The 71,777-nt window shown below is 39.6% G+C and overlaps 3 protein-coding genes and 1 long non-coding RNA gene across 4 annotated transcripts; 3 read left to right on the top strand and 1 right to left on the bottom strand.

Moving 5' to 3' along the window:
- Window positions 1–29,104: 29,104 nt before the first annotated feature.
- Window positions 29,105–41,386, top strand: LOC136765058 (neoverrucotoxin subunit beta). Its single transcript, XM_066719530.1, has 4 exons — window positions 29,105–29,245; window positions 31,951–32,074; window positions 38,381–39,817; window positions 41,211–41,386. The coding sequence occupies exons 1-4, from the start codon at window positions 29,105–29,107 to the stop codon at window positions 41,384–41,386; spliced, it is 1,878 nt and encodes a 625-aa protein (XP_066575627.1).
- A 2,311-nt stretch (window positions 41,387–43,697) lies between these two features.
- LOC136765057 (stonustoxin subunit beta) lies at window positions 43,698–45,299 on the top strand. The gene is made up of 2 exons (XM_066719529.1): window positions 43,698–43,716; window positions 43,830–45,299. The coding sequence occupies exons 1-2, from the start codon at window positions 43,698–43,700 to the stop codon at window positions 44,372–44,374; spliced, it is 564 nt and encodes a 187-aa protein (XP_066575626.1). The 3' UTR covers window positions 44,375–45,299.
- A 7,320-nt stretch (window positions 45,300–52,619) lies between these two features.
- LOC136763973 (uncharacterized) lies at window positions 52,620–53,759 on the bottom strand. The gene is made up of 2 exons (XR_010821123.1): window positions 53,479–53,759; window positions 52,620–53,388 (listed from the first exon to the last, which is right to left on the bottom strand). It is a non-coding gene; the product is annotated as an uncharacterized LOC136763973 (long non-coding RNA).
- Window positions 53,760–59,381: 5,622 nt separating this feature from the next.
- LOC136765056 (stonustoxin subunit beta-like) lies at window positions 59,382–68,127 on the top strand. Its single transcript, XM_066719528.1, has 4 exons — window positions 59,382–59,472; window positions 61,807–63,840; window positions 64,623–64,652; window positions 66,574–68,127. Exons 1-4 carry the CDS (start codon window positions 59,382–59,384, stop codon window positions 67,104–67,106), a joined length of 2,688 nt encoding a protein of 895 aa, XP_066575625.1. The 3' UTR covers window positions 67,107–68,127.
- Window positions 68,128–71,777: the final 3,650 nt, after the last annotated feature.

The following is a 71,777-nucleotide window of genomic DNA, read 5'->3' as shown; positions in this document are numbered from 1 at the left end:
CAATAAATTATACTTAACATTACAACTTGTGTCTCAAAAGCGGTGACATGTTTTTGTCTTTTTACACACATTGTTGATGTCATCCTTACTATACTCTACAGATTTTGGGGTTCAAGTGTAGTTTTTTTATTTTAATCCATTTACTTATGTTTATCTATAATATATGTATTTTTTTAAAGCTTGCTGTAATATGTATTCTGGAACATGCCTATTATCGTTCAGTCTCCTTGCTGTACAAGAATGGTAGGAAAAATAACTTAAAATCAATTAGCCATTTTTTGTATTATATATTTTTGGTGATGGAAATATTCAATTCTGGCAAAACAATACTAATACATGTTATTTCAAATGCAGAATTATCCTAGACTTGTGTATGTGCATCTTCCAGCAATGAGTGAGGTAAGTTTACATCTGTTTCCTTCCAAAAGACAGGAAATCCTTTCTTATGGTCGGATTGAAAGTATAGAGTAGTTACAAAGATGAATGTGACACAAAATGTGTGTCTGCAAAATTGAATTTTAAATTATAAGTAGGGGTTCTGATTTTAAGTGATTTTTTTTTTAATTCAAATGAATGGTTTTGAAAAATCGGGGGTGAATTTTAACATGAAAACAATCATATGAAATGTTTAATATTTGATCAAAAAATAATACATATTCAGGTAGAAATCTGGTTTTATTCAGAAATAAATTGATGAGCACAGCATTGACAAAGAACAAAAATTCTACACGTCTATTCACTGACAGCTTTCTAAGAATTAGTAATTCTCAGGCCAAATTTTTCTACAATCTCGTTCCAAATCCGGCACCATGTCTATAGACTTAAAACAAAAAGTAATGTAACTCAGCCTTAGAGGGACAGGTGTGCACTGCACTACATCACACTACACGATCTACAAATCCTGCTGCTCTGTCTGTGGTTGTCTTTCTACTGATTTCTTTTAGATGGTTCCTCCTCCTAAAGCAGCGGCAGCGGAGTCTGTGGAGGGAGCAGGAGTAATTGTTTATATTTGGTGTCATACAACTGAAATACTACAAGAATACCAACACATTGTGATATTCATCTTGATTTTGCAGATCTCTGTTTAAGGGTTTGTTTTGCTTCATTTGTCCCCCCTATTTCCTTCAGCCACATCATGGCGGTTATATGCCTTTCGGGGGGTACGGGGGCTTAGGTCGACAAGGGTCCCTGTCCGAAGAAATAAATGAGATAGAGGCAGAACCACCAGCTAAGCCCAAAGCCGTGGCGACACAGACCCCCAGCACGGAAGGCGCGGCCCCCAACTTTGGAGGAACAGCCACCAAGACGGAGGGAGCAAACACCAACACCATTAGTGCCCCGGTCAATGGAGTGGGCACGGGTTTGGGCGTGGATGGATCCCCAAGTGGTCAGGAAGGCTCCCCTACCAGCCCTGAAGGAGCTCCCACAGGGGCGGAAGGAAAGACCCCAGCTGTAGGCCACGATCCCACAGGTAGAGGAGACACAGTGCCCAGCCCAGAGGTCAGTTCCCCCAGAGAGATTGGCCATTCCCCAGCTCAGGGACCCCATCCAGTTTCCCCCAACAACATGGATCCCTTCACAGGGGGGGTGTGGCCGGCCGGCATACGAAAGGTCACCCCTTCTCCTGGAGCGAGCACCACCCAGGGCTTCGGGGGAGCAGCAGGTGTGGGAGACTCCGCCAGCACGGTCAATTCCCAGCCCCTGCCGGACAACCAGGTCCTCCAAACACCCTTCTCCCCTTCAGACGGGGTGAACGACAACAACCCTTCCGCAGCACAGGATACTCCCTGTGACCAGCTGGGGAATAGTGGCCAGCTGGAGAGTGCTGCTCCTTCCGCAGACAGCACGGCTATGCCAGGCTACGGAGACGGGATTGTGTTAACCACTGCCGGTGCCATACATGCCGGAGAAAATCGCGAGCCCTGCGCTACACACGACCGCATGCCTCACGCAGAGGAGAGTCTTCCTTACTACTGATGAAGAAGGGGGAGAGCTTGCTGTGTTTTTAAGATAAAACCCAATACATTTATATTCCCCCATGAAGATTCATGAAGTTAGTCTGTAATTGATACCAATTAGATATGATATCCATACAATGAGATTAACTGTTGAGCAAGTTTGTATTTTTACATTTTTCACTTTTGTAATGTTTTCTTTATTGTCGTTGTTGTTGTTGTTGTTCTTTTCTACCATACCTGGACAGAATATGTTTCTTGCATCACCGCTTTTATTTTTTTAAAGATGTCAGACACAGCAATTATTATTATAATAATAATATTCTATTTGATTATATTTTTGTCCCAAATGCATTGTAGTTGTTCCGATTTAATAAATATGTAAAACAAAAAGATACGTCTATTGTTTTTTTCTTTCTTTCTTTCCATGCAAACCACACAAATATTTAATAATTTTGCCTGTGTGTGATGTGATATGTGATCCATGTTTTTATGACGTTACTTATTTATGATCATTCTGGGATAGTAAGTAGCAAATCATTGCCACTGATTAGGAAGATATGAGGCATAGCCAGGTTCTTGAAGATACAGGCATTTTCACACATGTGTAATTTATATTTAGAGAGTAGTGTTACCTCTGTATAAGTAAATTTCTTAATAATTAAGCTTGTTTTTTTCTTAATAAAAGATTAATAAAGCAGCTTGTCATGACAACAAACTAAGCAGTTCACATATCTTAGGGTAACAAGTATATGTTTTTGAGTAACTCAATACTTGGCATTTTCCTATCAGACATGACTTTAAGAATGTATGAATTGCCAATTGGAAAAGACACAAATCTCAGCTTCATTCAGTTTTCTATTATATTTACTTTCAATCAATGTGGTGAGTCAAGGATGAAAATGACTTGCGTCACAGTTTGAACTTGACAAACATACCATTATCATTACTCACTCTTTATCCTGCTTCATGACTTTTAGGAGGTATTCATCCAATTGAAGTTGTTGAAATTCCCCATTGTGTGTCAACATCTTGAATTGTTTAGTTAACCTGAGCTTAGTTCCTATCCTAACCATTGTCTAAGTCACAGCCTTGGAATGGAACCCAAGACTCCCAGAGTCAAGAGCCCTTAGCGCTACACCACACCGCGGCATTACTTTAATTGTAACTTTAAACTTCAGCCTGAAGGAAGACACTGTAAGGGCTTTTAACCTGTTTTAACCTTATATCCTGAGTGGCTTGAGAGATATCACACACAAACAAAATATTGTTTTCAGTTTAATTCACCTAATTAAATAATGCAGAATGAATCATAGCAATAATTAGGACACCTTCAAGTACTAGAAGTTTGCATTAGCAGAAACGTGACCGAAAATGAAATGAAGAATTTGGGGAGGATTTTATTACTAATATCAGTATTTCTCCAGACGCTACGTGTTTTGTCTAGTTCTGTAGGTGTGACCCACAACATATCATTATATTTTCAGTCATGGTCACTCACTACCGGATGTATATTCACATGAAGGTTACACAAATTGTAAATGAGGCATTCTGAATTAATAAACTGGTAAATTCTTCTCTGGGGCCATCATCAGATGTCAATTTCAGAGAGTTCTCTCTATATAAGTGAGATAGACAGCTGAGGAATCAGAGAAGCAAAGAGTAAACCTCATATAGTGGCAGCTTTCAGGATCCTGGGAAATTAATTTTCTTTTCCCCTCTCTACTGATCCAAAGGTAGGTGGAATCTACTGCAAAACTGTACAATTACTATATGTGTATGCATTACATGTAAAGTAATTACAGCAAATTGTGGGTGGTTTATTTTTGCAAAAGTGTGTGTGCTTTTATTGTAACTGCATTTTTGTACTTGACTTGTGCTTGCACTTAAATTGTAAAAAAAAAACTTCTAGGCCTAAATGTTGTAAGATGCCCTGTATAAGAAGATCTGCTTAGAAACTACACAATAAAAATAAATAAATAAATAATTAATAATAATCAAACAATATTAGAAATAAATGTTTACAGTAGCTTTATGGATGAAACTGTACTGTAATCCTTAACTGTAATTGTACATCAGGTTTAATTTGTCAGGTATAATTTCCTTGCAGTAGACCATGCCAAAGCATGGTAATGACTACAGAATCCACATTCCAGACACAGTTTACACTGATGGGCATGTTACTACAGTTTACATGATATCCGTGCATAGTTGCTTGTCTACCCATGAATGAGAAAGGTTTAGTTTCTTTATGCATATTACTATATGCGAGCTAATAAAAGCGGTAGTATTTTGTAAGTGGAGGATTCAGGGTACCAAAAGGTTAGTGCATTTTACTCCAAAAGGGTTTTATAATGAGCAGCATTGGTAAACATCCAACATACGACACAAATGTTAATTCAATCTACAAATGAAAATATAATCTCTTTTGATATTTCATCAGAAAGATTTAATGCAAAATGGGTGGCTAGAAAACATCCCAATAACCACAGCTGTTGCCAACTCAGTATTTATTTTCTCTGTGTTTTAAACATTAAAAACATACTGTAAGTGGACTCAGGTGATTATATTTTAGCAGTTACATATAATAAAAGTATATTGGTTATGAAAAAGCTACATTGTACTATGTATTCTCATCTGTACGTTCCAAATCAGTTCTTTGTGCGTGTCAGATTCACAGCTATATCGAAGAAGTGGATATAAAGTGAGATTTTAAACTGTAACCTTCATTCACAGTTTGAAGATGATGAAACTATTGGTTCTGTTTGCTGGTCTTCTGTGTGCCATCGACTGTTTCCCTGTGAGTAATCAAAGCTTTATATTAAGTGCAATCAGTATTAGCAGGCTTAGTATTCACAGCAGGTCCAATAATGCTGTAGAATCATTGCATTTGGGATCTGCTGCCATTACAAAACACTTGTTCAATATATAGTATAGCAGATCAGTGTGCTTCTTATTCAGAGCCATCAGTAAATCGCTCAGTAATTCAATAAGGTGAGTCCTAAAAACACACTTAAAGATTTACGACTTGCAATTGAATTGTGGAAAATTGGAAAATCATAATTTAGTCATGGTAATGTTTAATTAGGGGAAACAGTTACATTTTGGCTGATCTAATATTATGGTTTTACTAGGATTAAATTTTGGTATTGGGTTAAGGTTATGGTTCCAAAGTAAACAAAATATTTTATTTAAGCATTTTAACTAAGATGCATGTAAGTAGGTATACATTGAGATGTTGTTGGCTAGCTTTGGGATATTTCTGGCTCTTGTTAGCATTAATTATTAGAATGGAGTGTAGTGTCAAGTTTTCCTGTTTGGTCCAGTTATTTGTAATCAGAAATCAGAATAAACATCACAAAACGCACTGTAATACTAAATCTTCCTTTAATCTGGTGTTTGGTAAAGTTCCACATGGCCACGTAAGTTGTAAATCTCTTCCTGTTTAACTTCATTACAGTTTACATCATTATTATGATTATGCTGATTATGATTATTATTATGATTAATGTATTAATTTATTTGTTTAGTTTCGACCAGGCCACTACTTCAAGAAACATGGACCACACTTAAAGGATAAGGTGTGTTTTAATTATGTTAATGTTAATGTTAACAAAAACGTAATAATAATAAAACTATGGGTGTGTACTGGGACAATAGTGCAGCCTGTGTTAGGATGAAAAGTTAAGTCACATGTATCTTCCTCTAGAGTTCTCAGTTTGCCCTCTAACAAATCCAATATAAAATTAATAAAGAAACAAGCCAGAAAATGTATGTTACATTCCTTTCCTTCTTGATTGGTGCAAACAAGCTTTCTAAGTAAACTGTAAATAATTAACAAGAGACATTTAAATTACTTCATACATAGACTGATGAATGAATAACCTCTGGGTCAAGGATGCTGACACAGCAAGTTTTGATTAAACAACAAGATGCAGGGCAACAACAGAACACAGACCCTTAGAGATAAGAGAGCTATATTTGAAATTATAGAAATAAGGTATATTGTTGAGAGGCCATGCCAGGTCCAAAGAGTGACAGAGAAACACAGTCAGCTTTAAACTTTAGACATGTGAAATGTAGCTCTTCACCTTATATTTCCCCTTGATTGGAAAGCACTGCACGTTTAACATACACCGTGCGGATTTCACAGCATCACTCACTGACTTCACACTGTAGGGATAGATCTTGAAATGGTGCAATAATCTACTTCCCGCAAAAACACAACTGCACAACCACTCTCTGTTTATTAGAAATAAGCACACCATAAGCATAGCCAGGAGTTATTAGACTGCGCTGTTAGTTGAATCCAGATATGGTCCATGTGGTAATTCAACCATCACATATAGTGCACGTTTGGCCTGAGAAGAGAAAGTTAACTGTGAAGGTATACATGACTTTTAAATAAGACACACTGGTTTCAAAGTATTTACTTTTACTTTTATCAGGTGCTAATTCAACATCCTCACCGCCCGCATCACCATCACCACCATTGTGTAAGTACATACTGCACTACAATACCAAAGGGAAAAAAGAAACACAGGCTGGTGAATTTGTCATGTATTTCTGAGGGTTTCTGGTTACTTTCATAACAGAGACAGTTCTGTTCCTTCAAAGAAAATGTGTACATCTTTCTTTCTCTTGCATGTTACTAGTTGTAGGGGAGGGGGTGCTAGGGTAAGTGGATAACACTTATAATCTCGTTAACATGGCACCTGTCAGTGGGTGGGATATATGAGGCTGCAAGTGAACATTTTGTCCTCAAAGTTGATGTGTTAGAGGCAGGAAAAATGGGCAGCATAAGGATCTGAGCGACTTTGACAAGGGCCAAATTGTGATGGCTAAACGACTGGGTCAGAGCATCTCCAAAACTGCAGCTCTTGTGGGCTGTTCCCGGTCTGCAGTGGTCAGTACCTATCAAAAGTGGTCCAAGGAAGGAAAAGCGTGAACCGGCGACAGGGTCATGGGCGGCCAAGGCTCATTGATGCACGTGGGGAGCAAAGGCTGGCCCGTGTGGTCCGATCCAACAGACGAGCTACTGTAGCTCAAATTGCTGAAAAAGTGAATGCTGGTTCTGATAGAAAGGTGTCAGAACACACAGTGCATCGCAGTTTGTTCGTATGGGGCTGCGTAGCCGCAGACCAGTCAGGGTGCCCATGCTGACCCCTGTCCACTGCCGAAAGCGCCTACAATGGGCACGTGAGCATCAGAACTGGACCACGGAGCAATTGAAGAAGGTGGCCTGGTCTGATGAATCACGAGTTCAAGGTGTTGACTTGGCCTCCAAATTCCCCAGATCTCAATCCAATGGAGCATCTGTGGGATGTCCTGGACAAACAAGTCCAATCCATGGAGGCCCCACCTCGCAACTTACAGGACTTAAAGGATCTGCTGCTGACGTCTTGGTGCCAGATACCACAGCACACCTTCAGAGGTCTAGTGGAGTCCATGCCTCGACGGGTCAGGGCTGTTTTGGCGGCAAAACGGGGACCTACACAATATTAGACAGGTGGCCATAATGTTATGGCTGATCGGTGTATGTTCCTTGATATCAGAACTTTATTATATGTTTCCTGGTTTATTAAGTATGTACCTTCCAAACTAGTGGCCTAGTCTAGTGGCCTCCTCGCAATTGTAAACTTTCTGAGAAGTCCTGAGAAGACTACGAATATTGATGTTGTATATGAATGTATATTCCTTTGATAGGCGAGAAAAAGAATTCACACCACAACCAGCACGCCAGACACAGTCCTTCCAGAAACGTCCAGCAGAACCAGCCTAATTTCTACAGCCACCACAGAACTGCCCTCCACTTCAAGCCAGACCCCAGTTATATCAGCAATGACAAATTTCCCATCAGCCCCTGCTGTCGCAACAACCAGAAGTGAAGTAGCCCCGCCCACAACTACAGACCTAGTCATGACAACATCAGCTGGAGCATCGAGCACCGCTGAAGGGAGGGGTGACGTCTGAGACCATTACTCTCATGCAAGAGTTTTCAGAAAGATTTTCTCATAGTAAATTGTCACACGACATCAATAGCCACCAATCCCTAATTAACTAATTTATGAATACCACAAGGTATTACAGTCTGACCCTGACCCTAAACCTAAATGTAATGCTTATGCATGTGATCAACATCAGAGTTCAGAGGAAGTGCACAGGATATTCAGGTGTTATTCCTGAGGTGTTCATACATTAACAACTAATTAATTATAAATCTACAGATCTTCTATGTGAATTATCAAAATAAAAGCCCTGTAATTATGTTTGAGCCTGTCAACCTTTCCCATAAATTAAAAAAAACTGCGGTATTGCAGAGAATGGTGAGGAGCAGACCACGGCCACAGTTGTATTTTTCCATTGCTGTGCATCTTGAAATAGTCATATATTGTACATTGTATATAGTCTCTGATAATAAATATGAATCAATTCGTACATTTAAATTTGTAATAACCGAGTTAAAGTGGATCACAAAACGTTGTCATCACTTTCTTAAATATTAAAATTGTATCTTACCTCCTTTGGCCTTCTTTGTATCCTTCACATTTAGGAGTAGAAAAAACTAAAAACATCTTGGGTTCATCAGTAGAATATTGTTTATTTGTTTGCTAACTTTTCAACATCATAGTTAAAATAATGTATACATCAAATGGAATAAACTGTTCATCATAAAAAGGAACAATAACAGCATACCACACAATAAACCTGCCGTCACTGGATACAGATTATATACATTTCCCGGCAAAACAAGACAGTCATCTATCCAACCTGTGCACAGTACTTTTTACAGACCTGTTCATAGGGACCCTTAAATGCTGCATCTTTTACAAAATAAACAGTAAAGGAGACTGTTAAGTACAAGCCGAGACAACACTGACCACAATGAGAGTGGGGAATCAGTTTGCAATCCCCTTGTTTATGGGAAGAAGAAAAAAGGTGGAAGAGTTTTCTGTGGGAGATGGGAAATGATTCACTGCATGAAATCATGGCTAATTTTAAGAGAGCATTGCTACCCGTCACACACACTGGTAAAAACATGCAGTTGAGCAGCCAACCTCAGACAGTGAGGACACGGACAAGAGCCTGCGGGGCCGAACACACTATCTTCTCACGTTATTTCACTGGGACTTTGCACACAAGTAACTGTGCTCTGCATCCAGGTAATTCAACTTCCAGTTGTTGTGAGATTGTTGGCATGGTTGCATTTGTATGTACTTACAGTCGGTCAACTAAAATATTCTGGTCTTCTTATCTAAGCATTATTTTAAAATATATACTAAAAATCCAAATAGAATAATGCTGATCATATGAAAATTGTATATGTATACATGTGTATGTATGTATGTTTACGGACATTTGTAATGTAATGCATTTTCATAAAGTCTTTAAAGAAATTGTGTAATTTAAAGTCTTAAAATACTTCATACAGCAGATGTTTATTTCTCGCCTGACACTTAAACTAAATGATTTGTTTGACAAACAGAGCAACACATTTATTATGAAAGCTATATAATGAATATGAGCAGCCTGTTGTTTTGCAGAGGCCCATACAACAATTAAACCTGTGTAGACGTGTTTCATGGTGTAGGAATTGCAATGTAATGTCTGCGAAGAAAAAACATAAACATGAAAACATGTACCTGGATTTTCTCTCAGAGAAGAGTTATCAAGTCAAACAGGAAGTCCTAGCAGTGGATTACCTGATGGTTACTTTCTGCAGTTAGAGAACGACTGTGTTTTGTGAAATTTGGGATGCAGTTGTCTTAATGCTTTAAAATGTGACTTTTGTATTTGTAAAATAACATTGGGAAGAGAAAGCAGCATCAGAATAAACAATGTTACAAAGATTGTGTTCTGTTTTAGGGGGATTTTAATTCAAACACAAAATGAAGAAACTTATTTTCTTCACCTGCCTTTTGACGGTTACCTTTTCTCATCCAGTAAGTTTGAATTAAAAAGTTATACAAGTATTCACATAAATTGGACCTACATTTATTAGGCTTTTGGATTTACGTTTCTGACACACATATTCTTGATTTTTTCCCCCAGGTCTTAAACAAGTGGCAACACAACAGACTTGTCAAGAAAGACCATTCTGCCAGTCATGAGGTAGACAGGATTTTAAGTTTGTTCCCATTATTGTAGTGTGCCCTATAAAACTAACGTGAATGGTGGCTGTCAGTATCTCTCCCTTTAGCCCTCAGTTAGACACCACTGACAGATAGTTTGCAATTCTCATCTTATTAGGGTTTAAACAATAGTGCCACCGTGTGGTAAACAATATACTGACGCACCAGAGACAGTTTTACAAGGATTTTCTGGGGTTAACATCTGCAGTCTCTTAAACTCAGACTCCATGGAGCTGTGGCTGTATGTGCTGAGAGGATGCGAGTCTGAAGAGGCGGGTTAACAAACACACACATATACACTCACCTAAAGGATTATTAGGAACACCATACTAATACTGTGTTTGACCCCCTTTCGCCTTCAGAACTGCCTTAATTCTACGTGGCATTGATTCAACAAGGTGCTGAAAGCATTCTTTAGAAATGTTGGCCCATATTGATAGGATAGCATCTTGCAGTTGATGGAGATTTGTGGGATGCACATCCAGGGCACGAAGCTCCCGTTCCACCACATCCCAAAGATGCTCTATTGGGTTGAGATCTGGTGACTGTGGGGGCCAGTTTAGTACAGTGAACTCATTGTCATGTTCAAGAAACCAATTTGAAATGATTCGACCTTTGTGACACGGTGCATTATCCTGCTGGAAGTAGCCATCAGAGGATGGGTACATGGTGGTCATAAAGGGATGGACATGGTCAGAAACAATGCTCAGGTAGGCCGTGGCATTTAAACGATGCCCAATTGGCACTAAGGGGCCTAAAGTGTGCCAAGAAAACATCCCCCACACCATTACACCACCACCACCAGCCTGCACAGTGGTAACAAGGCATGATGGATCCATGTTCTCATTCTGTTTACGCCAAATTCTGACTCTACCATCTGAATGTCTCAACAGAAATCGAGACTCATCAGACCAGGCAACATTTTTCCAGTCTTCAACTGTCCAATTTTGGTGAGCTTGTGCAAATTGTAGCCTCTTTTTCCTATTTGTAGTGGAGATGAGTGGTACCCGGTGGGGTCTTCTGCTGTTGTAGCCCATCCGCCTCAAGGTTGTACGTGTTGTGGCTTCACAAATGCTTTGCTGCATACCTCGGTTGTAACGAGTGGTTATTTCAGTCAAAGTTGCTCTTCTATCAGCTTGAATCAGTCGGCCCATTCTCCTCTGACCTCTAGCATCAACAAGGCATTTTCGCCCACAGGACTGCCGCATACTGGATGTTTTTCCCTTTTCACACCATTCTTTGTAAACCCTAGAAATGGTTGTGCGTGAAAATCCCAGTAACTGAGCAGATTGTGAAATACTCAGACCAGCCCGTCTGGCACCAACAACCATGCCACGCTCAAAATTGCTTAAATCACCTTTCTTTCCCATTCAGACATTCAGTTTGGAGTTCAGGAGATTGTCTTGACCAGGACCACACCCCTAAATGCATTGAAGCAACTGCCATGTGATTGGTTGATTAGATAATTGCATTAATGAGAAATTGAACAGGTGTTCCTAATAATCCTTTAGGTGAGTGTACATGTCTGCATACACACACATACACATACACACTCACACATATGCCCACACACAAAACATACACACATTATTTATTTATTTGTTTGTTTGTTTGTTTATTTGTTTCTTAGCAGATGCCCTTGTCCAGAGTGACTTATGGGAAAATATAAATATGGGACAAAATATAAGAGCAATGCAAAGCGCAATAATACAGTGCAGTTCAGGCATAATACATTTTACAAATTTAGAAGTGTATAGGAGATACAGTAAACAATATATAAGGTCTTACATACTGGATTGTAAAAGCTGTAAAGTATAGACAAGATGTTAAATGAGGGAGACTGACACCCGAGGACTGGTGTGGCAATCACAGTCTTTAAGGGATGGATTCCTGCAGACTCCATTACTATCATTCAAACAGCAACTGATTAAGACCTAGAATCGAGATGCATTTTGTCTCCTTTTCCTAATGATGACTTCCATTAAGTAAAAACAAGTGACCCTTTAGGACCTCTGAGGACATTTAATTGCCTGCTGCTGCCCTTTCGATTTGAAAGATAACCAGAGCGGCCAAGAGTCCTTCTCTCACTTGTAATCGTTCTTAGGAACTTGTGTTCTCAGAGCACCGCGGTCAACGGTTACCCTTTCAAAGTGGACAAGAGCCGTTAAAAGCAGAACCAGTAACCTAGTAAAAACCTAACCGCAATGCAGAGTTTTCCTGTGTCCTGTATTTAATATGAGTGAGCTATAATTGACCTGATCTGTCTCTTATTTCCTCCCTCTGTAGGTGGAATATCTTTACCAGCTTTATCTCAGCAGAATACACAGCCAACCGCAAGTAAGTCCACACCTCTATATGCAATTACTGTCAATCTGAAACTGCCCGATGTCATTTAAGGTTAACACCCACTTTAGGAACAGTGGAAACCAATGTATGCTCTCAAGGTCCATACATTGACCTTGTGTGTGTAGTTAATCATTTTACAAATCTCTTGAATTAGGGGGGTTTCATTTTTTTGGACCTACAGACCTGCCTGTTAACCCGACTATGCCTCTTGCTTGTCTCCATTGCTGTGTTTGCCGGTTCTTTGACCTGGATTGTGATTTACCTGCTTCTTCCCGCACTTGAGTTCTCCACTTCCCTAGCTGTTTGTGAAAGACAGTAATTTAAATTATGTTATTCCCTCCACTGACCTCCCCCATGGCGTGTTCAGGGACCCCAGCTTACATGTACCTCTACTCTGATATAACACCATCCGATATAATGGGAATTCGGATATAACACGGTAAAGCAAAAATGTCGAAAGACAAAGCTGAGCACATTTACATTATTACAACTTTTACTCCAATCGTCACTGCATAAATAAAAGTATTATAACCTTGACAGTTTAAATCCATTGATTACATTCTTATCTAAATTTTACATTTTCTATGAGTAAAAATGTAGATCTCCAAAATGTTTTCAAAATATTTAATTATTAACTGTTGATATTACTCAATCTATGTATAACATTGCTGGCAAAATGACAAAGTGGCCCATGCTCATATTTGCTAAATTACCAAGAACCTTTTTAAACAATTTGTAAGGATATTGTATTAAACGCCACTGCTTGACTGATCCTGTTCTGCAGTATCAGGTTTTAGTTGTGATGCTGAACTGAGTGATTTTTAAGTTCTGATTCTGTTAGTCAATTTTCCATATTTAGGTGTGTGCAGCTTGTAGGAGATAATGACACTCATTTATATCTTTAAGTGAATCAAATTAAAACCGTTATAGATATTTTCACACTACACCATTTAATCTCGAGTCGGATTGAGTGGCCCCGGGGTGACTCACCCCTAAATTCAGCCCTGCTTGTATTCACATTGGCCCCACGCTACAACATACGTCTTACGAGTCACATGAACGTGTTTAACCCCGAGGCGAGCACATTGTCCTGAAATCTCAACCCTGGTCTCTAGCTGGGGCGAGTTCACCCCCGCTTCAAAGTTTTGTCTCGGCTTGAGAATGACCATGTGAAAGATTTTCGCCCTGGGGTTGCCCCAGGTTCAACTGTCTAGTGTGAAAGCAGCTTTAGACTTCAAGCCTTCAGCCTTGCAAGAAACAAAACAAACCTTCAAGAGCACGTTGTTGCACAAGGGTAAGATGTTGAGGAATCTGCCGTTGATTTACATATAGTAAATATACACGTTGTATGCAGCTCCATATGGTTGCTGTGCTGTATTGAAACCAGAAATGTATTATTTCTCATACAGACAGATAAAAATCACCTTTTTCTCCTTGATTTTTTAGGGATTACGCCCTCAGCCTATTTACAGATACATACCACAACAGATCGGGCAGGTAATGGTTTATTTTCCTATGAATATTATTATTATTATTATTATTATTATTATTATTATTATTATTATTATTTATTTTTTTATTCATTTCTTGGCAGACGCCCTTATCCAGGGTGACTTACAAAATATAAGCGCAATACAAAGTGCAAGAATACAGTGCAGTACAAGGCATCAAACATTACAAATTCAAATTTACAAAATACAGTGCAATTCAAAGCATTTTACGAATGTAAGTGAATACAATAAGGAGGTCTTGCATCCTGGATGCAAGATGTTAGGTCACAGTCAAGGGCCAAGGGGAAGGTAGCATAGGGGAAATCAAAATAAACAATACGAGTACTAATAATGCAAGTAGTATGATAAAACGTTGTAAAGTGCAATAAATTACAAAATTACAAGTATTGTCTGAAAAGATGTGTCTTGAGTAATCACTGGCAGGAGGTCAGGGACTCTGCTGTTTTAACTTCAGTGGGCAGGTCGTTTCCACCACTTAGGGGCAAGGGGTGAGAAGGAGCGGCTCTGGAGGAAGGAGAGTGGAGAGGAGGCAGAGTTAGTCTTCTGGCACTGGAGGAGCGCAGTGGTCTGGAGGGGATGTATGGAGACACAAGTGTCTGAAGGTAGCTTGGTGCAGTGTGGTCAAGACAGCGGTAGGTGAGGGTCAGTGTCTTGAACTGAATGCGTGCCGCTATCGGGAGCCAGTGGAGGGAGCGGAGCAGTGGAGTAGCGCGTGTGAATCGTGGCAGAGAGACACCAGACGAGCCGCAGAGTTCTGGATGAGCTGGAGCGGTGGGTAGTAGTTGCAGGCAGGCCGGCCAGGAGGGAGTTGCAGTAGTCCAGGCGGGAGAGGACCAGTGACTGGACGAGTAGCTGAATAAATTATATTCAGGAAGGTGTTTTATTCTATAAGAGTGTAGATATTCTATTATTTTATCTGGACACTGTCTTCTGGATTGTTTCTGTTCCAAACACTCATATATTACTAGATTTACACTCACCTAAAGGATTATTAGGAACACCTGTTCAATTTCTCATTAATGCAATTATCTAACCAACCAATCACATGGCAGTTGCTTCAATGCATTTAAGGGGGGGGTCCTGGTCAAGACAATCTCCTGAACTCCAAACTGAATGTCTGAATGGGAAAGAAAGGTGATTTAAGCAATTTTGAGCGTGGCATGGTTGTTGGTGCCAGACGGGCCGGTCTGAGTATTTCACAATCTGCTCAGTTACTGGGATTTTCACGCACAACCATTTCTAGGGTTTACAAAGAATGGTGTGAAAAGGGAAAAACATCCAGTATGCGGCAGTCCTGTGGGCGAAAATGCCTTGTTGATGCTAGAGGTCAGAGGAGAATGGGCCGACTGATTCAAGCTGATAGAAGAGCAACTTTGACTGAAATAACCACTCGTTACAACCGAGGTATGCAGCAAAGCATTTGTGAAGCCACAACACGTACAACCTTGAGGCGGATGGGCTACAACAGCAGAAGACCCCACCGGGTACCACTCATCTCCACTACAAATAGGAAAAAGAGGCTACAATTTGCACAAGCTCACCAAAATTGGACAGTTGAAGACTGGAAAAATGTTGCCTGGTCTGATGAGTCTCGATTTCTGTTGAGACATTCAGATGGTAGAGTCAGAATTTGGCGTAAACAGAATGAGAACATGGATCCATCATGCCTTGTTACCACTGTGCAGGCTGGTGGTGGTGGTGTAATGGTGTGGGGGATGTTTTCTTGGCACACTTTAGGCCCCTTAGTGCCAATTGGGCATCGTTTAAATGCCACGGCCTACCTGAGCATTGTTTCTGACCATGTCCATCCCTTTATGACCACCATGTACCCATCCTCTGATGGCTACTTCCAGCAGGATAATGCACCATGTCACAAAGGTCGAATCATTTCAAATTGGTTTCTTGAACATGACAATGAGTTCACTGTACTAAACTGGCCCCCACAGTCACCAGATCTCAACCCAATAGAGCATCTTTGGGATGTGGTGGAACGGGAGCTTCGTGCCCTGGATGTGCATCCCACCAATCTCCATCAACTGCAAGATGCTATCCTATCAATATGGGCCAACATTTCTAAAGAATGCTTTCAGCACCTTGTTGAATCAATGCCACGTAGAATTAAGGCAGTTCTGAAGGCGAAAGGGGGTCAAACACAGTATTAGTATGGTGTTCCTAATAATCCTTTAGGTGAGTGTATATCAGTGTAACTCATGTGTAGACAAAAACAAACACATCCTCTGCTCTACATTCAAAACTTTGTGGCAAAATGTAATCTTTCTCTTTTTTTTTCCTAGGCAGTGAAAATCTATTGTGGATATATACAACTACACCCACGAGTGGTAAATCAATGTATTTCCTATAAGACAGAGTAATTTTAAGTTTTTCATAATTAAGTCTGCCAATAAATAATTACATGAAGGCTCAGAAAAGCATTTTGTAATACTGAAAAGCTGAAATTGCCAGAAAATACACAGTGAAAATATGTAACTGAGTTGATTCTTATTTAGCCGCTGTCAGTGTGCTTGTGTAAAGGAGGTAAGGTTCAGTAAGGTCAGGAGGTAATGAAATAAAGTGCAACTGCATGCTCCTAAGAGCCCAGTACTAGGAATTAAATGGAAAACACTTTGTGCAGATTGATTAAAACTGTGGGGTTGAGCACATTTAACTATATCATAACATAAACCCTACCCCTACAACTATCAGTAAATGTCACGCGTATTATACCTGGGTACACACCAGCAGTTCAGTTGCTGATACAAAGGCTGTAATTATGTACCAAGGAGACTGGAAGAATGCAATATACATTAAATATTATAATTTCCATCTGTTTAAAATATATATTTTCTATGTATATGTTTTTATCATATGAGCTCCTACTGTACCCCTTCAATAATATATTGACATATAATTTTAACTTTCTGAGATGTTGTGAAACCATGAACTGAGAAATTTTGAAATTTTTAATTGAGAATATGTTGTATTATTTATTTATTTGTGTATCCTTTATGACATCAATTCATTTTGAGTATATGGTATATTTCATCAATAAACCATATACTCAGGAGTAATTTTTATATTTTCAATATGAAAACCTCCATATGCAAAAAACTAACATATTAACTCATTATAAATACTGTTTTATAAGGAATGCATAGGCTACATATTTAACATTATTTGAAAACACAGGCGCAGCTCTTGGTATGAAGCCCAAAACTAAATGATATAAAAAATGTAATTCTACAATGCTAGAAAGGCTTCTAATTATAGTTACTCAGTTTTCCTCACTGTTACAGATCTATAAATAGGGGTTCTGTTTTTCATGTTGAAGACCATTTAATCACATTTCCCCCCCCCCTTTCCTGACTGGTTGCATCACAATTCCAGTAGTTTCTAAAGAATAATGAAAGTGCAGGACAGAATGACTATTTAAATGTTTACCTTACAGAAGCCATCTGCTTTGAAAATGCAGCAGTTGAATTCCCACTTTCTTGATATGCATCTTTTCAAAACTGTAATCCAGTTATGCAGTCTGTCAAATTTAGCAGTGAAACTGGAGAAATCAAATCCCCAGATTCAAAAAAGTGATACAGAAGCAAATTCATATGTCACAATTGATTGAGGAGAAAAGCACTTCATCTATGTTCTTTGAAACACAGCAGTGGGGTGTGCTTCTCAATGACTAATTTCTTTCCTGTTTCCCTGTCATTATTGCAGATTATCCCAGTTCCCACTGTTGACCCTTCAATACCCATGGTGACCCCCAGACTTCCAGCCCCAATAGCAACCGCAAGGCCAATGCAAACCACAACACCATTACCACCCCCTGGTCTCAACACAAGACCTGCAGCCACCACTGCCAGCTTAAGAGGAGACATCTGAGCACATCTGGATCAGAATGGCATTTATTAACTATTTGTTTAAAAATATCTCTTCCAATTTTGTTGGCTATGAAAATTGTTTAAAGGTTTTTTGAAAACAAAGGGAAATGTATATTTATTTTCTATGACATTTATAACTGTGTTATTTATTTGTATAGTGCATTCATTACATGTTTGTTAAATTCATTCAAACGCTGTACAATGTCTACTGTCTATGGTATATAGAAATATTAGTACAACAAAATAAAAATATTTTTTGTCCTTGCAGTTCATTCAAGATCTTAATGAAGATGTGAATTTGATGAAAATGTGTTTGGCAACTGCAAATTAAATTCTATGGTGTGCCATAGTCTTCATGGGATTTTTGTTACAATTACAAACATGGAGTGCTACAGACACAAAGTAGACATTATTTTGTGACTTCTAGATTAGTTGTACACAGAACAGGACCCCAAGTGTGGATTACACTCTGATGTTATGCAGATTCATTCACTGTCTGAAAGAAAGATATTTGACTCACAGGAGAAAAAAAAAAAAGCAAAGAGAAAGTAAGTGACCCTAACAAATATCTCTATATTAATTTGTTGAACATTTCCTCATACCTGCCTGGCTTCCCTCTCTGTTTTCCTGCACACAGGGTATTAAACTCCAACACAATACGAGTGAAACTAACATTTGCAGCTAAATTTAATTTTTATTCACCTTCAAGTAATATGAATTAATATTATGCCGAAGCTGTTTTTCTGCATTTCTGTTGACATTTGTTCACCCTTCAATCTCACCTAAGGATGTTCATTTAATTATAAGAGAGCATAAGCTATAATCACTCAAATGTATGCGTCTAGTAATAATGTATGTTTTTTAAACCTGGACCTTGTCTTTCAGTAAATGACCAATGTAAACCTGGACGAGAGCCTCTTCCATCTGTAACAGTGGGCAGCCTCTTATAATTACTAGTGAAGACACGTTGGTTAATGGAAGTGTGGGGGTTTCTAAACTAGACCAGAGATGTTAACACATAATGACATCAGAAAACAAGCTGAAACTTTATTTTGGCTCATGAATAAGCCATTACTATGAGCCTAGACATGGAGGACTTTGTGAACTGATAAACTATGCTAAAAGTAAAGCCTGTCTTGGCCCCACCCAAAGTCAAAGTCCCGGAATCAAGGCGTGAATGTGTTGCAAGGAGACTTTGTTACCAATGTTCATTCAAGTTCTTGGCAGGTGGATTCCTAGGAGGCTTGGCAGTACGGTGCCCTCCTCCTATGGTGTCAGCCCCTGGGCCAGGCTCTGCAGTGCCACCAATCCTAAGCAGGGAGAGAAAAACAAGGAAAGGACATTGAGAGGGGACGAGTCATTGAGGCTGGGTAAGTGAAACCACACATACTACAGTGGTTATTTTCCCCATTCACGTCCCTCCGCTATCCTTTTCCCCAGTGTGTCTCTCCACAGGTGCACTGCTTCCCGTCTCAGGCCCAGCTGACCACCGGGGAACACACCATCTCTACCAGCCCTGTCAGGCAAGTAGGAAAAAATAGAAAATCAGTCCGGTATCTTCTCAAATTAACTTTCCTTTTCTCCTCAGATACCACATGTTACGAAGAGGCAGCCAGGATCCAGGAAGGGTGCACAGCAATCATCAGCCAAAACTCATTCAAAACCAAGGAGAGTTTTCTCATTAGACATCAGAGTACTTATCCTGCCATGAACAATTCCCCTGTTCCCATCTGCAGCTTCCTCTGTTTCTCAAGGCTGTCTTCTAGGCTTATTCCCCATTCTCACACACCCTCCTGCCTGACTCCCCACAGTGCTGTCCTCCTTCCTTCCTTCTTCCTTCCTTCCTTCCTTCCTTCCTTCCTTCCATCCTTCCTTCCTTCTCAGTCCCAGGTCTGCTCTTCCTGCTCTCTGCACTCTTTGTAAAGCAGGTGCTCTTCAGTAGGGGTCAGGAGATGAATGAAAACAGTTGTGCCAATCAGACGGGTGTGTCCTTGATTGGTGTCTGCAGTTGGTGAGAATGTTGCCTTTAAGTGAAAACAATTAAGTGAAAAAAAGCAAAGCAAATCAAGTGAAAATTAACAAGTAATATAACAAATACAAAAGTAATAACAAGTGAAAATAAAACCCCACAAACTCTGTAATAAAATAAACATAATAAATAACACCAATTAATAGGCAACACCAATCACCCATCCCAGCACCTCTTGTAACAATAGGAAAAGGTAGGGCAGAGGTTCTGCAAGACAAACTTAAAGAGTTATGAACAAAACTAAAGAGCAGAACCTCCATGGTAGTTTTCTCTGAAATATTTCTGGTACCACGTGCCAGGCCAGGGAGACAGGCAGAGATTAGAAAGTTTAACACGTGGTTGAAAGCTTGGTGTACGGAAGAGGGGTTTAGGTTTATGGAGCATTGGTCTTTCTTCTGGGATAGATGGGACCTGTACAAACCGGACGGTCTACATCTAAACAGAAGGGGGGCTAATGCATTGGGAGAACGTATGTGCAGTGAAATTGAGAATCATTTAAACTAGGAACCAGGGGTGCAGGGAGCTCTGACAATGGGAGATGTTCCACCAAGGAAAGAAAACCAAGGGAAACTGCCAGTAGGAAAGTCCTGAAATGTTTGTACCTCAAAGCCAGGAGTATAAGGAACAAGATGTTAGACCTAGAAACCACAGTGCTGGCATGTGACTATGATGTTGTAGGAGTGACAGAAACATGGCTTACAGAAAATGATGGGGATGAATACAAGTTGGAAGGATACACACAGTTTAGGAGGGACAGGCAAAATCGAAGAGGGGGTGGGGTAGCATTATATGTGAAAAATTACATTGAGGCAGAAGAACTTGTATTAGATCCCAGTAACGGAACAGAATCTTTGTGGGTCAAACTTTTGAACAAGAGATCTGGAGGATTAGCGGTAGGAGTGTGTTACAGACCACCCAACTCAGATATTCAGAAAGATGCTGCATTGTACAGTGTAATCAGGACTGCATGTAGCAAGTGTAGTGGCTGTTATAATGGGGGATTTCAATTTCCCAAACTTAGACTGGGAAAGCCCAGTGGGGACTACAGAAGCAGAAATAGAAATGGTTGAGATAGTAAATGACTGCTTTCTAACTCAATTTGTCAGGAAACCAACCAGAGAGAGCGCATGTATTGACTTGATCTTTTCAAATGACCAAGATAGAGTCAGAGGGACACTAGTTAGAGAACCAATGGCAAATTGTGATCACAATATGGTTAGCTTTGAGGCATTCTTTCAAAAAACAAGGTCCAAGTCTAAAACAATGGTCTACAATTTTAAAAAAGCAAACCTGATGGTATGAGACGGCACTTAGAAGAGGTAGACTGGAGCACATTGGATACAGAGTCAGTTGAAAATGGATGGGTATATTTTAAGAATATACTACTTGAGGCTCAGGAGCAATTTGTCCCCAAACTTAGCAAATTGAGGACCAAAAAACACTGGCCAAAATGGTTTAATAGAGGTATGCAAAAAAATATAAAGAGGAAGAAAATGTTGTATAGCGCATACAAAAGGGATGGTGACGAAACAAAATACATAGAATATGTTGAGCTGCAAAGAGATCTTAAGAAAGGGATCAGGAACGCAAAGAGGGAAATAGAAAGAAACATAGCTCTTGGAGCTAAAACCAATGCAAAGAGCTTTTTTCAATATTACAACAGCAAGCGGTCAATAAAGGAGGAAGTGAAACAGATAAAGGGCAAAAATGGAAGTATCATGGAAAACAAACAAGATGTGGCAAATTATCTAAATGAATATTTCACAGAGGTTATTACAAAAGAAAAAACAGATGACATGCCACAGGTTGACAATCAGTCCAGTCAAACCCTAAGAGAGATCAGGATAAATGAGGAGGAGGTACTAAAGGGACTAGCAGAATTAAAATCAAACAAATCACCTGGGCCAGATGGGATATTTCCAACAGTACTTAAAGAAATGTGGGAAATGATTTACAGGCCGCTAACTCGATTATTCCAAATGACACTTAGAACAGGGGATGTGCCAACTGACTGGAAGACAGCAAATGTGATACCAATCTACAAGAAAGAGGACAAAACTGAGCCAGGAAATTACAGACCAATCAGTCTCACCTGCATCACCTGTAACATGATTAGACAGAAAATAGAGGAGCATCTCAATGAAAACCATATTCTTGGAGATAGTCAACATGGGTTTAGATGAGGCAGATCATGTCTTACTAACTTACTAAATTTTTTTGAACATGCAACTGCAGCTGTAGATCATGTGAAAGCATATGATATGATATACTTAGATTTTCAGAAAGCTTTTGATAAGGTTCCACACCAAAGACTGATCCTCAAATTGGAAGCTGTAGGCATTCAGGGTAATGTAAGTAGATGGATTATTATTAACTGGTTGATGTATAGGAGACAGAGGGTGTCAATTAGAGGAGTCACTTCTAACTGGAGTGAGGTTGTTAGTGGAGTTCCACAGGGATCAGTACTAGGGCCTTTGCTTTTTCTAATCTATATTAATGATCTGGACTCTGGGATAGTTAGCAAACTTGTCAAATTTGCAGATGATACTAGAATAGGTGGCTCAGCAGATACAATCTTGGCAGCACAGGCTATTCAGAGGGACTTAGATAATATTCAGTTGCGGGCCGACACCTGGCAAATGAAATTCAATGTGGACAAGTGCAAGGTAATACATGCAGGTAACAAAAATATCCACTATAATTACACTATGGGAGGTACAGATCTAGATTAAGTAACGCATGAGAAAGACCTAGGAGTCTACGTGGACTCCTCACTTTCTCCATCCAAGCAATGTGGGGAAGCAATAAAAAAGACAAACAGGATGTTAGGGTATATTGTCAAAAGTGCAGAATTGAGAACAAGGGCAGTAATGTTCAGACTGTACAATGCACTAGTTAGAGCTCATCTGGATACTGTGGACAGTTCTGGGCTCCACACTTCAAGAAAGATATCGCTGCTCTAGAGGCAGTTCAGAGGAGAGCAACCAGACTTATTCCAGGTCTGAAGGGAAAGTCCTACTGAGAGACTGAGGAACTGAACCTTTTCACCCTGGAACAGAGGAGACTACGTGGGGACTTGATCCAAGTCTTCAAAATCATGAAAGGCATCGCCCACATCAAACCAGAGGAGCTTTTCCAGATCAGCAGGGACACACGCACCCGGGGACACAAATGGAAATTGGGCTTCAAGGCATTCAAAACGGAAAACAGGAGACACTTCTTTACACAGAGAGTTGTCACAATCTGGAATAAACTACCCAGCGATGTGGTTGAAGCTGAAAGTTTGGGAATATTTAAAAATAGTCTGGATAGGATCCTTGGATCACTTAGATATTAATGAATACCAAACGAGCACGATGGGTCGAATGGCCTCCTCTCGTTTGTAAACTTTCTTATGTTCTTCTTATGTTCTAAGAGATGCTATGAAATTAAACTGGTCTCCAGCCCTCTGTGCACTCTCTGTTCCCAGGGTGCTATAGGCACATTTTTACATATGTTTTGGGAGTGTCCAGCTGGAGCTAACCTTTGATGACAGATTTCGTGATCTACGGTCACCATTCTTAACAAAGATATTCGTAGCTCCTGCCAAATGTGATTCCACATTGAGCTGTCAAGGCAACAGAAGCAGATCTGGCTGGCTGGCCTCACTGCAGACTAAAATATGCTGGCACTGCGCTAGGAGCACCTTCACTCCCTTTCCTGGCATCTATGGATCCTTGCATTTCTCAATGTTATTTATATGAACCTTTCTACAGATCAGATTGTGGATGCAGTGTGTAAAAAACACAGGGGATCTCGGGTTTTCTCAGCGTTGTCTTTATTGAGAGTCATGCACATTAAACAAAAAGTTTGTTCTTTAAACTTTTTACAAGTACAAATGGAAAACAACAAACAGAAATTGAAATAGAAACAGGGCTACAGCAAGTGAGAACCTAAGCAGTGCTCGTTAGCAGCACCTGTGCAGTGACAGACAACGTCCTGTCACACAGATCCATGGTGCTGAAGCTATCAAACCCTTAATAGATTTTACTCCCAATATTGTTCAATGTTTTTTTAAATGTATGCATTTATTTTTATTCCAGGCATTTATTTACTTCTAATTATTTATATTAATAATGCTCTCTTCTTTTGTCTCTTTGAGGGACCACTGCTTAGACCAACAGACCACAGACAGATGTGAAACTTACGTCTTCAGCGCACATAACCACAAAACATGACATACGTGAAAGATCAACAGAGAGGCTCACATCAATACATGTTAGCAACTCATAGAGATGAAGTTTCACATCCGTATGTGACTAAAATCGATCCTCTTTGACAGAAGAAAGACAGCAATTTCCTACAATAAGCAAGGTCCTGTTGAATCATAACACAATTGCTTGTTTTTGTAGGTTTTGGACAGTTGAAAAATATGAAAACAGTGGATACATTTTTGCACATTTAATGTAATTCATTGTATTTATTTTGTAGTGTTTGTAGTTGAATTAATTTAACAAACATGTAATGCACTATACAAATTAATAACACAGTTATAAATGTTATAGAAAATAAATAAATATAAATTTGTCGTTTGTAAACCTTTTGTTCTTATGTTCTATAATGATTTGAAAAGATCAAGTCAATACATGCGCTCTCCCTGGTTGGTTTCCTGACAAATTGAGTTAGAAAGCAGTCATTTACTATCTCAACCATTTCTATTTCTGCTTCTGTAGTCCCCACTGGGCTTTCCCAGTCTAAGTTTGGGAAATTGAAATCCCCATTATAACAGCCACATCCTTGCTACATGCAGTCCTGATTACACTGTACAATGCAGCATCTTTCTGAATATCTGAGTTTGGTGCCCTGTAACACACTCCTACCACTAATCCTCCAGATCTCTTGTTCAAAAGTTTCACCCACAAAGATTCTGTTCCGTTACTGGGATCTAATTCGAGTTCTTCTGCCTCAATGTCATTTTTCACATATAACGTTACCCCACCCCCTCTTCGATTTTGCCTGTCTCTCCTAAACTGTGTGTATCCTTCCAACTTGTATTCATCCCCATCATTTTCTGTAAGCCATGTTTCTGTCACTCCTACAACATCATAGTCACACGCAAGCACTGTGGTTTCTAGGTCTAACATCTTGTTCCTTATACTCCTGGCACTGAGGTACAAACATTTCAGGACTTTCCTACTGGCAGTTTCCCTTGGTTTTCTTTCCTTGGTGGAACATCTCCCATTGTCAGAGCTCCCTGCACCCCTGGTTCCTAGTTTAAATGATTCTCAATTTCCCTGTACATACGTTCTCCCAATGCATTAGCCCCCCTTCTGTTTAGATGTAGACTGTCCGGTTTGTACAGGTCCCATCTATCCCAGAAGAAAGACCAATGCCTCATAAACCTAAACCCCTCTTCCGTACACCAAGCTTTCAACCACGTGTTAAACTTTCTAATCTCTGCCTGTCTCCCTGGCCTGGCACGTGGTACCAGAAGTATTTCAGAGAAAACTACCATGGAGGTTCTGCTCTTTAGTTTTGTTCCTAACTCTTTAAATTTGTCTTGCAGAACCTCTGCCCTACCTTTTCCTATGTCATTGGTTCCAATGTGGACAATGACCAGTGGATTCCCCCCGGCTTTGGCCAGTAGCCCATCTACTAGTTTAGGAAGATGTGCAACCTGAGCACCAGGCAGGCAAGATACCATGCGGGTCTCCTTGTCACTAGAACACACTGTGTGATCTACACCTCTAAGAATTGAGTCTCCTACTATAACTACCTACTTCTTCTGGGGGGGAGTGGGCACCATGGTGCTCTGGTGCTCAACTGCCCCCCATCACCCTCTGAGCCGTCACTGTCCAGCTCGGTGTCCAGCAGTTGGAACCTGTTGGGCACTTCAAGCTCTTGGGGTGTCTCTAGGGGTTGTGCACGCCCTTTTCTGTGCTTACGACTTACTGTAACCCAGCAGTTCTCTACGCTGTCCTGCTCTGAGGGCTCAACTCTCCTAGGTTTTGGCTGCACACCATCTCTCTCATGGGCTGATTGACCAATTCTTCTATATCCCTAATACAGCGCAGATCGACAAGCTGAGCCTCAAGATCACGAACCTTGATCTCTAGGATTTCAACCTGCCGACAACGTTCACAAATGAAGCCTTCTTGGATGAGTTCATCCAGGAAGGCAATCATTCTGCAAATCTGACACTGTAGTGGCCACATGCTTCTAGATGTTACTTTTTTTTATTGTCTCTTTATACTTCTCTTGGTTCCTGCTGCTAGTCAACTGCCTAACTTTTGTCAGCGAGAAACAGCGCAGCTTTTTCTCAACAGCTGCTTTAAGTAGCTTTTGTCTACCTGCCCCCAATTCACACCTAACTGGCCCCACCTGGCTCCTCCTGCAACAGAATTCCTGCTAGTCCTAGACAAAATCTCCCTTCTACAACCTGTTTACTTTCACCAGCTCAGCAGCTGAACTGAATTGACTTCAATTTAGGCAAACTACAGACAATGCTAACGTCAATTTAAGCAAACTTAAAACAAAATGAGCAATGCTAAGACTGGTCTGAAACTAGTCAAACAACAAGATGGCTACCTCTCACCTGTACTCTCCTGTCTCTCTCTGTGGCAACTTGTAAAAAAACCAATTTTAGATTCATTATTTGATAATTAGTATTTTTTAAGTAAAATGTATGTTATTCCAAATATAGAGTGCTCTGTGTACGCATGTGATGCTAAATGTTGACCTACACCTTTTTCTTCCTTTTAGGGCAACATTTATGCTGCTCTCTACAGACGCAGGAACCTTCGTGGTTTTGAAACCAGATGTATAAGATGTAGAGATGTACAAGTGGACAAGTCAAATGTCACGTACACAAATTACAAGCCTTTTAAGCCTTTGTGGTGTTCGTCAAGGAGACTTATCAGTTAGTGCAAAATTACAAATGTTGACATGATGATGTGATGACATTTTATGTTTTAGATTATTGATTAAATTAATCCCAGATTGCCTGATTTATAAAACATGTGGAGCTTGTCGTGGTAGAGATTACGGTTTGAGGTTTCTTGTGTTTTATGTTTTTTTTTTTTTTTTTTTTTTTATATATGCATTCACAGTGAGTATTGTGTAGAAACCTTAACTGGAAATGGGACTGGGAACTTTTGTATGGCTGGGAACTATTGTATCCTGCAAATGGCCCTAGTAAAAATAATCACACAGGCAGTTTTATATTTTGTTTATTGAGACATATATTGAAAGTTTACCAGTTAATCCTTCATTCTCCAAAGTTATTGTTTCTGTAAATTAGCTACATATATTTACTTGTAATACCATCCAAAGCATGGTTATCACAATGAAACCAGTTGCTAAAATATTCATATAGAAACAGTCTCTTACAAAAGTGTTTGGAACTAATACTGGAATGAAAAAGCAATATATTCCGACACTTGCATTGCAATGCCATGCACTAATTGGTTGAAACACTAAATAGGTTGTCACACAGCACTCCAGCTAGTTAAAAGTTAAACAACGATAACATTTGTATTACATTTTTCAATAAAGTATTCTTTCCTAATAAACATTTCCCTCCCCTTTGGTACTCAGGGCGTGGTCAGGTAAAAATAAATCCTACAGTTCTCTATAAGAACAGACTGAGAACTGAATAGAGGTACCAGTGCAGACGACCAGGAGAGAGAAACAGCACACATCCACCAAGACACACATACTGGTAAGAACATCCCTGCTAGAGAGGTTGCTTTAGCAAATAAGGCACATTAAATACTTATGTGTGTCACATAATTGTCAACTGTTCCTTTAATGTTTCTCATAATGAAAACAGTACATTTTCATGGGAATATCTTAAAAATAAGATATGGTCTACCTCTTGTGCCAAACTACTCATTGATTCATTTCTCAACTCATTCAATTATTAATTAATTAATTAATTAATTAATAGTATTTCTCCGTTGGAACTATATCGCCGAACTACGCATTTCCTCAACTGTGATGAAGTCAGAGCAAGGATACACTTGCAGCGCGGTATTGAAAACAGAGCGCAGGCAGAACCGAAAGTAGTCCGTCAATAATGACGTATGTAGAAACTAATTTCGTATGATTACCAGTAAATTAACTAATTTATTGAACTCGTTTTTTTATTATTTATAGTATTATAAGTCTACAAATGACAAACAGGCGAGTTTGTGTTTTGAGACCACTGACTCCCATTATAAGTGCTAATCTAATGAAATAAAAAATTCAAATTTCTTCAAACTGGACGCACAAAATTAAAAAAAGGTTTCCATGGATTTGTATTACTCTGGGTGAGTAAGAAATCAAGCTAAAATGCCAAAATATCAAAGTGTCCCTTTAAGGTCTAGCTAACGTAAGGATTCATTTTATTATTATTATTATTATTATTATTATTATTGTTAATTAAATAAAATTGATGGACCCCTTTTCTATGTCATTAAAATTTGAGCTGTTACTGATGGTATGGATGGGTGATTATGGTTCTAAATGGTTGTATTATAATTGGGCACTGCTTTTATTATTATTAATAATACTTCTGTATTTTTGCACTTATGTTGTAAGTCGTGGATAATAAATAAATAAATATTATTATTATTATTATTATTATTAATACTTCTGTATTTTTGCACTTATGTTGTAAGTCGTGGATAATAAATAAATATTATTATTATTATTATTATTATTATTATTATTATTATTATTATTATGACATACCTACCATCAACTTCACCACCAGAGGTCGCCACTCCCCCATAGATGATTATTTTCCTTCATTTGCCCTGTTATCCTCTTTTCTCTACACACCTGCCCTTCACGGCACTATATATACTCTTCAACTTCAACATGTCTTGTTTACACCCTAGTATCAATTCTGAGCCTGCTGGTCGTGTCCTGACCTTCGTTTACTGACCAGTGCTTTTCCCTATGACTTCTGATTCTTGGATTTCCTGATCCATTTTTTTGTATTGATTGTCTGACCACAGCCTGCCTTTTGACCCCATCCTTAGCCTGACCTCCTTTGTCCTAGTTGTTCTGTGAATAATATAGAAAAGTTTATGAAACTTTATCACCATGCACACACAAGTGGTAATGCAGTCACCCCGATCTTTCATCTATAAAGACTGAACCAAGGTGAGTGTACGCCAATCTTGTGTACGGTGTGGAGATAGCGCCATCGCACCCTAGCGTCTGGAGGCTGGAACTACATCTATTGGTATCCCACTTTCCATGAGCCACAGAAGCCCAGGATACAATGCTAGGAGCGCAGGAGAAGATGCTCCGACAGATTGAGTCCACCCTGGACCAGCTCCTAAAGAGGCTTTCACCTGTCTCCCTGTCAGCCACCCTGCAGAAAGAAGAGATGTATGAGAAGAACTTTTATTCCACTGACATGGTAATATATTGACAGCTGATTATTACCTAAAATGTAGCATCTAACCTGCTAGTAATGGTTGGGATGAGAGAGCACTACTTGCCATGTTACGATAAGGACTAAACTCTGATCTCCACTCTGAACTTGCATGCCGAGATGAGGTTTTAAGGTTGGAGAAACAAATCTAGCTTGCGGTCCATCTGGATAATCTTCTGCAAACCAAGAAACGATGCCTTGTTTCAGACCTGTCACTCCAGCCTGCCAAGCCTTGACCACAGCCCTCGACCGAATCGTAACAAATTCTTATGCACTATTTTTTTTCTCAGGTTTTTATACATGCACTGGTATATCAGAATTTTGCTGTGACACGTCCGCCTCCATAGCAGGACCCTTTCACCTGGCATAAGCAGTACACGGCAGGCCTGCTGTCATGTGGCGGCCTTTCGCATCTACTCCTCTACTTTTTGGTGGGCATACACAAACCTTCTATGGTGTCGCCTTACCCAGTCAGTCTGTGAAGCCAGGGGTCGGTTGCATAAACATAGACAAAGTCTTTGTCTTAGTATGAAAATAAGTCCTACTAACGATAGACACTCAGTTAAGACCATTGCATAAAACAGTCTTTCCTTAGACTGGTCTAAGACTGGTCCTACTTAGTCAATCGTGCATTGCACTCTGGGAATTTTAAGACACCTGAAAAAAAAAAAACATGGTGGACGTTTCTCTAAAACAGTGATGATCACAGTTAACTGAGAATCTATGCTAGTTATTGAAATATAATATAGAGAAATGTATCAATTGGGCGCCATTTTCGGAAACTTTCACTAACGCATTCAAACACAAGGTGTGGGATAAAATGAAGAGAAGTTAACATCGTCAAACCATTGTGTGTGTGCTGTCAGGTCTGTATAAGATGGGAGAAACTATTAAATAATATGCTAATTTAAGAGGAAACATCTGTGTACTAAACGCAAAGCAGCGCAGAGTTTATTATTATTATTATTATTATAATGTATTCCTTTGCCATGCGCCCTTATGCAGGGCGAATTAGAGTAGCAAATTGCAAAACAAAAGTGCTAAATACAGCACACAATTACTAATCGGTCATAATACAAATTAAAGTTTCTAAATGACAGAAGTGCAGGTAAAATATCCAGTTGGTTATGTATCGTGAGGGGTCTCAGTGTTTGTGGGGATTGCAAGGGGCGGGACAGGGGGTGTGTGAGAGCCGGCAGGAGGCTCCACCTGTCAGCCTCAGTGTTGCTGTAGACTCGGGCAGCATTTTCAATGGAAAGATAGACTTAAGTTCCAAGTTAGCCTGGGGGTGAGGAGGCTAACTTTTCAGACTAAGTCTTAGTCAGTCTTAATTTTTATGCAACTGACTAACTTGCATAGAATGTCAAATTAAGACCAGTCTAGTACTTTAGATCATTCTAATATATAATAATATAATAGTTTTATGCAACCGGCCCTAGGTCTTCAATTGGTGAGGTCCCTAGTACCATATCCAGTGGGAGTCTAGCATGCTTGCCAAACATAAGGAACAACTGAGTGTGTCTCATTGAGGCATGTTCAGTTTTATTATTCAGAAAGACTAGCTCATGAATTTACTCCGTCCAGTTCACCTTCTGCTCTTTGTCAAGTGAATCTAAAAGATTCAAAACAGTTCTATTAAAATGCCTGCACATCGCATTTCCCTACATAGCACATGAATAACCCCAACTTCTTTTAGACCATTAATGTTACCAATTATAAAGCCAGAAAATAGAAACCCCACACATTGATTTAAAAAATAATAAAACAGCTGCGTGCACGGGCTATAAAACCCATATGAGGTGCCCTGTTTCAGGAGCGGGAGAGCATCTCTCTAATAATCAGGTATAATACTGCAAAACAAACCCAACAGAAATCTTACAGACCGCGAATCCCAATGCGCTAAATACAGCAGTGGCAGTAATACACTCACGATCAAAACACAGCCTTTCTGTAACAGACTCAAAGTTTTATACACTCTGATTTCCAAAGATTGCCCCCTTATATCCTCACATTAAAGCTTTTTAAAGATAATGCATCAATTAGCAGGGTGGATCGAAGCGAAGCACAACCACTGGGAAACGGAGCCATGGACTTGGAGGCGTGGTTGCGAGGCGATGACGGGTGTGTTGGGCTGATGTAATTCAGTAGTCACACAGTCACGCATTTAGTCCTATCGAGAAAAGAGAAGTAGATTAGGGATACAAAATACAAGAGATACAAACTCTTGTGATCAGTGGTAAGTAAATCATAATAATAATACTACAATTGACCTGGTCTGGATGATATGTATAGGTAGAACTGCTTGAAACATTACATGATACATTGATTATTAATATTATCCTTGTAAGATATCACATTTCACTACGAAGTTAATGTAACTTATACACATCCATGTGGACAGTAAAAAAGGTTTCCCTGTTAACATCCACTGATTGAACAATACAATACAAGCACCAGAAATCCAGCTCACTCATGATGACATCTTGTGGCATCTACCCTCTGTTTACCTTGAATCATGAATGCTGTGATTGGCTCACACTGGCTTTCCAGCTGCCCAGTTTGTAAGCCACACCCACTAACCTCCCCATTCACAGCTGGGGATATTTTTGACTGGGAAATTGAATGGGAATTTAATGCTTCTTTTAACATTTTTGCTATAGTGACATTCAAACATTTTGTGTTCAATCCAGCATCTAGTTCATTCAGCCTTTGTTTTTGTAGTCATGGAGGACAAACCAATCGAAATGAGTGCCTTGGGCCGACCCCTGTACCCAGGCATGCTATATGACTGCCGCAACGACTCCTTCATCCCAGGTACTTTTTACAATGTATTATTATTATTATTATTATTATTATTATTATTATTATTATTATTATTATTATTATTATTATTATTATTATTATTTAAGCATACATCCTAGTACAAATGATCTAACAAGTGCAGACAGTGAAGTCCTAGGTGTGTGCAGTACAATGATAGAAGTGCTAACAATACATAAGTAATCAGGAGTAAAATTAGAAAGTGAGTAAGAGCAAGAGTGCTGAGCTGCCCAGGAGAACAGCTGCTGTATTACAGGTACAGTCTGAACAGGTGTGTCTAGAGAAGATGCTGGAAGGAGGTCAGGGGCCGTGTGGTCCTGACCTTGACGGGAAGATCATTCCACCATTGGAGGGTGAGAGTGGGAAAGGAGTGATAGATTCCAGGGGAACTGAAATAGAGAGATCAGAAGAGGGCTAGGCCACTCCAGGACCTTAATGTGCTTCTTCTTGAGCCACTCCTTTGTTGCCTTGGCTGTGTGTTTTGGGTCATTGTCATGCTGGAATACCCATCCACGACCCATTTTCAATGCCCTGGCTGAGGGAAGGAGGTTCTCACCCAAGATTTGACGGAACATGGCCCTGTCCATCGTCCCTTTGATGCGGTGCAGTTGTCCTGTCCCCTTAGCAGAAAAAACACCCCCAAAGCATAATGTTTCCACCTCCATGTTTGACGATGGGGATGGTGTTCTGGGGGTCATTCCTCCTCCTCCAAACACGACGAGTTGAGTTGATGCCAAAGAGCTTGATTTTGGTCTCATCTGACCACAACACTTTCACCCAGTTCTCCTCTGAATCATTCAGATGTTCATTGGCAAACTTCAGACGGGCCTGTACATGTGCTTTCTTGAGCAGGGGGACCTTGCAGGCGCTGCAGGATTTCAGTCCTTCACGGCGTAGGTGTTACCTATGTGACTATGGTCCCAGCTGCCTTGAGATCATTAACAAGATCCTCCTAGATCCTATAGTTCTGGGCTGATTCCTCACCGTTCTCATAATCATTGAATCTCCACGAGGTGAGATCTTGCATGGAGCCCCAGACCGAGGGAGACTGACAGTTATTTTGTGTTTCTTCCATTTGCGAATAATCGCACCAACTGTTGTCACCTTCTCACCAAGCTGCTTGGCGATGGTCTTGTAACCCATTCCAGCCTTGTGTAGGTCTACAATCTTGTCCCCGACATCCTTGGACAGCTCTTTGGTCTTGGCCATGGTGGAGAGTTTGGAATCTGATTGATTGATTGCTTCTGTGGACAGGTGTCTTTTATACAGGTAACGAGCTGAGATTAGGAGCGCTCCCTTTAAGAGAGAGATCCTAATCTCAGCTCGTTACCTGTATAAAAGACACCTGGGAGCTAGAAATCTTGCTGATTGATAGGGGATCAAATACTTATTTCCCTCATTAACATGCAAATCAATGTATTACTTTTTTGAAATGCGTTTTTCTGGATTTGTTTTGTTGTTATTCTGTCTCTCACTGTTAAAATACACCTACCATTAAAATTATAGACTGACCATTTCTTTGTCAGTGGGCAAACGTACAAAATCAGCAGGGGATTAAATACTTTTTTCCCTCACTGTACATATCAGCCATGAACAGTCCCTTTTCTTCGTTTCAAGAAAAGGAACCAAAAAAAAAGAAAACAAGAAAACACTCACAAATTCTTATAGCCATATTAGTAATATTAGTTAGCAACTGGAAATTTAACACATAATCTACATATCTACTCTCTAGATAAGATAGCAATGACTGCCAAGTCCTCTGAAAGAGTACCATGACCAATTTTTTGCGACCAGCCTTATAATCTAAATAACATTTTGAATATAAACAATGATTATAATTCTAAGTTTACTTTTATAAGTGTATAAATTTGAACACAAAGCAGAATATATTGGAGCAGAGGAGAAAAACTGTCACTGTGTTTGAGTGACTGTCACTGCATATTTTGCCTGGCGGCTTGTCTGGATACAATGTTTCTGCTCTCATTGTATCTTGATCGCTTCCTAATTTTTCCAGCATTAAATCCATCCATCATCCATAATAATGGGAACACAGGTCTGCTGTTGTGTTATAATGAATAGAGGTTGTGCATAAATTGGTCTGTAGGATATTGTATTGTAATAAGACAATGCTGATATCATAATGACTATGTAGAAAATCCCAAATTAAAATTGTTAATTCTACATGCTCTAAACATATAATTGTTAATATGATTTTATCATAATTTGTATTTCAGAGTAGTCTAAAACACTACTAAAGGAAACCCCCACAACATCACAAATAGTATAGAAAAACAATACGTAAGTTGTTAGGCTACATCAGGACTCTTCAATAAAAATGAATAAGTGAGACAGTGGAATTGCGGTACAGAGCACGTTTTAAGGAATATCCACATTGTCGCTGGCTTGTGATGGAAGTGGGGATGGATCAGTAAACCCTAGGAAGACAAAGACCCATGCAATACTGGTACTCAGCTCGATGATTTGGCTTTAGATAGCCTATACATTTTCATTTGCATCTTGTTACAATATGTTCCTCAAAAAACTAAAGATTGCTAAGATTTTATTTATTTGAAAATAATCATTTACCCCTTTAATGTTCCAAGAGCAAGCTTTTAACTTGGAGTTGGGCGAAGTGGTCATTGGATAAGTAGGATAAATATAATAATAAAACTACCCAAACTATTCATGTACAACAGAAGCAAATATAAAAACTTCAGAATAGTTCCTAGAAATCGAAAATAAACAGTAGTACTATAAAACTAAAAAATGAAAGAGGAAAACAAAGTTTTTAATTTAATGTTTATGTAGTGTGTTTTAGTTAATTTAGAACAGTGGTTCCCAAACCGGTCCTGGGGGACCCCCTACCCTGCTGGTTTGTGTTCCAACCGAGCTCTCAATTACTTAATTGAACCCTTAATTGAACTAATAATTTCCTAAATCAGAGACTTTTAATTATTTTAAACAGTAGGGGTTTTAAGTTAAGTATAAAATTATATTAAAAAAACATATTGAAAAAACAACTATTTTCTTACACAATTTAAAAAGTAAAATCTAAGCAGATTGTCTGATGTGTGAGTAGTTTATAGAATAAAACAAAAATATTCATTTTACCCAAACATATTTTTTGCAGTGGTCTCTTAATTTTTTTAAGAGCTGCAGGAGATGGAAGGCAATTGGTGCTGGAGTGTTCAGGATGAATGAGAGCGCAGGGAGATGAGAGAGAGTGCACTTGGTTTTGAGGAAAGTGGATTAACAGGTGGACGGGGAGTGAGTAATATTTGTTGACATGGTTTTAGAAGTGCAGGAGAAAACTGAGACATTCTTTCTCTGTTCTCTGTGAGACCTTTAAAATAAAATGGCAAAAAACTAAAAAGATAAAAAAGAGACTAGGTAAAGCACTGCTGGCTTTGAGCAGGGCATCACCCCATTATTGCAGGTGCATCACATCCAGTGCACAAAGAAAATCCCTTGTGTTTAACTAACAAAACAACCAATATAAATACAAACTTGTGAAATTAAAATAAGGCAAACCACAATATACTTCATCACCAATCAGGGCAAAGAAAGGAAGACCAAAATAAGAAATAATATGAATGTAAATTAAAGTGCACAGTCACCTTCCATGACAATAACTAATTTAATGTGTTGTGTACCCCAGGAACATCTCCTAACTGATTTAAAAAGTACAGCTTTTTATGCCATCTCACTACAGTGTATATTCTCATTTGTTTGCTGAACCCATAGATTTAATAAAAAACAGTTGCAATACACAACTCAGCAGAGAACTACCCCCAAATGGAAGGCTGAAGGTCATAGTGAATTATAGTGTTACTCCCACCTCCCACCTTCCTCAGATCTGAATGATTCTTGCTTTAATCAGATTACATTGATGTGACAAATATCCAAATATATTGGAGCAGCAAATGCATCAGAGCCTTCAAACCAACTTAAAAAGTAGCTTCCTTTATTTAAAACACAGAATAAATTCCACTCAAATAAGAATATTGCACACGAGTTGTAAATAGCAGCAGATGTAACAATCTTAACAGAAAATATATGTCAGTCAATTCCAGAATACATTTCCTTTAAAATCCTTAATAACCAGTACAGTGTACAAAAGTGAAAACAAATAACCAACTTTATAAATTAATTTCCAAAATCAACACACTAGAAAAACAAGGAAAAGAAATAAACTACAAAAAAACTGATAATTCTGAACCTGTAATACATAGATAAAACAGCCATTAATTCCAATAGCTGTCCTGCATGTGTGCATAAATCTAAAAGATACAATTAAAAACATACAGCAGGATTAATCTTCACTATTCAAGTTAAATTGTATGCATTAAAATACATACCCTTCCCTGAATCGGAGTCCTACAAATCCCCCTCTCAGCTGAAGTCCAATCTTCTTAAAAAGTATTGTAAATAAAACAAAAGTAATCAATAAAAACATAAATACTGCAAGCATGCCTCTTGTGGGCCAGTTCCCCCATACTCACCCCCAAACCAACATCTGTTTCTCTCTATGTCAAATCCCTTTCCGGGCTTAAATATGGATGTCAATCTCCCCACGGTTGGCAGCTCTTAAAGGGGCATGTACCCGGTGATGAAATGTGTGAAATGTGAAATGTGCATGATCTCCTGTTCTACTCTTACACCCAGCAGAGTGTCACATAACATATTTATATGCTAATTATGCTATAATTTTAGTGTTGTAGAATTTAAATTCAAAACTATAACCAGAGTTTAATTGTGCTTTACATTACTAACTCCTATCCATAATATGAACTGACAGTGTCTGCTGTAGGTGGATTGTTACCAAGACTCCTGTGACCTGGTCACTGTATGCTTTACAGACAGTACAGTACAATCCCAAAACACAAGCTTACCATGTTACTCATTTACTCTAAAACAGATCCCTTTCCATAGTCAAACAGATATATTTTCCAAAGTCTTAGCAAGCCTGTTGGCACCATTCAATGAGAGAGTGATAGTCTCATGTGCTTTCGTTCTCTTTAGAACATCACTGATTACTGAACTGAAAGCAGTAACACTGGTTCTGTCTCTTGTTTGAACTAATATTCAGATTCTGTGTTCTGGACAATGAATCTGCCACGGGACTCAACAGCTTAATCGAGGATATGTAACATGTCAATTGATGGTCTAAATTCAGAGTTAGGGAGACATAGCAGAGGACTGCTCCCTGTGTGTCCTGGCTCTCTGAAGGCCCTCGTAATCAAAAACCTGTTGATTCCTGAATCTGGACTCTGACTGCATTTTTTGCAGAAAGAGAGTCCTGCAGTGTTATAGCTGTTTTGAGATTCAATGGTATGGCTTGCTCATGAAATCTCACATGGGTCTAATACATTAATTAATTTTGTTTGAGAATATTTTCACATTTTTGTGAGCAAGATGCATTTTATCCATCCTCTTAGATTCACAGTGGTTAACATTTTATAAGATGTTTAACAGCACACTTAAATGCGCAGTCTGCTCCGGGGGGGGTCTCATTCAGACGGTCACAGATTACTCAGTATTGATCGGCTTTCTTTGCAAATAGGCTTGTTTTGTTCAGAATAATCTAATGATTAATCCAGTTTATATTATTTTATGTTCCATCAAACACAAAGAAGTTCAGATCCAATTATGTCAAATCGTTGTGTATTAGTTCACTGTAAACAGAGTTTTCCATCTTGACATTTTGAGCAATACGGGTGTGTGTTGCTTCTACCAAAACTTGGATGGTCTTGTTTTGATCAGTAGACTGGCAGGTTCCAGAATATGTCATAATTGTCTTTTTTTGTTTGATATTTTTTATTCCTACTCAGACTAAGTATCCCCCCAACACCCCATTTCAAAATAGGGGGGGTATAAAAAAAGTCTCAGCTTTCATGGGATACCAAACACTTTGCAAACAACACAACAGTGAAGAGTACACCTGGGATTAAATAGACGTACACAGATTTGGTGCCCTTTTAAGGGTACCAGAGGGGTCTGTCAACATAAGGGGTTAAATATTGTTAAACAAAATATTCCATGGTTTCTTTTTTTATCTCCAGTTGTTTATTTGTTCTATGCTATAATTTAAGAGTACATTGAGACATTAAACTGTGTACATTTTAATAACAAATTTAAAAATGGAGGTGTTCGAAAACTTTTGACCAGTAGTGTATTTTGAAGAATATATTTGCAAAGACGGCAAATGCAATGTAGTACCTTTATTGTTAAATGTTGGTGAAACATGCAGAATGAAAACTCAAGTATTACTGACACTAGTACTGATCTCCCCTCCCTTAGGTGTCACCCTGTGGGATATAGAAGCTGTACGCAAGGACCTGGATGTACATCCAAAACCAAACACAGAGATCAACGTCACAGCGTCCAACTCCCTCCATGAGAAGTCCAGTCTGTTGGACGTGAGCGCTTCCCTGAAGGCCAGCTTCCTGGGGGGGCTGGTGGAGGTGGGAGGGTCGGCCAAGTATCTGAATGACACTGTTACCTCCACACAACAGTGCAGGGTCACCATGCAGTACAAGCAGACCACAGAGTTTAAGCAGCTGACCATGACCCAGCTGGGCAATGTGACGTATCCCAAAGTATTTGAGAAGAAGACGGCCACTCATGTCATCACGGCTGTGCTGTACGGAGCCCAGGCCTTCTTGGTATTCGATCAGACAGCTTCCAAAAACGAAAGTAAGCAGGACATCCAGGGAAACCTACAAATGATGGTCAAGAAGATCCCTTCGTTCTCTATCGAAGGCGATGGAGGTCTGAAAATGACAGAAGAAGACAAGAAGAAGGTGGAAAAGTTCAGCTGCAAGTTCTATGGTGATTTCCAACTGAAACAGAACCCCACCACTTATCTGGAAGCTGTCCAAGTGTACAGCAAACTCCCAGAGCTGCTGGGAGAGAAGGGGGAGAAGGCTGTGCCAGTGAGAGTGTGGCTGTATCCTCTGATTGACCTGAACTGCAATGCAGCTCGACTGGTACGAGAGATCAGTGTGAGTCTGGTGTCAGAGGCTGAGAAAGTGCTGGAGGAGCTTACTGAGGCCTATGTGAGAAGCAATAGTTTGATCAGCAACAGCTTGGTCAGCCACTTTACAGATCTAAAAAACAAGCTGGAAGATTTCCAAGGCAAGTTCAAGCCATACAAGGACATTTTCCAGAAAGCTCTGTCCAGAATCCTGCCGGCCATACGGGGGGGTGGGAAGGAGGAGCAGGCATTGGTTGACATCCTGCAGGTCCATCACAAGTCACCCTTAACTCACAAACAATTGGAGAAGTGGCTGGATGACAAAGATGATGAAATACAGATGTTGAGATCCTACACCGTTACAATGAGCATCCCTATTGTGTCAACTGCTGAGCTCCAAGGGCTCCTCTTTGATCCCCAAATAGACACTGTCTTCTGCTTCACCTTCACCTCACTGCAGTATGAAGACCAATACCTCTCAACAGTGACTCAGTACCTCCAGTCTGAGGAGTTCAGGAAACTGGAGATTTCAGGTTCAGTCCTGAATTCCCTAAAAAAGGAGCCTCAGCCATGGTTCAAGTCACCTGAGATCTCAGCCTGGATGAGAGTGAACCTTCAGCTGTTCTTAGAATTGTCAAAGACTTATATGGATGAAAAGAAAACCAAGTTTGTCATCACTTCCATCTCAGACCCCTCTAATCCAGGGGCATCCATCCGCTTGTATAAGCATGGGAAATTAGAGGATCCCCAATTCAAGCTTGGTAATTAAAGGTAATTGAATATTAAAGTAATAATTGATTTGTAAGCATTTCAATTGATTTCACTTTTTTTGTCTCTCTCCTACAGAACCAAGCACCAGGGATGATTATCTGCGATGTAAGTGCTCTTTCTTCTCTGTGTATAGGGGTTTTCATGAATATGAAATTAGCAAGATAGGTATCAGTAAACACCCCACAAGTGCTCATTAATAACCAGCTGTTATGAATTGCACATAAAACTCCCAAATAATTAATCATAAACTATGTTACACTTCAAATGTGGAATGCAGGTTTCAAGGGAAATTATTTGAAAGTGACAGGTGACAGGCAAAGGTCAGTGAAATATCTTATACATAGCAAGGTATTTTCTTTCTTTCTTTTTATATCTCCGTATCAATTGATCTCAGTACCTATGTCTCAGTGATGTGTTCCTAATATTAGACACAGTTATAACCTAGTTAAATATTGTGAATTACCAAATAAGAACATAAGATCATGAGAAAGTTTACAAACGAGAGGAGGCCATTTGACCCATCATGTTCATTTGGTGTCCATTAATAACTAACTGATCCAAGGATCCTATCCAGTCTATTTTTAAATGTTCCCAAATATTCAATATATCGCTGGGGAGTTTGTTCAGATTGTGACGCCTCTCTGTGTGAAGAAGCGTCTCCTGTCTTGAATGCCTTGAAGCCCAATTTCCATTTATGTCCCCGGGTGCGTGTGTCCCTGCTGATCTGGAAAAGCTCCTCTGGTTTGATGTGGTCGATGCCTTTCATGATTTTGAAGACTTGGATCAAGTCCCCACGTAGTCTCCTCTGTTCCAGGGTGAAAAGGTTCAGGTCCTCAGTCTCTGGAATAAGTCTGGTTGCTCTCCTCTGAACTGCCTCTAGAGCAGCGATATCTTTCTTGAAGTGAGGAGCCCAGAACTGTCCACAGTATCCAGATGAGCTCTAACTAGTGCATTGTACAGTCTGAACATTACTGCCCTTGTTCTCAATTCTACACTTTTGACAATATACCCTAACACTGTTTGCCTTTTTTATTGCTTCCCCACATTGTTTGGATGGAGAAAGTGAGGAGTCCACATAGACTCCTAGGTCTTTCTCATGTGTTACTTCATCTAGTTCTGTTCCTCCCATAGTGTAATTATAGTGGACCGTGACTGCTCAGCTGTGAGACATCAGAGAGGACAGACTTCAGTTTTTGCAGTGTAGCAAACAAGGGATATGGAGCCACTCAGAACAAACACTCCAAAGCAGTGGCGTAGGTTTGGTTTCAGAATTGGTTTCCACTATGCCTATGGAGTCAGGCACACATTAAACATTCTCTCAACATCGGGGGGGACGCGTCCCCTACGTCACTCCCACCCAAACCTATGTTATGCTTACACTAGGACGTAACCACAGAAAAGGGCACGCACAACCCCTAGAGACACCCCAAGAGCTAGAAATGCCCAACAGGTTCCAGCTGCTGAACACCGAGTTGGACAGTGACGGCTCAGAGGGTGATGGGGGGGCAGTTGAGCACCAGAGCACCATTGTGCCCACTTCCTTCAGAACAGGGAGGTAGTTATAGTAGGAGACTCAATTCTTAGAGGTGTAGATCACACAGTGTGTTCTAGTGACAAGGAGACCCGTATGGTATCTTGCCTGCCTGGTGCTCAGGTTGCAGATCTTCCTAAACTAGTAGATGGGCTACTGCGTTACCACATGCCAGGCCAGGGAGACAGGCAGAGATTAGAAAGTTCAGTGGCTAAACCTGGATACAGATTCAGTTGAAAATGGATGGTTACATTTTAAGAATATACTACTTGTACCAAAATGTAGCAAATTGAGTACCAACAAACACTGACCAAAATGGTTCAATAGAAGTATGCAAAAAAATATCACACAGGAAAAAAACATAACCACCAAAAATAACCAGGAAAATGTATTTAATGAAACTTGGGAACTTGGGTAAATAATACTTCATCCACACAAACACACACACACACACACAACCCCAAACAGTAAGTTAATAACTTTTTTATTTATTATTATTATTATTTATTTATTTATTGTTGTGTGTTTGTGTTCCCTCTTTTTTTCCCTTTTCTTTATTATGCTTGGACACAGACATGAGTGATACATCCCAACTGGTCTCCTATATGCGCACAATTTTATGTCTTAGTTTGTCCACGTGTCATCGGCCTAGAAGCCACAGTGCTGGTGGGTGACTATGATGTTGTAGGAGTGACAGAAACATGGTTTACAGAAAATGATGGGGATAAATGAAAATTGAAAGGATACATACAGTTTACAAGAGACAGGAATAATTGAAGAGGTGGTGGGGTAGCATTATATGTCAGAAATGACATAGAGGGAAAATAACTCTAATTAGATTGTTCTAACTAAACAGAATCTTTGTGGGTTAAACTTTTTAATAAAAGATCTGGAGGATTACTGGTAGGAGTGTGTTACAGGCCACCCAACTCAGATATTCAGAAAGATGCTGCATTGTACAATGTAATCAGGACTGCATGTAGCAAGGATGTGGCTGTTATAATGGAGGATTTCAATTTCCCAAACATAGACTGGGAAAGCCCAGTTAGGACTACATAATCCTCTTTTGGGGAGCACTGCTGTTGTACCCTTGAGCAAGGTACTTTACTTAGATTGCTCCAGTAAATGCCCAGCTGTATAAATGTGTACAATTGTAAAAATAATGTGATATGTTGTAACAATTGTTAGTCACCCTGGATAAGGGTATCTGCTAAGAAATTGGGCATTTAGAAGAGGTAGACTGGAGCACACTGGATACAGATTAAGTTGAAAATGAACATTTTAAGAATATACTACTTGAGGCTCAGGAGAAATTTGTACCAAAACTTAGCAAATTGAGGACCAAAAAACACTGGCAAAAAAATATCTAGAGAAAGAAAATGCTGTATAGCGCATACAAAAGGGATAGAGATTCAACTAAATACAAAGAATATATTGAACTACAAAGAGATCTTAAGAAAGTTGATCAGGAAAGCAAATAGAAAGAAACATAGCTCTTGGATCTAAAACTAATGCAAAGAGCTTTTTTCAATATTACGACAGCAAGAGGTCAATAAAGGAGGAAGTGAAACAGATAAAGGGAAAAAATTGAGGTATCTTGGAAAATGAACAAGATGTGGCAAATGTTTTAAATGAGTATTTCACAGAGGTTTTTACTAAAGAAAAAGCAGATGACATGCCACAGGTTGACAATCAGTCCAGTCAAACCCTAAGAGATCAGGATAAATGAGGAGGAGGTACTAAAGGGACGAGCAGAATTAAAAACAAACAAATCACCTGGGCCAGATGGGATCTTTCCAACAGTATTTAAAGAAATGAGGGGAATTATTTATAGGCCGCTAACTCAATTATTCCAATTATTACGAGGCAGATCATGTCTTACTAAATTATTAGAATATTTTTAACATGCGATATGTGAAAAGCATATGATATGATATACTTAGATTTTCAAAAAGCTTTTGATAAGGTTCCACACCAAAGACTGATCCTCAAATTGGAAACTGTAGGCATTCAGGGTAATGTAAGTAGATGGATTATGAACTGGTTGATGTAGAGGAAACAGAGGGTGTCGATTAGAGGAGTCGCTTCTAACTGGAGTGAGGTTGTTAGTGGAGTTCAAACTCCCCAGCGATGTGGCTGAAGAGACAATTTGGGAACATTCAAAAACAGACTGGATAGGATCCTTGGATCACTTAGTTATTAATGGACACCAAACGAGCACGATGGGGTGAATGGCCTCCTTTCATTTGTTCACTTTCTTATGTTCTTATGTTCCTGTCATATTTACTAGAACCAGAGTTGCATGATAGGGTTTACTTTAAAGTACCATAACAATTACCATGGAATTACCTGAGATTGGTGAGAACGAATCCCATAATATTCATAGCAATGTGGTTTTATAATAACAATTACCTTAATATCTTTTTACTTTTTAACCTTTTTATCTTCTAACCCCTCTTTGCTTTGATCAGATGCCTGTAAACTGACACTGGATCCCAACACAGTGCATAGATTTCTCCTTCTGTCAGAGGAGAACAGGAAAATGACAGATACTGAGGATTACCATCACTATCCTGATCACCCAGAGAGATTTGACGGCTTTCAACAAGCCCTGTGTAGAGAGGGTTTGTCCGGGAGTAGACATTACTGGGAGGTAGAATGGAGTAAATTGGCAAATATAGGAGTCGCATATAAAGGAATTGGCAGGAAAGGAATGGGTCTAGAATGTAGTTTTGGACATAATGACCAGTCCTGGATATTGGAGTGCGACAGGACATTTTTTGTCAATTCCTGCAGTTTTTGTCACAAGAATAAAAACACTGAGATAACTGCCCCTATCACCCGTAGAATAGGAGTGTATTTGGATCACAGTGCAGGAATTCTGTCGTTTTATAGCATCTCTGATTGGTTGAAGAAAATGACCCTCCTGCACACAGTCAAGACCACATTCACTGAGCCACTGTATCCTGCACTTGGGGTGTGTGAGGGAACTGTAACTCTGTGCAAGCTGGGGTAGAATGAAAGAAAAAGAAAGAGTGGGACACATTTCTGGTTTTTATTTCTGGTTTTATTCCATAATGCATGTTTGGGATTTAATATGTTCTTTAGTATTGTATCTGCATTTTGATTTTTGGTATCACTTCACAACCATTTTTTGGGGTTCACTTTTAGTTACTAATCATTTAAAATCTGAAATAACTGTGTATGTATGTCATGTGTAATGGTATCAGTTACATTTGTTATAAGTAGGAGATATACATCATTACTGGGATAAATGTTGTATTATTTTTGTGTTATATTTGAGGAAAAATCAAGAAAGATCACTTAAAATATGGTAGCTTGACAGGCAGGGAGTTCACTTTAGCTGGTTAGCAGGACATGATGTTTTTATTTGTGCATTTTGTGTGCTTTAATGCAGTGAAGACCAATCCAATCTGGTTTTCTATTTCTCTTGGATTCCTCAATTGTTAAAAACATTGCAGTCAAAAACAGACTGGATAGGATCCTTGGATCACTTAGTTATTAATGGACACCAAACGAGCACGATGGGTCATATGGCCTCCTCTCGATTGGACACTTTCTTATGTTCTTGCATGAAATGATGAGCTGTGAAGCTGGCCATTTACAGGTCCTCACAGGCCAGCATGACAGTGTGCTGTGAATAGTTTCCTGATGGCCTGATTCCTCAAGAGACACAGTGGAATCCCTTCTGTGTTCTCGGGTTATTAATGGAGAAGAGAGCACACAGCACAACTACCTGGTTTTATGGCTGGTTTTCAAGGCATTGACAATTGAACACATGCAGAGAAACTACAAAACCAGCAGTACTGTGGATCTCTGTGACTTGACTTGGTGACCCCTGTTGTAATATAAGTGTGTTACTTGAGAGGTTATTGGGCTTAGTTTGGTGTAATGCAAAGTAAACTGTGTATTCTGCATAGCTTTACCCAATAAACCCTGCTTCTGTACAAGATATGTGACATGGAGTCTTTCTTCAATCCTGTAAAACGATAGGTTGCGTATGCAACCCCGGTTATCTGAAAAGGAAGCATTGTCCAAGGGGGAGGGGTTTCTGCGCACCTGATCGAAACATCACTCTATCAAAGCTGCGATTGGCCCCTGCGCTCATCACTCAGAACAGGTCCCTTACCACTTCCTGTTCCATAAAACGTGACATCAGCTCAGGTTCTCCCTCTTTTGCCGGGAGCCAGGACTCCCGCGTGACCTTGCAACCCTTGGGCAGTGTTTCCTTTTTCAGATAACTGGGGTTGCATACGCAACCTATCTTTATCTTTCAAGTCTACTACTAGTTGCTCTACTAGTGCAGCTAGGAGCGAGGCCAAATCTACTAGCACAATATCTGGCGCTGGGCAATCAAGCAACTTGTGCAGCCTCCGCACATATCATGGCAGTGGACCCCTGATCCAATTGGAGCGGGGCCACAGACCCAACGAACAAACAACAGAATACATAGCTGGTTAGTCAACAGAGTAGCCGAGCTGAACAACAATATACAATATCGCATGACAGCAAGACCTTCATGCTGTCAGCGCACAGCACAGGAGCATCCAACTCAACTGAATAGTACAGAGTGGAAGAGCTCTATTGTGCTGACAATTAGATCTCATACAAACAAACTACAGTATATACACCACGGGGCATAAGAGCGGTGGCCGCTTTCTCCACTAGCACAAATAGAAGCAAGGCCACACCAGCTTGACTATGTCGTGACAAACTAACTATATATAGCACGGGGTGCAGGAGCCGGCTCATGTGCCACACGTGGAACACAGGAGCAATTGACACCTGCTGAATAGCACAGCTAGCGCAGGGCAACTACAGCTCTTACCGTGTGAGTAAATGAACTATGTGCACAGCGGGGCACTGGAGAAACTCAAGGGCCCTCCGCTGGAGGACAACAGCAGCGGTCCCCTTGCTCCATGGCATACACAGCCAGAGCGGGCCACACACCCATGGCCGTATGCAGGGTTTATAAAATACCGAGGTCCAAAAAGTAAGTTTGCTAGTGGGGTTGGGAGGTGAAGACAATGATTGACAATGTGCATTTTAAGATGTTGGTTAATAATAGCTGTATAATAAATGGTGGTGAACAGCACAGCCATGAAGCCAATCAACTGAATAATAATTGTTAAATAACAATAAGGGTCTAATACACAGACAAGACACAGAGAGCTCACGTTCTCGAGTCCAGCGAAATGGCAAAAGAGGAAGAGCCTGCGCTGAATTCACGTTTTATGGAACAGGAAGTGGAAGGGACCTGTTCTGAGTGACGAGCGCAGGGGCCAATGGCAGCTTTGATAGAGTGACGTTTCGATCGGGTTCCTACGGAAGTGCGCAGAAACCCCACCCCCTTGGGCAGTGCTTCCAACTTTAAAGATAACCAACCACATTTTCTACAAGAAGAATCTATTGTTGCAAAAATCAATTTTCACTTTAAAACCAGGCCAGTTATATATATGACTGGATCACAGTGCCATCCCTGAACACTTTTTTTATTGCCAATAAATACAAATAAAAATAATAATAATAATAACTACACATTAGGCACAATGCCAGGACTCAATGGTCTTCAGTACGAGTAAGTAAATGGTAGTGTGTCGTAAGGGATGATCAGAAGAGAGCCCTTTTCTCATGACCTTTGCCCTATTCTGTTTTCTTCTACTTTCGCCCTTCTCATCCAAAATGAAAAAGCAGCTCAGGTAACAATGTAGTATCACTACTTATGACTTACATATATGTATATTAACTTACATGCTGTTATGGACACTAACTACCTGCTATTACACTGCTCCTGCAGATGCCTACGACTCCCAACCTAAACAATAAACTCAACTAACCAACAAACTATGACTGATACTGACAGATGACTACTGACACATACGACCATGAAAATGATGCACATGAATATATTATCCAGAGTCCTGTCACACGCCAGCTGCAGATACATTACATGCTGTTTTTATCTGTGTCCACTGGGTGTCGCTGTCTGACTCTCCAGGCTGTATCAGTTGTGAATGTCGAGTCTGCTTGTGCTGAGAGTCTCTCATTGGGTTCGTCCTGTACTGAAGCACATCGGTCTGTGGGACACCTGCACAGATGTTCTATGAATACATTTCTTACAGTGCAATAAATCCAGAGAGCAACGCTTCCTATGGTTTTCAGAAGTAAATCTGGGAAATGCCAGTACAAAGGCAAGAAAGTAGAATCATTAATGTATAGAGGCAGATAGCAAGATAAATAATAATTAATAATAATATTGTTATTATTATTTTGGTATTTATATGTCATCACAGAACTTTTAGTAATGCACTTCTGATTATTCAAATCTGTGTTGTGTGGTTGAGTGCTTTATATACACAATACCAGACCTTTATTGTGCACTTAATTGCTAAATATTGTTAAATCTCCTGCTAGGGTCAGTATAACACAAGCAAATGCATTAGGAGCACTGTGTAATACAGGATCTGGCAGCAGGCAATGATGTCTCCTGTGATGTCATCTGTACCTCCGCTCTGAGGGAGAGAGACAGAGACTTTTTGACTTTTAACTGCACTTTATTAGCAGGTGACTAAAAAGTAATTATTTCAACAAGCCAACAAAATATACAAAAGTAATTATATACACACATACACAAACACACACACACACACACATATATATATATATATATATATATATATACACTCACCTAAAGGATTATTAGGAACACCTGTTCAATTTCTCATTAATGCAATTATCTAACCAATCAATCACATGGCAGTTGCTTCAATGCATTTAGGGGTGTGGTCCTGGTCAAGACAATCTCCTGAACTCCAAACTGAATGTCTGAATGGGAAAGAAAGGTGATTTAAGCAATTTTGAGTGTGGCATGGTTGTTGGTGCCAGACGGGCCGGTCTGAGTATTTCACAGTCTGCTCAGTTACTGGGATTTTCACGCACAACCATTTCTAGGGTTTACAAAGAATGGTGTGAAAAGGGAAAAACATCCAGTATGCGGCAGTCCTGTGGGCGAAAATGCCTTGTTGATGCTAGAGGTCAGAGGAGAATGGGCCGACTGATTCAAGCTGATAGAAGAGCAACTTTGACTGAAATAACCACTCGTTACAACCGAGGTATGCAGCAAAGCATTTGTGAAGCCACAACACGTACAACCTTGAGGCGGATGGGCTATAACAGCAGAAGACCCCACCGGGTACCACTCATCTCCACTACAAATAGGAAAAAGAGGCTACAATTTGCACAAGCTCACCAAAATTGGACAGTTGAAGACTGGAAAAATGTTGCCTGGTCTGATGAGTCTCGATTTCTGTTGAGACATTCAGATGGTAGAGTCAGAATTTGGCGTAAACAGAATGAGAACATGGATCCATCATGCCTTGTTACCACTGTGCAGGCTGGTGGTGGTGGTGTAATGGTGTGGGGGATGTTTTCTTGGCACACTTTAGGCCCCTTAGTGCCAATTGGGCATCGTTTAAATGCCACGGCCCACCTGAGCATTGTTTCTGACCATGTCCATCCCTTTATGACCACCATGTACCCATCCTCTGATGGCTACTTCCAGCAGGATAATGCACCATGTCACAAAGGTGGAATCATTTCAAATTGGTTTCTTGAACATGACAATGAGTTCACTGTACTAAACTGGCCCCCACAGTCACCAGATCTCAACCCAATAGAGCATCTTTGGGATGTGGTGGAACGGGAGCTTCGTGCCCTGGATGTGCATCCCACAAATCTCCATCAACTGCAAGATGCTATCCTATCAATATGGGCCAACATTTCTAAAGAATGCTTTCAGCACCTTGTTGAATCAATGCCACGTAGAATTAAGGCAGTTCTGAAGGCGAAAGGGGGTCAAACACAGTATTAGTATGGTGTTCCTAATAATCCTTTAGGTGAGTGTATATATATATATATATATATATATATATTTTAAGTGAGAGGGATGTGTGTGAGTGTATTTAGATCAATTTAAGTACTCTTCACACTTTAGACCTATTAAACCCACTACACTCTGGCCCTCCACAATCAGGACCGTAGATCCCTGGTTTAAGGTGTCAATAGGTAATACATACAGTAAATAGTAGGTATGTTTAAATACATGTGTGTGTGTTCTGGTGTCAAAAGGTGGTCATGGAGACGTTCAAACCATGTGAGAAAGATATCTCTCTGCACTGCCTTTCAGAACACATTGAAGCTGGAAGCTCATCCATTTTTATGTTGTATTTGTAATTTGTGTAAGATTGCTTAATTTTGTATACAGCATAGTGGTTCACAACAACCAAAAACAGCGCTGCATGCAGTGGTAGTGGTAATTAACCAGCATTATTACCGCATTATTGCACAACTAGTCACATGTTCAATACGATACATACGAAAATGTAATTAGATACTAACGGTGTTAACTACTGTGACACCTCAAGGGGGCGTAGGACAGGGTTGTCCCTGGATGCAGGTTAAAAGCCTTAGGGAAAAGAGGAAACCAAGAGGCGGAATGCAGGGTAATTAAATAATGAAGATAAACCATATATATGATTTCAAGTACACTCTAACACTGTACACTGTAACTATATATACTAACAAGCTGTAATTTAAAAAATAGAAAAGTATTCAGTGTTTCCCCTGTCATTTTCCTGCCCAGGTGGCATACATGTCTACTGGGGGTGGAAAAGTGCTAATTGCATATTAAAACACAAAAAGTAGATATTTAAATATCTTTTAAGCCCCCTGCATATTGCTGCCACCCAGCCAGTGCTTTATAGAATTGTCAGTTATTTTTATGAACTTTGACTCCCTGTCCATTTTTTTTTATTATTAGGTAAGTTGTTCAGCAGTTCTAAGTATTGTAATCTACTGGATATGTTCTTAAAAATGTTTGTTCTTAAAAATGTGTTACAATCACTGCGATCTGTAGACAAAGATACGTGTTTGACTGTATAAAATTAGTCAGAGAAAACTTCAGGTGGAACCAGAAAAAAGGTCCTGCCAGGTGAAGGTAAAATACATCTTCATTAGTTCATGAATGATACGTTTGTCTTATGTGGAGAGCAACTCAGAAATAAATAACACAAGATTAATAGCTAAACATTCTTCTATTGCTGTCTTGGGAGGGCCATTGTATTAATAGCTTCTGAAATCAAGTAACATTTAGAATTTGTAAAACTTCATTCCAGGAGTCTTAGTCTTAGAAAGACATTATTAAATATTATTATCATTATTGATACTGTGATGATAATATGCTACTTAAATATTGGGAACTAATATGTTGGGGTAGCGATATGTAGGGGACAATATTGTCATCTTCACTCCACACTTCCACTGTTCATCACCAGAGGTCATCATCACCTGAACTCTAAACCCTGTCTTTCACATTCCCCAGCAATCATCCACTTAACATTATTCAGCAACATGTGCACATGCACCATCACACCCCTGCTCTCAATTGACCAGCACTGCACATCCCTGTCTCCTGCTTCTATCTGTTCTGTATTTAAACCCCCGTCCCCTAGCATTCAATGCCAGGTCTTGGTCTCTTCCTAGAGTCTTTTGACCATTGCTGTTTGGATTGCCCCTAATTGACTTGTTATTCTTAACAATCTTCAAGGCTTGACACCATTTGTCTGAGATAAAGACTTGTTACCCACAAACCTGCAGAGCTGCTGCCCTTCTCCTTTTTGTGTTTTCTCTAATTGGTCAAACATTTCATAACAGTGGTCCCACGGATCGCTATCAAACACAGCCTGTGTAAACCGAACAGCTCAGAGGAAACACTCTGTTGTTGCAACTTCTAAAGACAAAGGGTCAGTTCACGGTCAGAACAGAAAAGTACTGGGGCTGTGAGGAATGCCGTTTAATGCTCTCCACTGCTTTGGATTAAGCAGAGCCCCATTCCCATTCTACATCCTTTCTTAGGATGTGAAAAAGAGGAGTGCTGACTGGGGAAAAATCCTTATTGAAATCACAATACACTGAATGATCAGATGAGAGTACACACATTTAAGTCCAAGAGAAAATAACTTGAAAAAATGTTAAATCCAAAGCAAGGCTTTTCAAACCAGTCTTGTCCTGCTGGTTTTTATTCCAACCTAGGTCTTAATTACTTAATTGAATGCTGTATTTGCTTGGTTAGGTCAATTAAGCAATTAAGACCTCAGTTTGAAAACCACTGATCCAAAGTAATTAGGGATGTAGTTGGAAAGACAAAAAAGATAAGCACTGTGTAAAAACAACCAGAGACGTACAGCAATTCACAATACATGACTGATACCAGTGTCAGAGTGGACAGACGGGAGGGGGAAGTGTGTTGGAAGCATTGGACTCAAAACCATATTGTGGTGAAAGTAATAAGAAAATGTACTGTTTTTCCAACAGGAGGGTGTCTCAACTATTTAAACTATCAATGGTATATAACTCCATAGCTGATACATTGAACAAGGAATTGCTGTTTCTGCAAAAAATAATACAGCAAGTGAAAATATAGGAAAATGAAACACAAAGAGTCATACAATTTCAGACTCCTTTAAATCCAAGCACAACTGAAGGATACAGAGTCTGGTGGGACTACGGGCATTTAATTAACCATCCTTTATATAATGGACTCTGGCTGGACAGGGTGAAAAGCTTTGCTATGGACTATAGGACTCAAAGAATTATGCTGTTTGGTTGGATGACTTCAATGTAATTATACGTGGGAACATGAAAACCTGTTGTGCAATGGAAACATATATCACCAAAAGGCAAACTGTTGATAAACAAAATCACGTTGAATAATATTACTGTGGTAACTTTTGAAGTATTGTATGTTAATATTTGTGAACACTTTGTACTATAATCTTGTGTGGTAACAAAGCCAATGCTATGTAATGACTGGAAAATGCATATCTATTTAAAGATGCATATAATGTTACATAGTGCTAAACACAAAATAAGTGTGTTGGGAGATAGATGTGGGTTTTGGACAGTGCAAATTTGGTTCAAAATGGGAAATTATAGATGGTAATGCTTATACTGAGTACATGTGCATCACAGGGTTTAGGTTTTGCAGAATAAAAATTGAATTATGCAATCCATAATTCATGATGAAGTTCCTGTTTGATTTCACCCTGCGCCTCCTCCATTAATGCTGCTTAGTGTGGCAGAACTAGAAACCGACCGAGGGCCAGAAAAGCCGGTCTCATTACAATATTAAAATGTTCTCATATGTATAAGTTAGATATAAAACAGGAAACAGGTTTGACAGCTCCACACAAATCCACAGTATCTACATTGGGAAGTAGAGTTGATTTAGTAAACACAAGAAGTATGAGGCTGCTGACAACCGAGTGCTATGCTAAAATAGTTTGTGGTTGTGATAACTCATAATTAAGATTGTTTAAAAATGGTCCCTATACTAGAAACCATATTACATATGCTAGAGATGCCTTGTTGAGACACAGATAGCTTTAAAGATCTACACAACATCTTGAACAGACAGATGTTGAGGTGCACAATGCTGAAGTGATGGTTGATTCAGTGGGGAAACAAGCTAAAATATTATGCGACAATGACAAAGGTGGGGAACAATTGCCACCATCACGTGAGCACACCACCCCTATTTTATTTCAGTGAGGAGGGGATCTCACTATTCCCCCCTCTCCCCACACAGGCTTTAGGAAGATCCAAATGCACACACCACAGTCAAAATTCAGAGTTACACAAGTTTATTACAATGGGTGCCAGGTGGGGCATGAAGTCCACCGGGCTAGAGGCCCCATTACTAACAAAAATTAAAACCGCCTTTAATAGTAGGTGATTGCGCTAGCAATCTTAAAAACACTAGAACTAATGCTAAAAGAATCCCCACTAAAACTATACTTAAAACTAAGCCTGTCTTGGCCCCACTAACAAAGTCCCAGAATTATGGTGCAAATGTGCAGAAAGAAGTCTTAGTCACAAATGTCCATTCAGGTTCATAGCAGGTGGATCTCCACAGTGTCAGCCTCTGGACCAGGCTCTGCAGTGCCACCACTCCTGGGAAGGGAGAGAGAAACAAGGAAAGGGAATTCAGGAGGGACACATCATTGAGGCCGGGTAAGTGACACTACACACTGGGAGAATAACCTCTGTATTCACATCCCTCTGCCATCCTTTTCCCCAGCAGGTCTCTCTCCACAGGTGCACGGCTTTCCGGGTCGGGCCCAGCTGACCACGGGGGGAAACGCACAGTCTCTACCAGCCCTGTCAGAGCAGTAGAAATAGTACAAAATCAGTCCAGTATCTATACCCAGAGTAACCATTTCTTTTTCTCCTCAGGATTCCACACTCATGTTATGCAGAGGCAGCCAGGAAGGGTGCGCAGCAATCATCAACCAAAACTCTCCTGCCCCATCCTGCCCCATCCTGCCCCACACATGCCTCCTTACTGTGTGCTGCCCTCCTCTTTTAAAGCATGTTCTGCTCATTAGGGTTCAGGAGATAGATGAAAACAAGTGCGCTAGTTGAAGGAGTGGGGGACACCGCCCAATCAGATGGGTGTGTCCTTAATTAGTGCCTGGAGCTGGTGAAGAATGCTGCCTTGAAGTGAAAATATAATTAAGTGAAGAAACAAAAGCAAATTAAAAGTGAACATTAACAGAAAAAACACAAGTAAAAATATAACAAAAGTAATGGAACAAGTGAAAATATAAACCCACAACACACCATAATAAAAGAAACATAATAAACACACCAATTATTAGGCAACATCAATCACCCCTCCCAGCAGCTCTTGTAACAATTATAATTAAGCATTTCCCATTAGCATCAATCCTTTTATTGATAGTTTAATTTAAAAAGTGATGTGTTGTCATGTTGGTTGTCAAATTAATACAATGAATAGCATAAAAGCAATGAAGCAAACAATATCCTCAGCCCCTATTGCACAACGTTCCAGTGCTCTTCTCTTCAGATTGGCAGGACAGGAGGGATCTGTAATTCACAAAGCTAAGATTCAACAGAAATGAACTTGAATGTACTTCAGAATGGGAAAATAATAGATATTGACAGACCTTTGTATTCTATAAACAACAACAGTAATTACTGAACAGGAAAGTGACAACTAAAAGCTGACCTTTGTATTCTGTGCAAAGCAACAAAATGTATGTATTATGTAGATAGTAACTGGATACTGACCCTTATGACCTGAGGTGGGATAAAAACAATCTGAGATGCAATGTAAAAGCTCCAGGGAATTCCACGTGGCCACTGCACTTTCTACAAGAGAGTTTAAATATTTGAATATAAACAATATGTATGTATCTTTATGCTAAAGTTAAGATTCTGTGTTTCATGCTGTGTAAAACCTGTTGCACTTGTTTTGCTAAGATGGTTGACCAAGAATTCACTTCTTATGAAATGAAGGAAACCGCTAGGATCATGTATTAAGAGATACAGATGAATGTACAAGTCTGAGGTATAATATAAGCTAGATGGGTCCAAAGGGGGGGATGTTGACACCAACGTCAGGCCTCAGACTTGTCGCTGTGCAAAATGTTATATAACATGGTGTATGCGCAGTTTGTGATGTTTGTGCAGCTAACCTTCTGGGAATTAGAGATAAGAATATAAGCTGCTAAAACCACATCCTTATTGTTCTGCCTTGTTTACTTGTTTTTTAACTTTGTACGAATCTTCCACTGTGTATGAATTAGGAAACCAAAACACACAATCCATATGAGGAAATGTACTAACTCACAAGTTCTGTCTATAAAAACGCAGGAGGATGAGAGACTTGCAGTGTAGGTGTGGACATGTCACCCACGGGACATTGAAATAATGTGTTTGCCTATTTTTGTATTTTCTTTTTGCTGTGTATTTTTTCACTTATTCACTTTAAATCTTTCTTATATTATCACATTTATTCTTATTAAAATCACGTTTGTTTACTTTGCTTTTCCCCCCTCACTTTACAGATACGCACGAGTTTTATTTATGATTGATTGATTTAAAAATGCACATGGACAATCAAGCATTCGCCAGGTTATAGAGAGTCAATAATTGACAATGAGGAACACCTGTTAGGCTGGAGGTAAAAAGCTCTCAGGTGTTGAGCTGAGAGGGATTGCAGAGCGAGATCAGGGAAGAAAATGCAGAGCCAAAGGCAAAAGAGGACTTGATAGACAAGTAAAAGAAAGGGCTAAGAGAGACCCAGAGGACAGTATCCAGGGAATGGACAACGTACAGGTTTTTAGAACTACAGTAGTGTTTTACCGTTTTTTTTTTATTCCTTTTGCCTTTGTGAATCTATTTTGTGGGCTAGAAAGGAAGATTTATTGAAGATTTTTCAGTATTTGTAGCCACAAATGGACTGTTAATAAAATAAAGGCACTGGGTTTTTATTCACCTTTTTAACATAAAAGCTTTTTATCCCATTTTAACTTGGCCATTTTTGTTTTCTTGGACTGTACATGAACATTGTGGTTTCCTTGGTTTACCAACCACAGACTAGAGCAGAAGCTGGATTTGATTGTACCTGCCCCTCTTTACTTTGTGTTAGGACACGTGGACTATTGCCTGCTCGATTCCAGCTCCTGGTTCTGCCTGAAGAGACCAACAGTTCCTGCAGGAACTTTAATTTTTTGGTTTTAACCTTTGTATTGTCTTTTAACTTGGAGGAAGTCTGCCTGATTGTATGTATTATAGAGATCCTTGTAATAAATTTAACTGTAAAATGGTCTCATGTTATCCGTGGTGTGCTCCTGGCTTATGAACCCCCATTTTAAAGAAGCTAAATCAAATAGAGAACTTAGAGGTAGTCTATGTAAACTGGACATATTTGGGGAATTGACAATCTCTCTGCAGTCCCTAGTGCCTGTAGATAATCATTAGGTGACGTAGTTGTGCTCGTATAATAGTTTGACGTCCTAGTGGAGTAACTTCCACTCTGTGACGGACACCCAGAGGGCAGAATTGTTTGAAAAAATGTCTAAGATCACCATTCCCAATCTTTTCAACTTTGCGGCCCACTTGTACATCTCAACAAGTTTAGTGCCCCCCCCTCCCGATCTGACATCCCTTCAATCCATTCAGACATATGACTAACAGTTCCTTGTAACGGTGACATTTGAGTGATCAAAGGAGAGGAAGTGTCCAAACTACAAAAATGTCTATAGCTCCTTAACTTAAATAGCACGGCTGTAGCCCATTTAGCTAATGAATGCTCAGACTTTCCACATATTCTGTGCAGAAAGACTACAGTCTGCATGTCACACCCCGTATAATAACACACCGACAGAGTGATGCTTTGTAATGCACTTTTTGTATTAAAAAAATAAGAAAGTTTACTTTCCATGGTGCAATATATATTTTTAATTTTCTTTAAACCTGAGTATTTGAAACCTGTTCATATTCAATTTTATGTTTCCTGCCTCATGTCCAGTGTCTGCTAGGTTTAGCTGCAGCTCACAGCCAGTAAAAGAATAAAGTGATTACACAAATGAATGGATGTTCAATTAAATAAATAGCAATAGTTTTAAGAATATATTTGTTGTGTTATTTTTTTGATAAGTGATAACCAACCCCATATCATACCCTGTGACAGGGCTGGATGTCACAAGTGCGCACTGTCGATTTAAACATTTATAAATTCATGCTGAAGTGAAGAGTGAAGATCTAAATAAATGTCCTTTTGTACAAAATATATTATTCTTTCATGTGGATTTGAAAATATGATGTACGTGGCCAGAGAAATATAAGATTGAGAAAAAAGTGTGACAACCACCCCTGGTCTTCCCTATACAGTATAGGTTTCTCTCCTCATCAGAATGATTGATTTATGAAAATTCAATACAGTGAATGTTACAGTGATATTATTTTATTACCTTACTATTAAGCAAAACCAAAAAATGCTTTTAGGAAGAAAAACCTCTGGAGCGTCTGAAAAAAGCATTCAAACTCAATGAGATTCTATCCTTCATGTTTTCTACTCTGGACGCACGTGAAAGATAGACTCGTGCCCAGCGAGATCACAGTCCTCTAGGCCGCATTGTCTGCCAGTGTTTGGAAAAGAATTACACCACAGTTCGTCCATGATTTTGCGAGTGGCAACTCACAAATGTGCAAATTGTAACTCACAAATATGTGTTTTATACTCGTAATTTTCAGATTTGTATTTGTGATTTGTACCTGCATTTACAAGTACAAATCATTTTTACGCATATTAATCTTTTTGTGCCGGTCTGTGCCATTTTACTCCTGTATTCCATTCCACTCTGTTCCTCAGTGTGTGGAAAGTGTTCATGCACGAATTTCTGAGCAGATGTGACATTCATGGTGACTACTTCTTTAAAAAAAACTATGATAAATAATCAGAACATATAAAATAAAGCTATTTCATATTTCATGTTTTTATCTATTGAGAATGTGTATTACATTTTGCCAGATAATTTCTTTTGTAAAGTGTTCTTTCCCAATAGAGTTTTCCTTCCCCTTTCGTACGCTGGGCGTTGTCAATAGAAAAAAAGTAATGCCCCCCTACCCTAAAAGTCCCTAAAATAACAGACTCAATGAACTCAATACAGCCAGTAGTGCAGACGACCCGAGAGAGAAACAGCACGCATCCACACAAACACACAAACAGGTAAGAATATCCCTGTTAAAGAGGTTCCAGTGCTGTCCACAATTGTAAAGTTAAAATTAAATAAACTCACCATGCATTAGATCTGATGTTGGTAAATTAAATAATTAATTTAAAATTACATTTTAAGTGACAATAATAGCTGACAATATTGAAAAAGATGGAAGACATATTATCAGGTAAAACTAAGCACTAAAGCAACCCAAATCTGTTCTAGCAAAGCTTTCTGAAGACACTGCTGAAGCCTCACAGGACTGTGGGTGACTATGTTGTCTCAAGTGAACCCACATACAGTCCTGTTACTGTAGTTATGACTTCACATCTTGTCCTCAATTATTAGCTCACAAATCTAGGATGTAGGACTTATATTAACTTCATATTTTCTTATGCATTTATGTCATTTTGAACTTAACGTAATTTGTACTATGTCTTGATCTGCAACTGTAGACTGTACTGCACATTTTATAAAAGCCTCGGATAAGGGCGTCTGCCAATAAATAAATACATATATACAAACATATATACATAAAAATAATAAAAGTTAAGCAGTGAGTGCTTTAAAGTGTTGTCAGAACCTGGGTCCACTAAGGGCTCAGTGCTGCTCTCACCTGACAATTCTGCGTTCACAGAATCATCATTTGCATGTGAAAAATGACATTTCTGTAATGTTGTTCATAATGAATACAGGACACTTTCATTGGACAAAATAAGATATGGTCTGCCTCTTGTGTCAAAACTCCTCATTGATTAATTTCTCACCTCATTAACAACTATCAGTATGATGCTGTGCCAAATAAATGAATATATATATATATATATACCCTTATAGCAAATTAGAGCAGGCTTCACTATTTTAACCAATGAAAATCCAATCTGAACAGAAGTATTCATCCAATAGTCTTCAGCTCCTTATGGAAGGTATTTCTCCAGCACATGGTCACTCCTCAAGAGTCAAGAGTCAGGGAGCTCTGTGATCAACCATCACTTACCAATCAGACATTATTAGTCTTGTGTTTTGTCTGATACTTATTACATTTTATTTTCTGCCAAAGATGGTTTACTCACTAGGGACATCTGTTTTTGGATTTGTAATATAATTTATATATGATTGTATATAATTATTTGCTATTCATAAATATGTTATTTTATAATTATTTTTGGCACAGCTCTATTATTATTATTATTATTATTATTATTATTATTATTATTATTATTATTATTATTATTAATGTTATTATTATATACATTGGCTTTCTTGCTGCCCATTTTGTAAGCCACACCCAATAACCTCCCCATTCACAGCTGGGGATATTTCAACAGGTAATGGGAAATCCAGTGCTGCGGTTCTTTATTTTGTGTTTAATCCAGCCTCTAGTTCATCACTGTCTCTTCTGTCTTTGGTTCTGTAGTCATGGAGGCCAAACCAATAGAAATGAGTGCCCTGGGCCGACCCCTGTACCCAGGCATGCTGTATGGCTGCCGCGACGACTCCTTCATCCCAGGTACTGAACCTATGATATTAACTATATCATATGCTATAGTGAAAACTTGAACACGTTACAATGCATTATTATTAGTAAAATTATGATGACAATGATTATGATTATTATTAATCATTATCATCAATCATAATCAGAAATAATCATAATAATCATAATCATAGTAATCTTCATAATAATAATAATAATAATAATAATAATAATAATAATAATAATAATAATAATAATAATACTAGCAAATGCCTCAGCAACCGCCCTTACCCAGGAAAACGTATGGTTCTCACAGGAAACATTTTCAAAGCTTTACAAAGGGAAGTAAATAACAATCAGTACACAATGCAATAAGCATACTTACTATTATAAATGAGCCAGCAAGTACAGTCTGTCGGGTGTGCCTTGAGAAGACGCTGGAAGGAGGTCAGGGACTGTGTGGTTCTGACCTCAGCTGGAAGGTCGTTCCACCACGGCGGGGTGAGGGTGGGAAAGGAGTGGTAGATTCCAGGGCAACTGAAATTGAGAGATCAGAAGAGGCTGAAGGGGAGGGTTATATACATAGGGTTAATAAAATGAACAGAAGACAGGGAACATATTTTAAAATATATGATATACACTACAATTAAAGAAGTGCCCTTACATTTTATACTATTAGTTTTCCCCCAAACATTACCAACTAACGCCTTCACTGCCTGGTCATATATCCTAGCTCCCTCCCCTAGAACAAACCAATGTAACAAAAATCAATGTATCAAAATCAAGAAGAAAATACAATTCTAAAATCCATTTCATCAACACAATCAATACATAAGAAATACATTTAGTGACAGTATCAATATATAAAAAAAATATCAGTTAAACTACCAATACAAATAATTCAGTTATTTTCTACAACTCCATCCAGATCTAAGATGAGTCAGTCCTTTCCTTGCAGGAAAACAGGTTTCCTCTAATACCAACATTAAAGTCTTAAACAAGATGGCCTCTATAATCTCCCAGCATCGCCAAACCAGCTCCAACACCTTTGTTCAATCCAAACCAAATAATTAAATGGGTCTACTCCATCACAGTGCATTAGCAAGGCAGGTGTATTAAAACAAGAATATATTGGAGCAGAGGCCAAAAACTGTCCCTGTGTCAACTGACAGCCTCATTGGGTTATTAATTCTGAGGCACCAAATGCAAAACAATGCATATTTTTTACACGTGTATTTTTTCAGTGTGATGATGCGGTTAATGCACTCATCACAAATGCGATGGGGAAAATTAAACAGTTTATTGTTGATTTATTTATTTATGTATTTATTTATTATATATCTAATTCATATCTGTTTTCATTGCTCCACGGAGGCACTCCATTTATTCTTGAAGTTGAGCAGAGGGAGAGCGAGGATTGCAGTTCAAGGGAAATGTAACCACATGGTGAAATGTTATTGAATGTCCTGTTCTTCCTTGTTTGTAATACAATGTTAATATCACGGTGTATTTGTCTAATGCTGGCAAATGTATGCATTTGTTTTTGTATTTGATGTAAGCATTGTGCAGCATCTTATGAGTGTGTGTGAGTCAGTGCTTGTCATGGTAGCTGCGTGACATCATGCTTCAGGACAGGCAGTGGCGCGCTAAACACTCTTATAAAAAGTATAGGAAGGACACATTACCCACATAACATGAGACTAAGGTTCAGGGGCGGACTGACACCAAAAAAACGACCCTGGACTTTTACCCAGGAGGGCGACGGTTGGTGAATTCTGGGTCTCAATAAAGTGCGGGCCGGGGGGACGGGGACATGCTGGCGAAGTGGTGTTCTGGTTGCTGATGCAGTGCAGTCCAGGGGGGGCAGGGGTTGGCGATATGCGGTCCACTAGTCTACACGGGGTGACTGGCCTATATGGGAATCGACCGGCCCACCTAAATAAAAAAATTACCCAATGGCCAGTCCGCCTATGCTAAGTTTTTTTTTCTTTGTTATAATATGAATTAGATATACTGTGATTTGGAATAAATATGCAATCTTGGTAAATTAATTCTGATAACTTTATTCAAGGTGTTTGTTTGCATTTTTATTTATGGACAGAAAATGTATTTGTTTGTTATTTTGACTACCCCCTTTTTGGTCTGGCTTTTTGGTGAACCAAAAGTGGGAGGACTTGCTTGCACCAACTTTATAAAGTTGGAGGGAATAATTTAAAATATATTGAGGAATTTGTTGCAAAGACAGCAAATGCCGCTGTAAAACAGCAATGGCTCAATGTAGTACCTTTAGTGTTAACTGCTGGTGAAACATGCAAAATGAGAACTGAGGGATTGCTGACACTGGTACTACACACCCCCCTCCCTTAGGTGTCACCCTGTGGGATATAGAAGCTGTTCGCAAACACCTGGATGTACATCCAAAACCCAACACGGAGATCAACATCACAGCGTCCGACTCCCTCCATGAGAAGTCCAGTCTGTTGGATGTGAGCGCTTCCCTGAAGGCCAGCTTCCTGGGGGGGCTGGTGGAGGTGGGAGGGTCGGCCAGGTATCTGAATGACACTGTTACCTCCACACAACAGTGCAGGGTCACCATGCAGTACAAGCAGACCACAGAGTTTAAGCAGCTGACCATGACTGAGCTGGGCAACGTGACATATCCCGAAGTATTTGAGAAGAAGACGGCCACTCATGTCATCACGGCTGTGCTGTACGGAGCCCAGGCCTTCTTGGTATTCGATCAGACAGCTTCTAAAAATGAAAGTAAGCAGGACATCCAGGGAAACCTACAAATGATGGTCAAGAAGATACCCTTATTCTCCATCGGATGCAAGGGAGCTCTGATAATGACAGAAGAAGACAAGAAGAAGGTGGAAAAGTTCAGCTGCAAGTTCTATGGTGATTTCCAACTGAAACAGAACCCCACCACTTATCTGGAAGCTGTCCAAGTGTACAGCAAACTCCCAGAGCTGCTGGGAGAGAAGGGGGAGAAGGCTGTGCCAGTGAGAGTGTGGCTGTATCCTCTGATTGACCTGGACTCCAATGCAGCTCGGCTGGTGCGAGAGATCAGTGTGAGTCTGGTGTCAGAGGCTGAGAAAGTGCTGGAGCAGCTTGCGGAGGCCTACGTGAGAAGCCACAGTTTGATCGGCAACAGCTTGGTCAGGCACTTTACAGATCTGAAAAACAAGCTGGAAGATTTCCAAGGCATGTTCGAGCCATACAAGGACATTTTCCAGAAAGCTCTGTCCAGAATCCTGCCGGCCATACGGGGGGGTGGAAAGGAGGAGCAGGCATTGGTTGACATCCTTCAGGTCCACCACAAGTCACCCTTGACCCACAAACAAATGGAGAAGTGGCTGGATGACAAAGATGATGAGATACAGGCATTGAGATCCTACACTTTTACAATGAAGAGCATCCATATTGTGTCAACTGCCGAGCTCCAAGGAGTCCTCTTTGATCCCCAAATAGACATTGTCTTCTGCTTTGCCTTCACCTCACTGAAGTACAAAGACCAATACCTCTCAACACTGACTCAGTACCTCCAGTCCGAGGAGTTCAGGAAACTGGAAACTTCAAGGTCAGTCCTGAACTACCTAAAAGAGGAGCCTCAGCCATGGTTCAAGTCACCTGAGCTCTCAGCCTCAATGAGAGTGAACCTTCAGCTGTTCACAGAATTTTCAAAGGCCAATATGGTTGAGGAGAGAACCAAGTTTGTCATTACTTCCCTCTCAGACCCCTCTAATCCGGGAGCATCCATCCGCTTGTATCGCCGCGGGAAACTAGAGGATCCCCGATTCAAGCCTGTATCAAAGCCGCCCCCACTTGACTTAACTGACATTCAGCGTGACCAAGTGACGCTGAAGCTGCTACCATCCCCGACTGGAAAGACTGAACGATACAGAGTGGAGCACAGAGCAGTGCAGACAGGGGATAAAACAGGCACAAAGCCAGAGGAGCAGCAGTGGACGGTCACTGATACACCTGACACACAAGAGACCTGGACTCTGTCAGGGCTAAAGCCAGCCACGCTCTACCAGGTCAGGTACAGAGTGATCAGTGCTGTTGGAGTGAGCAAGGAGAGTGACACCACTGAAATCACGACCAAACCCGACCACACACCCCCACAAGAGCTTTCAGTAAAAAGAGTAGGGCAGGGGAAAGTTGAAGTCACATGGAAGATGCCAGCTCCCCCTGAGCAAAGTGTGCTTTGGTACAGCATCGAATATAAAGATGAACGATGGAAGGACTGGGTGGCACTCCTGACAAAGCCCCAGCGGGGCATTTGCACAATAGAGGGACTGAAGTTCACCAACTCCTACAGATTCAGGCTGCGCTCTGTCTTCAGAGAGGCAGAAACCAGTACACCCTGCAAAGAGTCTAAGCTCCCACCTCTGGCAGGTAAGAAGACTATGTTTATAGGTAGAGCCTTTTAAGTGGAGAATTTAAGTCAAAAGCTGAATGGACTAAGACCCTAACACGATAGCTGTTGCTGGACTCACCCTGGGTCAAGACAAACTGTCATGCGGTTTGGCTGCAATGTACAGTTTGAAAATACAAATATTCCAAAATATAAATGTTGGCTGTATTAGCCCAGGTCCCAGTCATATGTTCATATAAGGACAAGTGTAGCTTTTTCTATATTCTAGTCAATGGAGCTAAATCCAGTCCCACTTGCTTAACCTCGGAAATGTCTAGTATGTTAAGCAATGCAACAGAATCCCATACGCAGAATGACAGTCTAGAACATTCTCTTACCAAGAGAATAAGCTGTGGTATATCCAGGGTTTTCTATTATCTCAATACTATTACATTAATCTAAATACTAATTCTAGAAATGTCCAATATTGAACACTACCAATATGCACATATATACCGCAACATCTACAGAATTTTAATTAACTGTAAAAAAAAAAAGTTTTCACAGAATAATTAGCTGTGAAGCAGAAATGCACAGAATGTGGTGAGATGAAAAGTATAAAGTCACATAATAACCATCACAAAAGCTCCAGTATTGCTGTTAATCTGTACATAACCGGTTTCAAAAGCTAGTAAACCAGCAAAAAGATTAAGCAAATTGAGTAATTGTTGATTTTAAATGTATTTAAGAAGTAATTGAATATTCAAGTATTCATTGATTTTAAGTTTTTCAATTGATTTCATTTTGTGTCTCTCACCTACAGAGCCAAAGACCAGGGATGATTTTCTGCTATGTAAGTCTCTCTCTCTCTCTCTCTCTCTCTCTCTCTCTCTCTCTCTCTCTCTCTCTCTCTCTCTCCCTCTCTCTCTCTCTCTCAGTGTATAGGGGCTTGATTAGTCTTTATTAGAATTGTGTGTCAGTAACATGTTTCAGGGACCTCACCCTACACCAAAGAAATTATTAAAGCCTGCGCATGAATGTATAAATCGATTTCCTCCTCATTCGGCTCTTAATGCCTGTGACTCTGTGAAGGATCCACTCTCACCTCTAACCAACTGGGCACAATGCGCATGTCCAACCCCACATCTCCACCACGTGATTTTTTGTGCAATGTGTCATATTTTTTCTGGTATATAATATATCAACTTTGGTATATGAATACTTTTTTCTACTATATGATTTCTTTGTTCTGTTATTTTTTAATTCAACTCATATTATGAAACTCACTTCAGTAAAGGAGTCAGTGAAATATAGAGCTCTGGAAAAAATTAGAAATCAGAAATCAATTTTAAGTGGTCTCTTAATTTTTTACAGAGCTGTATACACTACTGACAGGCCTGCTCTCCACACTTCCCCTGTTCACCACTTCAGGTCATCCTCATTACATGAATCAGTGGTCTTCAAACCGGTCCTGGAGTACCCCCTGCCCTGCTGGTGTTTGTTCCAACCTAGGTCTTAATTACTTAATTGAATGCTATATTTGCTTTGTTAGGTCAATTAAGGATTCAATTCAGCAATTAAGACCTCAGTTGGAACAAAAACCAGCAGGGCAGGGGGTACTCCAGGACTGGATTGAAGATCACTGACCTGAATACTTGCCAGTCTCCCTCTCTCAATAAGCAATCAACCAAATAACACTCCCCATCACCATGTGCAGCTGTCCCAATAACCCTCTGCACACATTGGTTCTCCCTCTCCCTACCAGCTTCACTGACTCCACTCTGTCCTGCATTTACACACATTTCCCTTTCAGTCACTGCTAAGTCTTGTCTTTTTCACAGAGTCCCTGACATATTACAAATACAATGTCATGCTAAAAGGAAAATGTATTATTTGGGTTTAGTAGGGTTATGATATGTTTATGAAGCAACGGCAACACTATTCAATTAAACATTTTATTTAACAGTTGGGAAAGATGCTTTTCCCTGAGAAGAGAAACGACAAGGATAATGTTGTGTATGCAGACACTCACAGACTACAGTTTAAATATATTTATTGTACTCTCCAAACAACTAGTTTTTTTAGTGAGTAGTTATTGTTAATTTAGATAATTTTACATTCTGCCATTTTCCTGTGACTGCTCAGCTGTGAGACAGAGAGGACAGACTTCAGTTTTCACAGCATAGCAAGCGAGCGATATGGAGCAACTCAGAACAAACACTCCAGCAGACACAGGTAGACAGACTGACGACAGAGACATAGACAGTTACTAAAAGAGACTGGCAGACACAAATGGAAAGACAGACACAATAAACAAACCTGACACACAGTTGCTGACACACGCAGAGGATGGTGAATTAAATAGAGATCTTCTCAGGCTTTGGCCTCCAGGTGAATTAGATTGAGAATAATCACCATGGTGTACTGTACAGGAGTGACAGGAAACCCATACTGTTTAAAATAATTAAAAGGCTTTGATTTAGGAAATTATTAGTTCAATTAAGAGTTCAATTAAGTAATTGAGAGCTCGGTTGGAACAAAAATCAGCAGGGTAGGGGGTACTACAGGACAGGTTTGGGAACCACTGGGTTAAATAAACTACAAATTTCCTGTCATATTTACTAGAACCACATGTGTGTGATAGGAATTACTGTAAGCTGTACCATAAAAATGACCATGGTATAACCTGAGAACGGTAGGAATGAATCCCATAATATTCACAGCATACTTTTTTGGTACATTTTCATCTTCTAACCCCTCTTTGCTTTGATCAGATTCCTGTCAGCTGACACTGGACCCCAACACAGTGCACATGTACCTCATTCTGTCAGAGGAGAACAGGAAGATGACAGATACCGAAAAGGATCAGCCCTATCCTGAACACCCAGAGAGATTTGACCACTGGAGACAAGCCCTGTGCAGAGAGAGTCTGTCTGGGAGTCGATGTTACTGGGAGGTGGAATGGAGTAACATGACATATACAGCAGTCACATATAAAGGAATTGGCAGGAAAGGACACGGTCATGACTGTGTTCTTGGAGGTAATGACCAATCCTGGATGATGGGCTGTGGTGGTTCCTCTTACCGTTATTGGTACAAGAATGTAAAAACTGAGATAACTGTCCCCTTCACCCGCAGAATAGGAGTGTATTTGGATCACAGTGCAGGGATTCTGTCGTTTTATAGCATCTCTGATACGCTGAAGTCAATGACCCTCCTGCACACAGTCAAGACCACGTTCACTGAGCCACTGTATCCTGCGCTTGGGGTGTATAAGGGTACTGTAACTCTGTGCAAGCTGGGGTAGAACAGAGAAAGAATACAAAATAAATAAAATGAAAGAGTGGGACACAAGGTTTTAATTTGTGGATTTATAACATAAGTCATGTTTGGGCTTTTAGTGTGTTCTTTAGTCTTGTTTCTGCATTTAGCTTTTTGGCATCAATTCACAAACAGTTTTGTCAAAATCATTTTTAATTACTAATAATAGTTTATGTATGTAATACGTAATGTAATCAGTTACATTTGCTACAAGTAGTACATGTAAACCATTACTGGGATTCGTTTGGGATTATTTTTGTGTTATAATAGAGCAGAAAAAACTATTTAAAATATGGTAGCTACTGCATTCCTTTATGTTTCACTATTGTGCATTGATTTAGACACTGGGACCTTACCATGACAGTGTTAATTAACCGAATATAATTTGTTTAATCATTCATCTTTACTGATCTTTAATCACTTTGTTCTGGAAGTTTGTGGAGGGGTTTTGCGATGACTTAAAAGGTCACTGAGTGAGATGTGTAAAAAGCCATTGTTCATTACTGATAATAATGTGTTGTGCAGGGTTCGGGCTGTGTATATCCAGGTATCAGGGTTGAAAGCTGCTGCCAAAATGCTCCGATTCAACAGAATGCCCAGCGAGAGTAAATTAAAGCAGCCTTTAGACAGACTAAAAGCAAAGCCTGGCCCTGGTTTGAGTGCTTACTACCACTGTGTTTGTGTCCTGACTGCACTCAGGCCACTACTCGGGCTCCCGATCAAAAGGGTCAGCAGAGGTTCCAGTCCGACAGGCAGGATTCGTACTCTGTGGTGGGGAGTCGTAGGATGGCCTTGTGGTCAGTATCCATTTATATATACTGTCCAACTCTATAAAAACACATAACCTAATTTAAGAGGAGACATCTGAACACATCTAGATCAGAATGGCTTTCATTAACTAATGGTTTTAAAATATGTAAAGGTTGTTTTAAAACAAAGGGATTTTTTTTCTATACTCTGCCATTTATAAATGTGTTATTTGAAGAGTGCATTACATGTTTATTAAATTAATTCAAACACTGTACAATGTACTGTCTATGGTATGTATATAGAAATGTTAGCACTTCAAAATATTATAATTTGTGTCCTGCAATTCATTAAAGATCTGAATCAAAATGTGATATTGATTAAAACTGGTTTGGTAACTGAAAATGTAATTCTATGGTGTGCCAGATTTAGGCTTCATGGGATTTACAAAACCTGGAGTTGGAAATGGAAAGCACTCCAGACAAAAAGCAGCCGTTATTATGTGACTTCTAGATGAGTTGTACACAGAACAGGAGCTCCAGGGTGGCCTGCACTCTGGTGTCATGCACAATCATTCACTGTCTGAAAGGAGGAGATTTCACTCACAGGTTAGACCAGCACATCCATACCAGTCACAAGAGAGAGCAGTGTCGCTAGATCATGTCTTTTAGAGCAGATTCAGTAAGTAATCCTAACAAATCTCGGCTCATTACTATTCATTTGTTGAACTTTAACTTGCACTTTCCCTCTCACACCTGCCTGGCTTCCCTCTCTGTTTTCCTGCACCCCGGGGTCCTAAACTCCAACACAAACCACAGTATTGGTTAATATGAGAGAAATGCGGGAGCTCTCTGGTAGAAGGCCTTTAATTATAGGAGTTTCCAGCAAGATACAGGTGAGCTGACAGCTCTGAGTACATGCTACAGTGGATCTCTTCCCAGTGAGGGAATACAACCATTGCTTTGCCAGAGACTGTAACTGTGACACTTGCAGCCAAATCTCCTTATTTATCTTCCATCTTCACATGATACAAATTGAAATGATGCTGATGAGGCAACCTCTTATAACTTCTAGTGAGAACCCATTGGTTAATGGAAGTGGGGGAGTTTCTAAGCTACACAGGAGAAGTTAACATCTAATGACAACAGAAACCAAGCTTAATAAACATTAATTCATTCTCGGGCTGCTTGTGGAAGAGAGAGAAAATAAAGCCGAAAGGGATCCACTGTTTAAAGAACCTGCACCTGATAAAGCATTTCATTGGGCTGCTTTTGAACTCTCACGCACTGTAAGTAGCATCTAGACTTATTTCATTTAGAGTGTTTTTCTTCTTCCTAATCTCAGATGCAGTTATAGCATTTAAACATACTAAATATACTTTCATTTTTATAAAGTATAATAAACAGATGTCCTTCAAATTCAGGGGTTGAAGAATGAAGATGTTTGCTTGGTTTCTTGTTCTCTACTCTGTCCACTTCTCATCTGCTGGTAAGGTAAGTATTCTGACCTTTGCTGTTTACTATTTGCTATGATGTATGCTTTTTTAAAAACCAAACCATAAGTGGGCAAACCTGATGGTATAAGTGCTTCATTGTTAAGCAACATAGAAACAGATTTTCCATGCAATACTAAATAATGCAGTTTTGTTTCAACACAATGTAGAAATAAACCTTCGCTGAAGCTCCAGTGGTCTAGTTTTATAATTTTAGTCCATGCAACTGCTGCCCCATTTGACCGCAAAGAGGGTCAATCAATGGAAACTCCATAACATACAGCTGAGCCATCGCTCACCCACTGTCAGAGCACACGTTATTCCTTCACAGCTTAAACGCAGGGTCTCATCGCCTCGCCTTTTTCTTTTTTTTTTTTCCTTCTTTAAAAAAAAATGTAGTATATATTTAAAAAAAACATTATAAGCCCACATACATGGAGGAGCTGAAGTCAGCATACATGCACTCTCTCTTGAGTTGCATCTCGCACAATGATGCCCAGCCAGTTACATTTATCCATGAGTACTGGGGCAGATATAAATGCATTCATGCATAGCTGCACTGCAAGAATGTATCGATCTCAACAGTAAAATTAAAAGCCACGGACTTTTAGGCAAATCTTAAAATCTTGCTTTGCACGACACCTTACTTACTTACTTACAGTCTCAGGTCGTGAACAGTTGTGAATGCCATTCTCAACCAAATAAGCCCAGTTTATTTAACCTCAAGTTTGTGGTACAAGTTGATAAGCCTCTACATTTTTGTCTGGGAGAAGATGGAAGAGATTGCCCCCTCATTATATGCATCATCGATAAATACCTCCCTTAATTACCAAAATAATGATTGTTGACACCAACCAAAGCCACGCATTGTGATCTTGAGGAATTAAATGGTCTGTGGTGAAAGAAGAACAGAGCACTACAGAAGCACGGATTCCATCTTGCAAGTACAGACTGCAGTGTTTGGTGTTTTAAAACCCTTTTTTCCAGAAGCATCTTTGCCAGGTGACAAGAATGTGTTCCTTCCACTTGTGGGGAGAGTTTGCGAACATGTTTATGAATCCCTGTTCATGCAGCAGCCTGACACATATTTACGTGCATTACAACCCATGGTCACAGCATATGCAGTGCAATGTAATCCATATTTATTATTATGAATATATTGTCCATCCATCCCTTTTCAATAACCACTACATCTAGTACAGGGTCGTGGAAAGATAGAGTCTAACCCCGTGGACACAAGGAGCCAGACAGAGTACACCCACTCCTAGCATTATGAATATTATCACAGTTATGATTACAGTGTGTGCCTCTTTAAACCACTCCCTTTATATGTGTGTTTCTCCTCTCTTGTCCCAAACTGGTGGAATGAGCAACTATTTGAACATGTTTGGGCATTTGAACTGCTGTCTTTCCATTCTTCCCTATGAGACATTTGTTAAGATTAACACCTCTAGAATACTCTAACCTTATACCTTAGTTGTATTTACTGTAATGTTTAGATCAATTATCTATAATAGTAATTTTGTTACACTTGTAATATTATTTATATGTAGCACATTGTATGTTAGTGAATGATAAACCATGCATGTCACCTTGGATAAAGGCATATTCTAAATAACAATTATAATAAGAATATGAATATTAAATATTAGTGAGGCTATGTTGGTATGCTTAGGATTTATTTTAAGATATCTGTATTTATATAATTAATTGTTACATTTTTGTTTCTCCAGAGGTAAGCTCTCTGTAGTATTGCCAAATGTAAAGTCACATTATTACTGGCATAGACCAAAACAAAAGCACATTAGTGCTTACTCTTTCCTAAAACATCTGGTAGAGTTCAAATGAGCCGTCGTGAGGATTTGGGGTTTGGGCGCTGTGGAAGAGGTGACGGTGTAGGTTTAAGCCTTAAACACATTCCTTAGCCCCCTCATTTTAACCTGTATTTCCCAGACTCCTGAATTAACATGCACCTTCAGGGTGTTTTCCAATACTCAACATAATAACTGAGAAAGACACAAAGCTTAGATAAACCCACATAGATCATGCAAAGCAAAGCGAAGTTTGGTTGAGAGACTGCTCAGATTTTTTTTAAACAATAGTATGGACATAATGTGGCCTATTTAACTAAAATAAAGTCTACTGAAGTCACAGAAAGCCCACCATTTAAAAAAGAGTAACATCTGTGTCAGTGGTATGGCTGTACAAAGCTTATTCATGTGTTGCAGATTGAAAAGTCAAAGATGGGATAGCTGTGCAGCAGTGTACAGAAGGTTAATTTAATATCTTCCTTCTCATTCTTTATATGACAGGATTCCACTCTAAGCATTAATCTAAAGTAATTACTGTGCATCTCTTTTTTGTTGCTTACAAAATTAAACTTGCATTTCTGCTGCTTTATATAATTACTGGCAGCAG

This window comes from Amia ocellicauda, chromosome 12 (assembly GCF_036373705.1).
Source record: "Amia ocellicauda isolate fAmiCal2 chromosome 12, fAmiCal2.hap1, whole genome shotgun sequence".
Taxonomy (NCBI): Eukaryota; Metazoa; Chordata; class Actinopteri; order Amiiformes; family Amiidae; genus Amia; species Amia ocellicauda.
Note: the sequence above shows the minus strand (reverse complement) of the source record. Positions and strands in the feature narration are given on the sequence as shown.

What these genes read in the sequence shown, in the direction of transcription:
- LOC136765058 (XM_066719530.1), top strand. Translation starts at nt 29,105, where the DNA reads ATGCTAGGAGCGCAGGAGAAGATGCTCCGACAGATTGAGTCCACCCTG. An exon ending in ACTTTTATTCCACTGACATG is followed by an intron (nt 29,246 to 31,950) that starts GTAATATATTGA and finishes TGTTCAATCCAG; the next exon opens with CATCTAGTTCATTCAGCCTT. An exon ending in CAACGACTCCTTCATCCCAG is followed by an intron (nt 32,075 to 38,380) that starts GTACTTTTTACA and finishes CCCCTCCCTTAG; the next exon opens with GTGTCACCCTGTGGGATATA.
- LOC136765056 (XM_066719528.1), top strand. Translation starts at nt 59,382, where the DNA reads ATGGAGGCCAAACCAATAGAAATGAGTGCCCTGGGCCGACCCCTGTAC. An exon ending in CGACGACTCCTTCATCCCAG is followed by an intron (nt 59,473 to 61,806) that starts GTACTGAACCTA and finishes CCCCTCCCTTAG; the next exon opens with GTGTCACCCTGTGGGATATA. An exon ending in TAAGCTCCCACCTCTGGCAG is followed by an intron (nt 63,841 to 64,622) that starts GTAAGAAGACTA and finishes TCTCACCTACAG; the next exon opens with AGCCAAAGACCAGGGATGAT.